Source organism: Dryobates pubescens, chromosome 20 (genome assembly GCF_014839835.1).
Source record: "Dryobates pubescens isolate bDryPub1 chromosome 20, bDryPub1.pri, whole genome shotgun sequence".
Lineage (NCBI taxonomy): Eukaryota > Metazoa > Chordata > Aves > Piciformes > Picidae > Dryobates > Dryobates pubescens.
This window is the reverse complement of record NC_071631.1, coordinates 13,315,090-13,367,551: the sequence shown is the minus strand read 5'-3', so window position 1 is coordinate 13,367,551 and position 52,462 is coordinate 13,315,090. Positions and strand designations below refer to the sequence as shown.

Genomic DNA, 52,462 nt, shown 5'->3' with positions numbered 1-52,462 from the left:
GGCTGAGATCCTCACCGCAGCGTGGGCAAGAGTCTGGGGCTGCATTTGGGAACCAGTTGGAGCTGGGGATGTGTAACCCAGTAATCCAGTGCCATGGTCCCACTTCACCCAACCCACTTGGCATCACTGCCAAGCTGAGGCCACTGGCAGAAGCTCTGTCCCCACCTTGGCACATCACCATAGCCCTGGAGCCAGAGAAGAGGGCATTTCTGACAGGTGACTCATCTGACCTACTTGGGAGCTGGTGCTGAAGGGAATGCAGCACCCGGGGGTGTCCATCACCTCCCTGGGCAGCAAAGGGAGCCCAGACACCCTGCTTGGGCAGAGATGTTTGCATGGGGTCTGTATTTGGCCAGACAAATCCTGTCCCTTGTCTGCAGCCTAGCTCCAGCCCCAGGCATCCCAGCTTGTGCAAGAGAGCCCTTCCTCCCACCGGGGCTGGGACACACAACTGCTGGAGACACCGGGCAGAGCAGGTCTGGGGAGTCGAGCAGCATAGGTGAGCGAGCTCCCTATGCGAGGGATGCTCCTTGTGCAAGGGACACTCCCTGTGCCAGGGATGCTCCCTCCAAGCAGGGCATGTGCCAGCCCCTGTGAGCAACCATGACCCAGCAAGCACCATCACAGCCCCTGGGCATGTCTTCCATTGCAGGACAGTGGGATGCAGGTCCTGGGAGATACCTGCATGGGAGCTGCTTGTGCTCCCTGGTATGGGGATGTGTCCAGGCTCTGCTCATTCACCACTATCCAGCTCACCCCTGGCTGTAAGGAGAAGAAGCCAGAGGGTGAAGCAACATCCGTGGTAGGTTTGGAGCTGGTGCCATGCTAGAAGATGAGGCTGCTGGTGCAGCTGTGACCAGAGTGCCTGGGGCCCTGTGGCAGTGGTGGCCAAGCCAAGGCGAGTCCTTTCTGTTCGTGGTTTCCCGCAGCTGAAAGGTGCAATACCTGAGGAAGTGGAGGATCACACATCCTGGTGAGGCAGCAGGTTGGCTCTCAGCTCCCTAGGGAACCTCCTCAGGACAATCAGTGAGCTGCATGGGGCACAAAGCTCAGTGTGGGCACAGCAGAGATGGGCCAAGTGCCAGTGGCATTAGCAGAGTCTCTCTCCCTCCCCTGTGCTCCCTCAGTTTCCCCACGGCACTGGTCTGGCTGGGCTCATGAGGGAAGCTGACATGCTTCCTGTCACCTCTTTCCCACCTCAGATTTCACCATGTTGCTGCCACAACTGGCTCTTGCAAAGAAATCCTCCTGCCACCCCAGTCCCTCCAGGCAGGTCTGAGCTGCCTGTGCCCAACTCCACTGCTGCCTGCACTGCCAGCTCTCCTGGCTGCTCTGTGTAGCAGCCAGGCAGGGTGAGCTGTCAGCAGCAATCAGTCCCTGGGGACCAAACTGTCCTTGACATCTCTCCCGACTGATGTTTGGTGGTGGCCTGCAGTCCTCCCAAGGGTAAAGCTCTGCTTTCTTATCAGGTGATAAGCTAAAGCAGGGCAGAGGGGAGAGCTGCACCCCCAGACCTCACTCAGTGGATGGGGCAAGCAGGAATGGTACCTACTTGCCACCCCAGATGTGACTGGGAGATGCTCATGTGCCAGAAGCAGGGGTGGTGGCCTGGAAAGCTGGGCTGAATTCTGTCATTTCTTTTTTATGTCTTTATTTTGGAGGAGCCAGGTTTATTTTCCAGGTTGAGATTAGCTTGGGCAAGGAGGAATCAGAGCAAAGATAAATGCTGGGTGTGTGGTGGAGGAGACCAACCCTGCAGCCTGGGCTCTTCCTTTCCACCAAATTTCTCCAGTTCCCTGCCAGCTCTCAGGGCAGAGCCAAGTGTCCCCACCTTTCCCTTGCCTCGGGCAACGGGGACAGGGACAGCCTGTCCTTCCATGCCAGGGGCTAGATGGGACTCAGCGCATCCTCAGAGCCCCATATGCCCCAGGCCCTGTTACCTCCTTTGCTGTGCCAGCTTGTGAAGATCACTGCAGAGGCAGAGCTGCTGGTGGCAAGGATGGCAGCAGAATCCTCCTGGGATGGCAGGGAGAAGAGAGCAGCGAAGAGAGAGGACCCAGGCCTGTGCACGCTGTCCCACAGGCATGGGTGCCCAGTGCCCTGGCCCAAAGTGTTCCTGTGCTGAAGCTCTGCCAGGGAAAGGGTTTTCCATGGGTGCTGCCAGCCACAGTGGATCCTTTCAGCAGCTGTGCTCCAGGTGGGATCGCTGGGGGAAGCTGGAGTAACCACCCTGTGGCCAGGTGATGGTTTCCTGGGCAGGCACCAGGTTGTGGGAGCCTGTTCCCTGGCACTGCTGTCCAGGGGAGCATTCCAGGTGGGAAAGGTGAGTGGCTGCATGGAGAGTCTGGCTGCATGGAGAGTCTACCTGCAGCAGGCTCTGACCTGAGTACAGCTTGTGCTGGTGCTCAGCAGTGTGCCCATGGGAGCGGGGGTGCCGGCAGTGAATGGGTGGTGCAGTCCTGCCAAGGTGTGCTGGTTAGCTGGATAACTGCTTACCCCTGTGCAAACACCATAGGGAAGGGGTGAAACCACGCATCTGTGGGTGCAAACTGGTGTCTGTGGGGTTGGCAGGGGCTCTTGGGGAGGTTTTTGGCAGCAGCCCTGAGGCTGGAGGGAATGGGAGGTCTGTGGGGGCAAATGTCCCATTCCTGCACCCTGGGATGCTTGAATGGTGATCCTCACACCCTACTGTGGAGATGGAGCTTGGGGAAAGCACCCACCTCGTTTGGCAGCTTCTTCTGCGTGGCCAAGGCAGCATTGGCAGACAAAGCTGGCAGGCACTGGCAGCAGGAGGAGGGGACGGTGCTGCTGGGAAACTTGGGCACTTCTCCCTGCCCTGCTTTTCAAAGTGCTTTTCAAGCCTTTTCTTTTTTTTCTTCTCCACTTTCAAAAGCTGCTGAGAAGCAATAAAAGGAATCAGCAATGGGTTCAGGAAGGGTGGGAGCAAAGCAAGGGCTTGCTCTTGCACTCCTGAGGCTCCCAGCACCCTGAACTCACTGCCTTCTCCTTAAGGCTAGATCCAGCCCTGAGGCTCAGTGTGGCCCAAGCTGCCACAGAGGACAGGGGAGGGGGCCTGTCTCTCCCAGGCAGTTTTTCAAGTGGGTGCCTGCTCTTCCCAGACAGAGTTAGGCCAGCCCATGGGAGCCTTCCCTGCCAGCTCCCACCAGCCAGCTGATGATAATCCCTCCTGACTCCGCTGTCACAGCCAGTGCCATGCTTCTGTGACAGCATCAGGTGAGGCGAGCAGCACAGCACCAGTGCCACACCAGCCTTGCATCAATGCCTGCTGGCCCCACAGGAGTGGGTAGAACTGCTGGTAGGGGTGCTGGCAAAACCTCCTCCTCTTCCTCACCCACGAGCAAACTGCTGCTGCATCCAGCAATGGCTCCCAGGGGACCCCTGCTTGAGTGTGGGCACAGGGCTGTGCCGCCTGCCTCAGTTTCCCAATGTGGAAAGCAAGGAGAACAAAACTTGCTAACCAGACCTGCTCTGGAAATGGTGCTGCCCTGAGCCAAGCAAGCCCGGCCTGGGAAGCAGCCTGGAGGCATCCATGGAGGGGGAGAGGTATTGGACACCAGGCTGGTGGACAGGGGCTGTGCCCTGGGTGATTTGGCCCTGCACAGCCTCTCCTCTGTGTCACTTCCAGCATCTCCACAGCACCTCACTTGCCCCCGCTGCCTCCATGGTTGTGTCACAAGCAGCCTTCTTCCCTTCTCATGGTGGGAAGTGTCTGCAGCAGATGAGCCATCAAAGCATCCGGTGCTGCCCAGCCCTGGCCACTGCTGCAACCACAGACCCTGGGTTGGTGGCACCGATCTGGTAGAACTGGGGGAACATAGGAACAGAGCTTCTTGCACCCCTGACATGAGAACTCTGTCTCCCTGCAGCATCATGTTGCAGCACTCAAGCCCCTAGAGTCTCACAGCTCAGGTGTCCCAAGACCCCACTCACCACCCCATACTCCCCAGCCTGGCTCCTTCCACGGAGGCACCAGATGCTCTGGAATATGCAAGAAACGCCGCATTAGGCAGATTGGGGATAATCTCATCTCTCCCGCCCCTTTTCTCCCACAAAGGTCTCCTTAAGCCTTGAGAGCGGCTGTGCAGCTCTGCACTCTCCCTTTCAGCCCATCTCCAGCGAGATGGTGATCACGGTGGTCCTGCCATCGTGTCCCAGCCATGGTGGCTCTGCCATCACGTCCTAGCCAAGGACCATCCAACCATCCCATGGCCTGGAGGAGCCTCACAGCCCCTTGAGGTGGATGGAGCAGTGGGGATGGCTGGTGACAGGGAGCTGGGAAATAGTGGTGGGTGAGCGTGGGTGCTGCAGCCTCATGGGTGTCACAGTCGTGCGTGGAACAGGGCCACAGTTGCTGCCCCAGGGTTGAACCTGCCTTGTCCTGACGTCGCAGTTCGGCTCTTAATTCCCCTTAATTAATTAGAGTCGGTCACATCCCCCTTTGTCTGCCAGAGCTGCAGCCAGCCCGTTCCTCCGGTCCCGAGGACCCGACTCGGGACCCCTCCGGAGGAAAGAGATCTGGGACTCCCCACTATCGCGGACCCCCAAACCTCACCTAGGGGGAGTGGAGAATCCCAACAGTGACCCTACTCGGGGGAACACATCTCCATCCCCCCACTCCAGGGGGACACAGCCGGGACCCCCCACGGGCGGGGCCGCGCCCGGGACAAGAGTTTCCTCCCCCCCACCCCCCCCACCCCCCCGCCCCATTCGGGTTTGAATGGAGGGTGTGGGGCTGTCCTGTGACGTAGCACCACGCCATTGGTTCGGGCGGGGCGATGACATCATGCCCGTGGCGGCGGTAGTGGGGGGTGCAGCTCCGCTCGGGCTCGGCTAGGCTCGGCTCGGCCATGGACCGGCAGCGGGTCTCGGGCGCGCAGGTACCGGAGGGTAAGGAATTGGGGGGTCCGGGCCACGCTGGGGCTCGGTTGAGCCCGGCACGGCTCGGTTCGCCTTAGCACCGGAGGACTCAGCCGAGGCCATTGTCCGGCGCCGGGCGGGGTCCCTGGGGCTGCCCCGAGCCCGGCGCCGGTACCGGGCTGGGGACGGCGGTGACCCTGCCACAAACACACTGGAGCGTGAGGCTGGTCCGCGACGAAAGGGTTAACGGGATACGGAGCCGTGTTTGCCCAGCGTGGGGCAACCGGTCGCGGCTCACCCCGCCCCAGCGGCCGCTTTCCCGCGGCTCCCGGGGGAGCCCCGACGCGAGGGTTCGCGGTGCCCGGGGCTGGTGATGGCCGCAGCCGGGGCAATGGGCGCCTGTAGCCCTTCTCGGAAAGGCTGATCCTTCCCGTGCTGGACCGGGTCCAGCAGCACCCCTGGGCTGGCCGGGGCTGGGCTCAGGCGGGTGCTGAGTCAGAACCGCCTGAAATTCCCCCTCTAGCCCTTCCCCCTGCAGCCTGGGACAGGGTCAGGGCTTCCCAGCCCGCTCTGTTCGCCAACCCTAGGGAGAACACGCCAGGTCCCGTGGGTACCCCGGAGAACAGGAACATTTCTGGCTCGTGAAGCCTGGGAATGGGGCTGTTTCCCAAATGCACTCTGGTGCCCAGAGAGTCAGGGGCTGGTGGGCAGAGATCGCTCATGGGGAGCTGGACTCAGCTCTCGCCGCCCTGGTTTGACCCCGGCGGTGGCCGCGTTAAGTATGGATGTTTCCGAGTGCCGAAATCTATAGATCAGGAGGGCTGGTTTAAAGGCAGCTGGGATCGTTAGCGGGTTTTGGGGAGTAACTGAGGCACGGAGTGAAGGAACGAAAGGAGCTCAGGTCTCTGCACCCCGGGACGGGGCTGTCTCCCTGGCTGGGCACACAGTAAACAACTCTGGTTTGGACGCAGCTCCCTCGGAGGTCATGGAGTGAATCCAGCACCGAGGAGCTGCAGTGGGCTTAGGTCCTGGGGAGGGAGAGCAAAGGTGGCCTGAGTCCCCATGGGCTGTGCCATGGGCTTGACCCAGTGCTGGGGCTCCCACTGTGACCCCTCTGGGCAGCCCCACGCCGGTGCCCACAGGCTCCCTGCTGCTGGCAGCGTTGTGCTGACTCTGGCGGTCTCTCCCTTTGTTCCCTGGGGTTTTGTCGTGAGCGCAAAGAGCAGCCATGGACCCCCTGAGTCGGCCAGCTGCGGGGTGCTGGGCCCCGCCGGCAGGTATGATGCCGTGGCCAAGCCGTGGGAAGCCTGGGTGTTTACTTCCCGTCCACCCTAGCGAAACCGCAGGAATTCGGAGCCTGGCAGAGGTCGGGAGGTCTGTTTAGCCCCGGTATCCTGTCGGACCCCAGCCAGACCCCGCTGTGAGAGATGGAGCCAGGGCCAGCGAGGAGATAACCTTTCCCCCCCCCCGGAAATGTCCCCTTCTCGCAGCGCAGAGCCCCAGGCTGGTTCGTGGCCCCATAGCAGGAGGATTTATGGTCCTGTGCTTGTTCTGGCGTGTCCTGCCAATAGCTCCTCGCTGAACTCTGGCTAGCTCCCGGTCGTCGGCAATCCCTTGGGAGGCACTGCTTTGCTTTTGGCACCAGCGTGCTGGCTCTGGGGGCGATGAGTTCCTCAGTTTGGTGCTGATCAGAGTGCCGAGAGCCCTGGCAAGAGTTAAGCTTTGCCTCCCGGTGAGCTGTCTTGGTGGCCATGGCTCCGGTGCTGGGCTGTCGGCTGACTTTGTGCTTCCTGGCTGCATCCCACGTCTGAACTGGGATGCCGATGCCAGGGACAGGACCAGACCTGTCACCCGCGCCAGGGAGGAGGCGGTCACCGGGGCGCCTGGGCTGCCCGCACTAACAGGACTGTCTACCCCCAGGCCCTGGGAAGACTCAATGGGGAGCCCAACGCGAGGGTGTGACAGCAAGCTGGTCCCCTCCTGGGGCTGATGGTGGCAGGGTGTGATCTGTGCCCTGTCTCCAGCAGTTGTCTGCCAGGCAGCAACATCAAAGGGACGCCTGAGCTGGATCCCTGAAGGGCAGCGCACCAGAAAGTGGTGCTGAGCAGCCGGCATGCCCTCCCTGCCTGGTGTGTCCTTCCTGCCCCTATGTGGGTTCTCCCTGCCCCCTGGCAGTGAAGTGGAGGGGTCGTCTGGCTGGTCCAGCTCAGCCCCTGTGCCAGCGACTCCCAGGGTGGGGAGAGCATCCTCTGATCTCTGGGCTGGAGGGTGCTGCCTGGGGTGTTCTGCATGGCAAAGCTGGGGAGGCTTGTTTAGAGCCAGCCAGGCCAGCTGGGATGGCTTCTGCAGGTTTGGTTCTTCCAGCCCCTGAGTGGGACGAGCCAGGGGCAGGATGTATGGGAATGTGGCTGGACTTGGTATTTTCCCTCTGTGCACCCATTCACTGGCCTCTTTCTTCAAGCCACTTGTGTCTCTAGTGCCTGTGGGTGACTACTGTTGAGTGGGATGAGATGAGGAAGATGAGAGATGTCTTGTGGGAGGGCTGCACTGTTAGGGCTTGTTGCTCTCTCTTTACCTGCCTGGGGCTGTCCCAGCCTCCATACTGGCTGCAGCACCCCACTGTCCTGCAAGCAGCCATCTGGGTGAAATCCTGTCCCCAGGGGCTTTATGTGCTCGCTCCCTCAGAGCTCATGGTCCCAAAGGGCTGAGAGGGTAGGTGGGAAGCAGTGCATGGCCAGTTGGGACACTTTATCCCTCTTGTTCTCGATGCACACTTGCTGATCCCATCCCCTCCCCTTTCCCCAAAGCCCTGCTGGGAGTTGGCCATGCTCTGGGCTCACTGCCCCAGGACAGGCAACGCTGCCAGCCTGCCTGTGAAGTCTCTCAGGTTACAGAGCAGCTTTCCCCAGTAGGTAGCTGGAGAGGCAGCAGTGAAGCCTCCCTGGCCTGCTTTCCTTTGTGAAAGTGCCGGCGGTGGGAATATCACAGGATCTGCTTTCCTCTTCCCCAACTGAGAAGAGGAGAAAAGGGCTCTGTGTCCTTCTTCCCCCAGGCAGGACACAGCCATCAGCCAGGCTGCTCAGGCAGCAGCGTCCCACCACACTGCTGTCACCTCTCAGGGTGACCTAGGAGTGAAGCATTGAGGGATTGGGGCGGGGAGGGCAGTGGATTTTGGATGCTGTGAAAAAGCTTTGTGAGCAGGAGCAGCGAGGGGAAACACAACAGCTTCCTTGGAGGCTGTGATGGTGATGGAGAGCTGCTGGCCAGGGAGGCTGCTGCAGCACGCTGGTAACACTCCAACCTCCTGGTGGCCTCTTTGCCGAGCCTTGCAAAGTATCTCACAAATGCTGAACTTGGCCCCGAAATCTAAATACAAGGGAGGGACAGTCCCCAGATGGCCTAAATCAGCAGCACGGTTGCCTGGCCCGGCTGGGGAGCTCGCCGGGAGTGTTTGTTTTATGTAAAACCAAAGGCTGGAGGAATGCTGGGCTGGAAGGAGACCTCGTGAGGGGAACACGTCTGTGCCATGCACGCGCTCTGCTGGATGGGTGTGAGATCCTGGCAGGGCAGCAGGGCTCCGCTGAGCTCCTCATCTGCGTTCAGATGGAGTGAGCAGGAGAAGCTCACCCGGCTCCTGGTTTGGAGGTGCAGAGGGGGTGGTGTGGCTGCTCTGTCCCCTCCCCTGTGTGCTCAGAAGGGTTCATATATAGTCATAGAATCATGGAATTGTTTTGGATGGAAAAGACCTTTAAGATCATTGAGTCCAACCCCTGACCTAACACCACCACGGCCATTAAACCATGTCCTAAAGTGCCATGTCTACATGTTTTTTTGAACACCTCCAGGGATGGTGACTCCACCACCTCCCTGGGCAGCCTGTTCCAATGCCTGACCACTCTTGCAGCAAAGAATTTTTTCCTGGTATCAAACCTAAACCTCCCCTGGCACAACCTGATGCCATTTCCTCTCATTCTATCACTTGTTACTAAGGAGAAGAGACCGACGCCCACCTTGCTCCAACCTTTTTCAGGCTGTTGTGGAGAGCAGTAAGGTTCATGTTTCTCCCTCCCTAGGGTAGTGGGATCATGCATGGACAGACGGAGAGCATGGCCACTTGCTGCCAACTCTGTGCCATGGGGCATGCCCATGCTGGCTGGCCCCACATGGAAGCTGTGCGTAGGTGGGACGGGCACTGGGACTTTACACCCCTGTGGGGTCAGAGTCCATCCAGCCTGCATGGGAATGGCCTGGCTGCAGCCTGCCTGAGGCCCCACTGCTGTGGCAGGGGACAAATGCCTTTGACAGGGTAAGTCTGGGGAGGGATAAAGGGCAGGACTCCCTCCCCTAGCTGTGCTGGGACCTGTGGGCAGATGCTGTGATTTCATGTGGTGTCTGCCTGAGCAGGTACAGGACAGGGTTGTGCCAGGAAAGTGCTGCCATTGCTGCCCATGGGCTGTGGCACTGGGCCTTGACCCTGCAAAGCTGTTTGGCTACACCTTGAGATGGAGTGGGAAATAGGAGGGATGTGGCCCCTGCCCTGAGGCTTGGTCAGAGGAGAGACATTGGTCCCTTCTCTGTGTGTGTCATGGGGCCACAGTGTCGCCAGCAGTGCCTGAAGGGAGGAAGTAGGCGGCCATGAGCCCTTCCTGCCCAGCAGCCTCTCCCAGGACCACCTGGGGCTGCCTGGCGCCAGGGAAAGTGCAGGATACAGTGACATGGTCACTGTCCTCCCCTCCTGTGTGGTCGTGGGCACTGGGCTGAACAGATCAGCCAGTTGCACCATGGTGGCAATGGGGAAGAGGAACACGACTCTCTACATCCCAGTCAGCCAGGGCCCTTGTTATCTCTGCCACCACCCTTGAGTTACAGTGGTGACTGTGAGGTGGCCAGGGAGGGCAGGCACAGCCACGTCTGGGCTCAGAGTGGGGTTATAGTGAGGAGCAGCTTGGAGGGCTTTGTGGAGTTCAAGGGCATCACAAGGCTGCTTTCCCATGTCCCCATCCTGCCAAACATGAAGTGGTACCCGTGGAGTGTCCGCCTGTCCCCATCCTGGCCCCCCCCATCCTGCTGCTGGGCTGACGGTGCCTCCCGGGGGCTCTGCGCCCTCCTCACACACTTCCTGCCGTCTGTTTCCAATTCCTCCTGGCGTCTGCTCCTCCCTGCTTTCTTCCAATGAAAAAAAATCCCAGGCATCCTCTCGGCGTGCGGCTCCCGGGCTGGAGCGTTGCTGTACCCGGCTCTGGTGGGCTGGGGTTGTGCTGGGAGGGGACAGCGTGTACCCACGGTGCCCTGCATCCCTCTTTGTGCCTCTTCACGTGGGGCAGAGGGTTGGGAATCATCCTGCAACAGCTCTGTGCCCAGGTCTTGTGTTCCTTTCTGTGTGCCTGCACTGTGGATGGGGTCTAGGACCTGCTCGTTTAGGGAGGATGGGGATCTTGTGGTTATCTGGGAACCTGTCCTCTGCAAAACCATCATGGAGGCTGTTCCTGGCAGAGCTGAGTGGCTGGCAGGCCACGTTTTGCAGCCTGGCAGGGTGAGGGCTGGTGTTGGTAGGGCCATGCCTGTTTGCGTCTTCAAAGTCTGACCACATCACTCTCTCCTGTTCCCTAGCAGTGACCTATCTGTGACACCAGCGGGAGCCCAGAAGCAGAGCACCAGCCAGGCCCGTGGGACGCGCAGCTCCACCTTGGACTCCCTGGTCGAGCACAGCAGAGCCCTTCCCTGGTGCAGCGATGCCCATCCTCAAGCAACTCGTCTCCAACTCTGCCCACTCCAAGCGGCGCTCGCGGGCCGACCTGACGGCCGAGATGATCAGCGCGCCCTTGGGGGACTTCCGCCACACCATGCACGTGGGGCGGGCGGGGGATGCCTTTGGGGACACATCTTTCCTCACCAGCAAGGCCGGGGAGCCAGGGCCGGAGGTGTGCGAGGAGCCGGGTGCCTCCAAGCCCAGCCTGCTGTCCCGCCGCTTCCGCAGCAGCAAGCGCTCGCAGTCGGTGACCCGAGGTGACCGCCGGGACATGCTGGGCTCGCTGCGGGACTCGGCACTCTTCGTGAAGAATGCGGTCTCCCTGCCCCAGCTCAATGAGAAGGAGGTGGACAGGAGTGCAGGGCAGCTGCCCAAGAGCCTCTCCTCCAGCCCTGTCAAGAAGCTCCCCGAGGAGATGAGCCCTGAAGAGCAGCAGTGTGCGAACGGGGCGGCCGCCGGGCCCCTGAGCCCCAGCTTGGATGAGCGAGATTTCGGGGACATCACGGACCTGCCCGTCATGGTGGCCAAGAGTGGGGCAGGCATGAAGCATGCCGAGTCCATCATGTCCTTCCACATCGACCTGGGGCCCTCCATGCTTGGGGATGTCCTGAGCATCATGGATAAGGAGCAGTGGGAGCAGGATGAAGATCCCGAGGGAGAGGACAGCCAGGATGAGGAGGCAGATGCCACCTTGCCAGGCTCCCCAGCGCTAGCAGCTGTGCCAAGCCAGAGCCCATCTCGTGGCACCGGCGGCTGCTGCCCCAGGGACAGCACTTCGGTGTCCAGCTGCACCTCGGGGCCAGAGGAGCGCAGCCCCATCCCCAGGCCACCAATCCAGCAAGGAGGTCCCACGAAACGCCCCGACAAGGAGTTCTCATTCGCCGATGAAGATGATGATGAGATCAGAGTATAAAAGGCAGGCAGCTGAGCCAAGGGGTCTGGTTCTTGTTTGCGGTTGCTTGGACACAGAGCCAAACACCCTGGTGCTGCAACGGGTGGCACTGGGGAAGACTCAACTCTTACCTTGTTCCCTCTCCCCATCCGATGGAGGACGTGCTGCAGCAGGACAGCATTCTGCTCCCAGGGCTGGGGGCAGTCCTGAAGGTGTTTTGGCCCCCAGAGACCTCTAGCACATTCCAGGAGAGGAAAGCAGACTTGATTTTGGTTCTTTCTGTTGGACTTTGGATATTAGCTCTTCTCTTTTCTACTCCCTGCCCATGTAAAGCAATATAGGATCAAACAAGATGAGGCTTCCAACTTGTAGCCCCTTTAGTAATATATTATTTGTCGTTTGTTTGGCTTTTTCCCCTGATGTATGGTTTTTACTGCTCTCTGATTTGTACTTAACTTTCTTTACTCTTGCTTTTGGTTATCATGGAGGGGAGATTTCCCATGAGGAAGGACTTGGCTCTGGAGCAGCTCCAGCTTCCCAGGTTTCTTAGAGGCTTTTTGCAGACCAAGAGCCTCCTTCCCTGTGCTGTGGTAGGGGCTTGCTCCCCATCCCTTGGATGGGTGGATCCATCCCAGATGCCTGATCCATGGGGGTACCCCTGGGCACTGGCTGCTCCCAGGGATGCTGATGGCAGCATGGGTCTGCTCCCTCTGGGAGGAATGCCTGGAACCCTCTCCTGTGAGCTGGGGTGAATCCCAATGTTCTGTATGCTGGGCAGCCACCATTGTGGTGCCTATCTGGGCAGTGCCAACACTGGCCTGGTGCAGGCAGGTGGCAGAGGAGGGTTTTATACCATGTATGTAAAAATGCAAAGAATTAAAGGAAAAGGTAGTGACAGCAGTGGCCTGGCTTCCTGGGGGATGAGACCTATGGGACTGTGTGTTTGCTGCACAGCTGGGGACTGCCTTTCTCTGTGCTGCCACTATCCCCAGACCCTGTCTTGCTGCCTGGCCCTATCTGGTGTCCTGCCCAGTGGCCAGTGCCCTGGCTGCCATTTGGGTGCCTGCAGTGGCCACGCTTTCTCTGCCCATCCATCGCATGGGGCTGCCTGCAGCGGGAGGAAGCAAGGCGAGCTCCTGCTGTCCGGATCTGGCTCAGGGCTGGGATCCTCCGGCCAGGCTTGTTCCTGCCAAGGGGTAGCCCTGCCAAGATGCCGCTCTCCTCCCTGCAGCCCTGTTCCCTGCCAGCCAGGGAGGAAGGGAAGGTGATGGTGGGGCAGGACTGGCTGTCCCCACTCCCATGGGCTGGGGGCCAGAGCTGGGGTTGCTGTAGGTGCTGCCAGCCCCGTGGGGATGCTTTGGCCTCTGGCACAGCAAGCAGGACAGGTCACTTCCCATCCCACAGCTCAGCCCCTGGTGCAGGTAGGGCATTGTCAGAGCTGGGGCTGCCTCTGCTCCCCAGCATCACTGAAGGAGCTGGGCTGTGGTGGAACAAAGCTCTGGGAGCAACCCCGGAGCCATTCCTCAAGCAGATGGAGGACATAGCTCTACTGGGAGTGTTGTCCAGGCTCTCATTGCTGGTGATGGAAGGGGAGGAAGGGATTTGGCCACTCTTAGCATCTCCTGGCTGTAGAAGGGTGCTGGGTGCCCCTGTCCTGGAAGGATCTCCCCTGGTGAAACAAATGGGAGCAAGCAAGTGCTGTGCCATAGTGGGGACACAATGGGGTCCTGTGCACATGCCAGGCCCAACACAGCAGCCTGTGGTGTGGGACATTGAGCTATTGTCTGGGATGAGGAGAACAACAGCAGCTGCAGCTAGTGGCTCTGAGCTCACCGGGCTGCTTCTGCCCTGGTCACTGCAGCACAGCACTGCCCCCCCCTGTCCCCCCCATGCCAGGGTCCCAAGGCTGCTGTCCCCCTCTGCCACTCTCAGCATCCATCCCCTGAGCTGATGGTCCTGGTCCCTGCCTCCTGGGAGGTCACCAGGCTGCTCTGGGGGACCTGGATCCTCTTGTCTCTTGGGGATTCTCTCAGGTAAGGCAATGGGCAGGGCAGGTCACGGAGTTTTGTACCCTCTTCTAGGACCACCTCACTCTCTGAGGCCTTGCTGGTGCCGAGGGGAGAGGAGAGGCCCTGGGGTGAGCCAGCCCTGCCTGCCTGCGAGCATCACTTGGCAATGGCCATCTTTGTGACACCTGTCGGCTCCAGCACCCTGCTCAGCAGCACCGTGCTGCTGCAAGCTGACGGAGCAGAAGGCATCCCCTGAGCAGGCATGGGACATGGCCACGCTTGGTGTCACAGAATGGTGGCCCCAGCACACCCTGAGCAAGCAAGCACAGGGCTAGCACAATGGGTCCCAGGCTAGTGGGGGGTAACTGGGGAGGGCAGACTGGCTGGGCTACACCCAGAACACCCATGTGCACAGCACAGGGTGGGCACCTCGGTGTGGGGCATGGAGTGTGTGTGTGGGATGCAGCTGGCACGACTGCTTGGTGCTGGATGGGTTCACAGCACCCTGTGCTGCAGCACCCGTAAGCAGAGCTCTGGCAGCACTGGTCCAGTGCATTTATAGCTAGTGACAGAATGGGAGCAGGTCTCCATCCCTGATGTGTCAGGACCACGGCGCTCCAGGCATGAGCTGGGGACGCGCCTGGCCCCGGGAGCTGTGTGGTGGAGGAGGGATGGAGCATCAGGCTAAACCCAGGGGCTCTGTGGTCTTTTCTGAGTGGGCCCCAGGAAGCAGCCTGGCACCATGGTCATGCCTGGCACATGCTGCTCCAGGCTGGCATGTGTGCAAGTCCCCAGTCCAGCATTAAGGACTGAAGGGGTTTCTGATGGGAACCCAGGAAGTGCTGGGTCCTCTACTTTGCTCACAACAACCCCAGGCAATTCTACAGGCTTGGGGCAGAGTGGCTGCAAAGTTACTTGGCAGAGAAGCATCTGGGACTACTGGTTGACAGCTCACTGAACAAGATTCAGCAGGGTGCCAAGGTGGCCAAGAAGGCCAATAGCATCCTGGCCAATAGCATCCTGGATCAGAAATAGTGTGCCCATCAGGACCAGGGATGTGATCTTACCTCTGTACTCAGCACTGGTGAGGCTGCACTCTAAGCATTGGGTTCAGTTTTGGGGCCCTCACTACAAGAAGGACACTGAGGCGCTGAAGTGTGTCCAGAGAAGGGCAATGAGTATGGTGAGGGGTCTTGAACACAACTCCTACAAGGAGCAGCTAAGGAAGCTGGGGTTGTTTAGCCTGGAGAAAAGGAGGATGAGGGCAGACCTTCTTGCTCTCTACAACTCCCTGAAAGAAAGCTGGATCCAGATGGGGGCTGGCCTCTTCTCCCAGGAAACAAATCATAGGATGAGAAGAAATGGCCTCAAGTTGTGCCAGGGGAAGTTTAGATTGGATATTAGGAAAAAAATTCCTTACCAGAAGGGTCATTGGGCACTGGAACAGGCTGCCCTGGGAGGTGGTGGAGTCACCATCCCTGGAGGTGTTTAAAAGATGTCTGAATGAGGTGCTTGGGGACATGGTCTAACAGTTGTGCACAGGGAGATGTTAGGTTATGGTTGGACTTTATGACCTTAAGGTCTTTCCCAGCCAGGCTTATGCTTCTACAACATGAGGTGTGACTTGACCAGGACCCTGAGGACATGGGTCTGTCCTGGTGGAGAGCAGGGCTGGTGGTGTGGTGCTGGTGCTGCTATGCACCCAGTAATGCTCCAAGCACTCAAACCCCCCATGCAGGATCCATCTCCTGCTACCTGAGCATTTCTTTACAGCACTCAGGCAACTCTGGGCTCAGTTTAAGGCTGAGCAGCAGCCCCGGTGTGAGGGAGATAACCCAGCTCACAGCCAGCCCCAAAGCCCCTGGTGATGCTCCAGGGAGGCTCAGACCAGTGCTGTGCCCCAGAGCTGGGGCTGGAGGAAAAGCAGATGTTGGTGCAGAGAGGCAATGGAGAGGGGGAGTGCAGGGGGAGGGGGAGGCAGAGGGGTATGATGGGGGCTCAGGGATGGGCTCCCTGCAGCTGGGATGCAGCACCAGGCAATCATGGCTGCAAATGGAGAACAGATGTGGGCAGCTTCACTCTTTAAATGCAGCACTCTGAACTGCTGCCTTGTACTGGTTTTGCTCTGGCTCTCGGAGGAGAAGGAGAGTTTCTGAGCATTGCTGGGGCTCAGGTTGGCTGCAGTGACCTGCAGAATGTGGTGCACCCTTAGGGGATGTGCTGTCCTCAGACAGCCCCACTGCCAGGTCCTTTGCAGCTGTGCTCTCTGCCTGGGCTGCGTTGGAGGTGCAGGGGTGATGCAGGAGCTGGTGACTGGTGTGAAGAAGATCAGGATTGACTCAGAGGCTGATGTAGAGGAGCAGTGAGGAGTTCAGTCCCTGCCCTTCCTGGATATGAACAGTAAGTTTGGGACAGAGTACTGTGGCATCCTTGGAAGGTGAAAGGGGTGCAGGAGGTTCTGGGGTTCTCCTCCTTGCTGGTGCTTCTGGCTCTTGTTGCACTCACCAGGATGCTTGAGTGCCTCTGGTCCTGCCTCCTCCCTGGGCTCTGGCCTGAGGGAGCTGGGTGGCTGCCTCTTGGCATTGCTCATTTAGAGATGCAGCTGGCACAGTTGGACACTGGCAGGTAGAAGATGATGGTGTCCAAGTTTGGCAGGTGAAGGACCAGGCTGGGGACCTCAGGGAGCCTCTCCCACCCCAGCACCCATGTCCCTCGGGTCTGGCCTTGAGCAAGTGCCTGATGCCACCTCCTGTCTGCAGGAAGAAATGTCGCTGGCACCCACCCATGGCCAAGCCTGGGTGCTTCCTGGGCACCTTGGTTCCCCCCATCCAGCCCATCCTTGAGCATTTTTCACTGTGATTTGAGTGAACATTGTCCCAACCGTTGTGCCAACAGGCGAGTGCAGCAACAAGGACTGTCCCTTCCTGTACCTTGAGGCCAGCACCAGCACCATGGGCTGTCCCTGGTATGACTGTGGCTTCTGCAGGCATGGTGAGCTGCCAGGAAGGCTGCTGGGGTGAGCTGGGACTGCTTCAAGGTGAGAATGGGAGGGCTGGGAGCAATGGTCTTGCCTTGCAGGGAGGGTGAAGTGCTATGGCAAGGGGCAACACGTGGCATGTGGATTCCCACAGTACTCTCAAAACAGCTTCCTTGACTCTGGACGTCTGATTTTTTTCCCCTGGGCTGTTTCTGGGTGCTGGAGCTTGTCCCCTTTGGTAGCTGGGGAAAGAGGCTGTATGGGGCTGAAATAATTTGACTGCATGGTGAGAAAAAGGTACTTTGGTGGTAAAAGACACTTGGAATGCAGTGGAACAGCCCTGGAGAGCAGTGAGCATTCCTTGTCCCTCTGAGCCAGAGGTTTGTGGCAGCTGGAGTCCTTGGGACGCTGCTTGTGTGTGGGAGCTGTGCTGGAACAAGGCTTTAGCCCAGCTGCTGGGGAATTATGTGAAAATGAACATGTGCTAACATGGCATAGTTCATGGCTAACATGAACTGACCCAGCACAAAATGGGTACCTGCCTCTCCTTGTTCCCCCAGTGCTAGAAAGGTCACTGCACCAGCGAGTGTGGGAAGACTCATCTGGAAATGCTGCTGGGCAAGTGACTTGAGTGCTCCTGCAAGGACCATGGAAGGAGGACACCAAAAAGCACCACGGAGCCAGTGAGGCGGCTACTAGGGCACTTGTAGGACCAGAAAAGCCAGTTGGCTTTGCTCAGCACAGGCTCTCACAGCTCTCTGCACAAGCAGCAGAGAAGCCACAGCTTCCCTAACTCAACTATAATTGGGCTTTTCACCTCTGCTCCCTCCTGCACAGGTAGACTGGGGCAGCAGGAGCGGCTGAAGGGGTGTGGGACCGGCTTAGTGGTGGGTCCTGGGCAGACGAGGGTGTGCTGATCCCCTGTGAAGGGGGGAAGAAACACCATGTGTCAGAGCAGACAGTAGCGAGGAGGAAAGGAAAATTCACAAAGGCTTTTTATTTTTTGTATTGCTGCTGAGAGGAGATTTGGTGAAACACCTCTGACACAGAATTGTTTTCATGAAAGGCTTCAAGTTGGGTTTTTTTCTTGGCGTGTTATTTCACCCTTCATGCCTGTAACATGACCAACCCTTTTCCAGACATGTCTGCTGATGGCAGGCTACAACTAGCTCTCTCCTAACTGTCCTCATTTGTCTGATGTTCCATTGGTTTGCCCTTTGGGCACAGCAGATAATCCAATGGATTTTCCTTCCCCAGAACTAGGGCATTGTGGTCTGAGTGCTGCTGCTGCTTTAGTGCCTTCACCAAGGTGCTCCCTCAGAGCCTGGCCAGTTCCACAACTGCTGTGCTGACCAGGGGCTGGGGGCTGTTAGTGGAAGGGTCCTGCAGGGCCCAGCCTGCAAACATGATCCATCTTGCTGTGGAGTGTGGTAAGAAGAAGATGGGCACAACTCTGCCAACTTGAAGGGGTGGTTCTGGCTGAAGCCCACCCTGTCATAACACACCTGCTGCCATACACTTCAGTTACACATCATTTCATCTTAGGCCATTCATCTCTGGGACACCAGACACAGGACAAGATGACCTAAGTGAGCTATTTGGACTACAGGAGCTCTACTGCACCCAGTCCCCTGAGGGGCAGCTCTAACTACATGCTGCCTGAATCACAGCACAGTGATCTCAGGCTGGCACTGTCACTTCTCTCTCTGCAGCAGGGTCACTGAAAAGCATCCTCTGCAATGACTAAAAAGCTGTCTCTGGTGATAAATGGGCCTCTGCTGGTTTGAGTCCCTGTGTGGACACTGGTTCTGAGTACTTCTGCTGGCTCCCAGGCAAATCTTCTGTTCCAGCCTCCTCAGTGGTATTTCCGCCAGCGATAGCCCTCTAGAAAAACCAGGAGAAAGCAAACCCAGCAGGGTCAGCATGGTGCTGTGTTGGGCACTTCATGAGTGTGTGCTCTGCCCAGCTGTGAGAAGCAGGAGAATGACTGCAGCTTCCTCTGTGCTGTGGAGCTGCACAAGAGCAAGTCCTGCTGGGGAAAACTATACAACCCCCAGTAAAATCCCTTCTCAGTTGGGAATAAACCCAGGGAATGGGTGTGGAGTGTTGGAGAAGCTCTTCCCTCTGCTTTGGGCAGGGTTTAAAAGTGCTTATGACCATTGCTGGTGCTCTCCAGGGAGATGCTGTGCATCAACAACTGGTATTCCCACCTTTATTAGCTAAATTCCTCTGCCTGCCTCAGCCAGGTAAGAATGCTGCTGAGATTAGTCTTAACTGTAAAGTATTTGACTCATTTCAGAGGTGGAATTAATGTGAATGGCAAATAAAGCTTTCTGCCTGCTGCAGAAAGGATAATTGCCTGAAATAAGATGGATATCAAGAAGGAAATCTTACTAATGTGCTGATAGTTCCAGCCATAGCTGAGGAGGCAGTATCCAGCCAGCAGCATGGAGATCCCTGCTGGTCCACCCCTCTTCACGTTGATGTACTTGTTGTAATAGCTGCTCCAGGCTGTTGGAACAGAAATCAAGGGTCAAATCATGTGCAGGTTTGAGGAGTTCCATCTAACTTTCCACAAATGGTCGGGTCTGTTGTGTCTTTGTGCCCAAAGAAGGGCAAAAAAGCTGGTGGAGCATCTAGAGCACAAGTCTTGGAGCAGCAGCTGAGGGAACTGGGGTTCTTTGGCCTGGAGAAAAAGGAGACTAAGGGAGAACCTCATCACTCTCTTTAACTCCCTGAAAGGAGGTTAGAACCAAGTGGTTCTTCTCCCAGGAAATAAGTGCCAGGACAAGAGAGAGGCTCGTGCCAGGGGAGGTTTAGATTAGACATTAGGAACTTTCCCAAAAGTGTTGTCAAGCCCTGGCACAGGCTGCCCAGGGCAGTGGTGGAGTCCTCATCTCTGGAGGGATTGTGGTGCAGGGGGACATGGTTTAGTGGTGACCTGGCAGTGCGGTTAATGGTTGGACTTGACCTCAAAGATCTCTTCCAACCAAAACAATTGTGATACCACGATTTCTAAAGATCAAAGTGGTCACTTGGACCAGGCTGCAGTAAGTAAATCAGGTAAGTGGGACAACACTGCCCCAAGATCCAGGAATTCAGTCTCACCTTTCTGCACTCCTCCAAGCAGCCCCTGAGGGGAAAAGTCACAGGTGGCCAACCACATGGGAAGCTCCCCCAGCCTCACGTCCATCAGATGCTGTTCTGAGAGGCGACCTGTGTGATGAGAAGTCAGAGTGGCCAAAGGCAGGAAAGTGAAGACAACATGTGTGGTGCTTGAGCTCCCTGCACTGGGGGGAGAACACAGACCTGAAATCAGACATGGTTGCAAGTGACTTGGGCTTGGGACTAACTGCTTGGAAAGGAAAAGCGAATCATCTCCAGCACAGAATGAGTTGCCTCCGCCAGCCCAAACATGCAGGAGCCTGACTCAAACCTCAATAAAAACAAAGCATTGGTTTTGCAGCCTGGAGGGGTGAGCAGTTAACCACCTTGGATCATTCCTTCATCCCTTTCTGAACAAGATCAGCATTTCCTACCCCTCCTCTGCCATTCACAGTGGACAGTTGAGCCTGACAGAGCAGCAAAGCTCAGCAGCAGAGATTTTGTTTCTGACATTACCTTGCTGCCTCTCCGAGAACCTGCCGGTCAGTGTTTTTGTTGTGACCCCCACATCTTCTTGGAAATGCTTCCCTGGAAAAATACTCAGCCCATGATAATTAGGATGTAAGTCTGGAAACCACTCCAAGCCCATGGCACCTGCTGGCGTGCTCCTGCCAGAGGCCTGGGAGGGACAGATGGGCTGGCGTTCAGAAGTGTGGAGCAAGGACTGGTGCAGCGCCAGCTCGGGGTCCCTCCTTGTGCTCAGGAGGGGCTGGGAAACGGCAGCCATCTGCTTCTTGCTCTCTGGAAGCTTTTGTATGCTGGTTAGGTAGTTTTTGGATGCCCCTTCCTCGTGACCTCTGAAACCTTCTCTCACTGACAGATGGAGGTTCTTGGTATGCAAAGCAGAAAGAGGGGCTTTATATTCCACACCAACTTCTACGTACATCTGCTTCTCTTCTGTCACGGTTTTGTCTATTGCCTCCTGCTGAAGGAGGTCACCGGGGTTACTTCTGCAGTAAGCTTCAGGGGGACTTTGAAGCAGGGGTGTTTTTGATGCATTTAAGCTATTGCCCTTTTCTCCCTTTGAGCTCGCAGCCGCGCTCTCCGCAGCTCCAAGGCCACGTGTCTCTGTGTTTGGGGTTTCTCCAACAGCTATTCCCTCCTGCAGGCCAGGCTGAGCTGCGTCAGGACGGCTAACAGCACCGTCTGAATCCAGTCTTTCCACAGGCGAGCCGTGCGAGCTGTGGCTTCCTGCAGAAGCGCCCCTGCTTCTGGAACCGCTCTTCTCCCTGATCACCCTGGCGCGGTGCTTCTCTATTACTATTTTCACTCCGTTACTCAGCTTTTCGGGTAGATCTTTCACCTCCTCAGGGAGCAAATCAAGTGACTTGGCTACGTCCTGCACCGCGGGCTCCACCTTCCGCTCTGCGCGGCGTCCGTCGGGCTGGCGACGAAGCCCGGGGCTGGATGCTCCACCCTGCTCGGTGGCAGCTTTGTTCCGTTCCCGGGCCGCCGCAGGCGGCTCCGCGCATCCTGCCGCTGCCGTCTTCTTGGGGGCCGCCCTGGGCAGCCCCTGCCCTGTGATGGGGCTGGGCGGATGCTTGCTGCTCGTATCGGCCGCTCCTGTCCGCGGCCTGCTGCCTGCCCCCGACCCGGCGACGGCTCCCGGGACAGTGCTTTTGCCTAGGCTTGAACTTGACCCCGGCGCGCTGGTGGCGGCCGGGCCTCGGGCTAGGCCTGGGTTTGACCTCGGCCCTGGCGCGCTGGCAGTAGCTGGTCTCGGCGCGGCCTTACAGTGCGGGAGGTGGGTGCGGAGCCGCTTGAAGGGCTTGTGGCAGTGCGGGCACAGCTCCTGGCCCGGCGGCGCCGCGGCCATGGCAGCACCGCCCCACCCTCCCGGGGACGCTTTTCCGTCAGGCACCGCCGTGAGCACCCCTAGTATGCGTATGTGGGGTCCTGGCCTGCGCGCATGCGCGCCCTCCCCGCCCCGGCGCACGGTGTGACGCAAGGGGGCGTGCCCGGCGCGGGGAGGCTGTTGCGCAGGCGGAGAGGGCGGGGACGCCGGAAGCGGCGGTTGGAGCCGAGCGGGGCTGCTTCGCCTTAGCGGTGGGCGGCGGGTCGCGCCGTGCCAGGCCGCACTGCGCCGCGTCGCAGTCTCTCGCCTCGCTTTGTCCAACCTCCACAACTCAGCTTGCCATGAGCTGCAGGCAGCCGCTGCCGAGCGAGAGGGGCGCGAGACAGAGGTGGGAGTCGAGGCGCTGTGGGGGAGGGGTCGCGGCCTGAGGGGAGGCGGCGGTTGTGGAGGGGACCTGCGGTGGGGGATGAAGGCTCGGCCTCTAGGGATAGCCTGGACGGGAGATTTCGGAGTTGGAGGTGTGTGTGGTGACCGGAGGAGGCGAGTTGACGGGCAGGAGAAGGAGTGAGGGTGGTGGCTTTCAGTGCCCCAGAAGGGTTGCCTTGAGAAACAAGCGGGAGCTGTGAGGTGTAGAGGTGAGGGAGAAGCGAGGAGCGCTCCTTTTATCTTTGCAGAGGGCTGAAATGGAGCTGCGAGTGCAGCGGCGGTGAACGCTAAAGGTGTAGCCGGGGAGCTTTTGCGAGATCAAACGGCTTTAGAGAACGAAGAGGTTGTGGCGAGGCTTGCGGTGTGATGGAGGGGTACTTCTCGGCTTAGTGGGGAAGAGGACGAGATGGGTTCTATCTAAGTGGAAGGCCAGGGTTGGGAGTGAGACAGGAGGGAACGTGAAGTGTGTAGGAACTGGGCTGTGTGTGCCCGGAGTTGTGAGGCGGCAGGGCAGGCTGTGGGGATGGAGGTGTTGAGTTTGCTTGTGCAGTGCAGGCATTAGGAAAAGGAAGGATCCAAAGGTGATGCAAATGTGGAGCACGTGGGGAAAATCTCTTCTGAAAAGAGTGGTCCTAGGAGAGTAAGGAGCCGATGGACTGTGGTGGATGTGCACAGTCGTTGAGAGCGCTGTGGACATCCCAGGGGTAGCAGAGTGAGGAGGCAGCTCCTGGGTTGTAGGCGGGGACCAAGCTGAGTCTGCTGCAAGGAGCTTGTTTGCAAGAAAAGACTGAGTTATAAATACCATGCTTGACTCTGTTTTGACTCATTGAAATATGTATTGAGTTTTAGGCACCAAACCAGCTCCAGCTGATATTTTGGATAGCACTGAGCGTGCTGAGGTCCTGGGTGATCTGTGGACTTTGTATTTTAGTTTTCACTGTTACTTAGTCTATTCCTAATAAGATTCTGCAGACTCTGGGAGAAGTTGGTTCACAGGATTCTAGGTTGCTGCTGTTGATCAGCTGCTGTGAAGGAGCTTTGATATCAAATGAAGGTGGCAAATACATCAGAAAAAGGGAAAGATGTGGGTTTTTTGTGAGGTGTTTTCTGTGAAAACATCTTTTCCACATGGAAAATAGTGTTGCTCAGGACTATGACTTGACTTCAAATGCTGTCAGAGCAGAGAGAGACTAAAGCAAGTCCTCGTAGGCGCGAAGTGCAGACTCATGTAAGCAGGATGAGCCTAATTGGGTATTTATTGCAAGTGTGGTCACTGCTGCTCTTCCTGGCTGCTTTTCTCAGCCTGTCAGACGTCATTCAAAGTTCCAGGCTTATTTTTAGATGTGCCTGAGTACTGAGAGCAGTTGCAAGGCTGAGAATTTTCAAATGAGTTTATTTAGAAAGATGCTTAGCCCTGGTTTTAACACCAGGTGTGAGCTCATGTCCCTTAAACTGGTACACAAACATCAGCCTGGCTGCTTGGTGAGGAACGTGATTGTTTCAATTCTGTAGGGAACACCTCGAAAGAGAATATGAGAGCCCTTAGCATATCAGAGGTTTAGATGCATCATTCATTTATTGAGTTTTCTTGGCTTTTTTTGCCTTTATAGAACAAAAGAGAAGATGATAACTTTTTTTTTTCTTCTTTTCTCCCCCCTGAACTTCCCTCAGAAAACGCAGACGGAACGGAGGGGAGGATGAAAGTCATGTTCCCCAGACAAAACGTAGCACCAGAAATGCTGTCCTTCAGGACTCGTGGGACACTGAGGTGAGAGTCTTCTCAGGCACGTTGGGTCTCCTTTCATGCTGAATTTAGATAGCAGTTGGGATATTTATTCTGTGAGATGTTCTTGGAGAGTAGTTCATGCCAGCATTTTTTCTGCTGTGTGTCGGAGCTCATGAGGCTCGACTCTTGTTTGCTACTTCAGATTGAAGTCTGGGACACGTGGTTTGGAAATCAGCATGTTTTCTTTCCACTGAACCCAGTTATCTGTGGCCTGAATGTTTCTGTGTAGGTATTTCAAATACTGGTGTATAGTACCCAAGTGAGGACACAAGAAAAGCCTTTGCTGCCTCTTACATTGCTGTCTGAAATGAGGGCTAACCCCTCCAGGACCAAGGAGATGACTGGAGTGGATTAAAAGTGCATGTGTCACCTTGCCTGGCCATCTACTCTTCCAGCTTTGCTTCTAGTAATGTGATTATTTGTGGTAGAAAGTCAAAAAGCATTCCAGTTCCAACTGATGTTATGCACAGAGTGCCTGCTGCAGGCAGTGGTGCTTATCTGATGTTTAAAAATGCTCTGCTAGAGCTTGGCAGTTGAAACAAGCTCATTCAGGGCTGAAACACTTGAACTCCCAACGACTTGGTTTCTGCTTGTTTACCAAAATCTTTGACTGGGGGTGGGATAAACTCTCTTTTCCTCTCCTCACTCACATGACAGGTGTTCTGAGAGGGGGCAGTTTGTTAGCTGTGAGGCTTCTTCTTTTAAAACCTGCTGATTTCCAAACTGCTGCCAGATTTCCTGATTTGTTGCCTGTATGAATCATCTGAAAAGTCACTTTCTGCATTTTCTAACTAGCAGTGTGGTTCTGCTGTAAAATGCTCATGGAAAAGAGACTGCAGAGCAGCAGCTCTTTCCAGGTTTGTGTCCTTGCAAGGTGCTGAGGTGGATTTGTTTCAAGGGTTTTGAAATACCTTTGTTGGGTTCTGTACAGCCTCTCACTTGGAAGGTTGACTGCAGTGAATAACTACAAATTACTGAGTTAAAGTCAACTCTTAACTATACTTTGAGTGCAGAAAATATTTTGTGCTCTCTATCTGTGAGCAACATCTCTTCTGTCATATGGTAATGGTCTCAAATGTATATTTACATTCAGACAGCTACAGAGCTCTGTGTCCCACCATCCCTATTGAGAGGGAGACTTTTAACCTGTATATTCCACAAGTAGCTGATGGATAGTCAGTGCCATTGAAAGATTTCTGACAGCCATGATGTTTATCACAAAAGAATTTGCTGAGATGAGAAATGTTCCTGGTTCCTGCAGTGCTGTTCTCCCAGGAGTCAGACTTGCTGGGCTGAAGTTGTGTTTGCTCCTCGGGTATAACGGGTAGAACCATAAATAGTTGCTTGCATCTGACCCTGAATCACTTGTCCAACAGGTTAAACACCTCTCCCTCTGTAGGGTAGTTAATGGCTAAACAAGCTTTGTGGCAGCAGGAGGAAGAATTTAGTGTGGAACAAGGGCTTGAAGTAGGAGTAAGGAAATTTAAGACTATCAGGATAAAACCTTAACGGTGAGTGGCAGAAGCACCTTTGCTTGTTGTAGAAACACTTAGCGTTTGGGCAAAGCCACTAAAATGCAGCGCTGGAAATAGTCTTGTAGCAGCCACATGAGGTGGCTGATGACCTTACCTCTCCTCTGTTTTGTTTGAGCTGCCTGTGAGTGAACAGCACGGGCTTGAACTGCCTGCAGAGCTCAGCCACTGAGGCTAACATCAAGGCTCCTGCTTCATGCATGCACTCGTGGTGTCAAAGTATGTTTGTAACACATTAAACCCTGATGTGCAGGCAAGGAGGATCTCTTGCTGCTGACGCTGAAGTGGAGGAATGTGCCTGCTGGACACACAAATCGCTGTTTCTGAAGGGGAAAAAAAAGGCTGCTGATGAATAGAGCTTTTTTTTTTTTTTTATTCCCAAGTTGTTTTCTTGCAATCACTGAACTGAGCATGCCCAGAAATGCAAGCTATGAGATTAAATCAGTGTTATTTGAATGTTTCTCTAAGGACTTCCTGTGCCAAGTGGAGAAATTCTTGTGCTTATAGTGCACAAGTGCTTCCGATTGATGTCACTTTGCAACTCTTGGCCATTTGTAATACTTCTGTTTAGTTTCTTGATGCTTTGCTGTTTGCAAAGCCAGCTGATTAGAAATCCTCACAGGCTTTAGGATAGTGAACTAGGAGAGCAAGAGTGTGTAGGAGCATTTGTAACTTCAGAGAGTATGTGAGGAGAGAATGCCTTTTCATCTGAGGGCATACTCCTGCTTTTGTGACATTTTAGCTGAAGTACTGATTCTTTTTGCCATCCTTCAGGGAAAAGTTGACTGATTGCTCTTACAGAGGGTAGTTTCCTTGAAAGCATAACCTCAGTATGAAAAACCAGGCACTCAAATTACTAAAACTGGGCTTGGCCTTTGTCAGAATCTCTTTCCATTTTTTTCTCTTACTCTTCAGACACCAATATAGCTTAAGATGGAGATTTTAATTTTTTTTCTTACTGTGAGTTCAAACATGGGCTGTGATAGGATGTTATCCCTTCAGTCCCTCACTTTGAATCCCACTGTTCACCTGAGCTGGATTTGATGCAAAAGGACATCACAGTTTTCTCCCACTAGATTGTCCTTTCATCCAGGGGAGTCTCAGTTGAGTCTGTCTGACCCAACAGAAACTGAGATTGTCCTCAGTCCTGGTCAGCACTGCTGTAGGGATGTGCAGTTCCTGCTGTTCTTGGAACAAAAAGGTCCCACACTTTGCAGTGCAGCCCATGAACAGGCCTGTGGTGAAGGCACTGGACTGGAACTACAGCAAAGGTTAAACGCGAGTGAAGCAGAGTGTTTGCTTTTGCATTTCACTCCCTGTTCAGCCTGCCCTCCACTGGCCCAGAGGTTGCTGTGGTGTTTTCCCTGGTACGTGGTTATAAATTCAGTGAAAGCCGTTCTTGCTTTCCTGGCATTGCTGGCTTATGAGTCCAGTCAGGCAGAGTTCTCCTAGCTCTTCCGAGGCGCCAGGAATTGGGAGAATGCACCGTTGTGCTCTGCAGTCTGGGGAATCACCAATAAAAAGCCCTTTGCTCTGATTTTTCCCTGGGAAGGAAGAGTGTTCTGCAGTGTTCTGGCTAACTCTCTTCCTTCCTGAATCACTTCTGTAAAACCTCATTTCTTGTGGTTCCTCTTTATTGTTCTGACCGATGAGAGGATTCCCCAGAGCTCAGAAACAACCACAGTTTGACCACTGGAGATTGCTGATGCATAGCAGCAGCAGCTTCTCTCAAAGTTTCTGTCTAGCATTGCAGCCCTGCCACTCTACAGAGTTACACTGTTGAGTAAGGGCTGGTCTTAAGTTCCAGCTAAGCCAGAGGATGCCTCTGTCAAACTCCTCTGGAAAGGTTTTGTGAGCTGGAGGATCTGGATGGCTGTTTAAGTTCCCATCATGACTCAGATCATAGTACCATTTTGGTTGGAAAAGGCCTTTTAGATCAAGTTCAATCATCATCTAACTCTACCAAGTCTGGTGCTAAACCATGTCTGTCAGCACCACATCTCTGTCTGTTAAACACCTTCAGGGATGGTGGTGATTCAGCCACCACCCTGGGGAGCCTGTCCTAGTGTTAGATGCTGTGTCAGAGATCAGCAGATTAATACAGTTAAGTGAAGACTTGTTTGGAAATGATTTAAAACTTCTGTAGCTACTCATGGTGATGAGTCAGGTAAACCATGAAGCTGCCCTTTTGATAGAGTGCTCAGAAACTCATTGGGCTCCTTTCCTTCTCCCTTTTGCTTAAAGCTCTGTTTCATTGTGTAGATGCCTGCCAATGCTGACATGATGACTTTAAGGATTCTTTTTTTGTCTGATTGTAGTCCAAATGCCTAACAGAATGTGCACCACAGCCTGGGGAAATGGTAGGTCTTTGATGTGATTTGGGCAATGAATGGGCTTCACGTGCTAGTGAATATTTGCACTAGAGAAATGGAAATAAAGAGGGTCTGAGAAACCAGCTGTGCCACCAGCCTTAACTGTAGGAAGCACGTCCCAGGACACTGACTCGGTTTGGAAAGAAAAATAGACACGCAGAAAATAATCTTTACTAACTGCTCTAAAATGTTTGTTAAGTTGTGAAACTTCAGCAGTGAGTAATCCTAGGTGCTCATTATGATTTCTACCTTGATTTTCAGAAGGTGGCTGTAACGAAAAACAGTAAGGAACGCAGACTAAAAGGAAACAAAGTGTCCTGTGCGGTGGGTTTCTCTCCAAGGCTGCTGTGACTCGTTCAGCATTAACAGTATTTGTGCTTCTCTGTGAAATAAGATGGCCTTGCAAGCACCATTGCTGGTTCTTCTGTCCTTCTGGTGTTGTCTCCCTCTCTAGTGGTAGAGGCTTTAGGAAGAGGAGCTGGTTGCTTGTGTAGCTCATCTGCTGCTTCCTGAAGAATCACTTCACGCAGTTGTTTTCTCCTCCTTAGCTGAACCTAACACACCAGCACAGTGCAGCCTCGGGGCCAGTGTCTTGCTTGCTTTACTACAACAGAACTGAAGCATTTTTTGGTGCTTAGCAAAACAGGGACATTGATATGAATTACCATGATTGGTTGTGGAGCCAGTGCTGTGGGGTTTCCAGTCAGCACTGAGAAGGGGCCTACCTCAAACAGCACTATCCTGGGCCTGTCTCACTGCTTGCTGACAGAAATGTTTGTTGCAGTTTGCACCATCCTTCAGATTTACTCTAAAGTGAGGCCTTCTAGATGTGGTGCTGTGAATCTTTTGTGGGCTTCTTTACGTTTCTTTTTCCCTGCTGTGGCCACCAAGCTTTGACTTCTGTAGTTTTAGTTTAATACATCCAACATGCGGGTTTTCTTTTTTAGCTGCTGTCACTTACACAGGCTGCTTTTGTGAATTTACTTCTTACAGGGTGGCAAGGTGGCCATTCTGATTCTTAAGCACCTAAATCCTTGCAGCCTTGTCCTGAACAGCACATCACATGAAGTATTTCAGCTGTAACTAATGGAACCTTTCATTAGCAGCCCTTAAAATGGTGTAAGGTGAAATTTTATGTCTTTGAAACACTGAAAATGATGGTTAATGCTCTTCAGCCATGACCATGGAATGTGTTTATCTTAAAGGCTGGCAAATGAGCCCTGTCCTCTCTGCAAGCTAAACCAGGACGCTGCTTTTCTGCATGTGGAAGTCTTGGATGCCTGCCACTCTTTCACTGTTGTGTCAACTAAATGATGGAAAGCAACCAGTTCACATTGCCATCCCAGTACTGAACTGGGAGAAACGTAGCTGTATGTCTGTCAAGGTGTCCAAAGACTTAAAATGGGTATGGTGTTGCCTTTGATTTTTAACAGCCTGGTGCTTTGGATGCTTCAGATCTCATTTTAGAAAGTCTGACTTGTAGGACAATGCTTTGCATGGTGCTTACCTACAACATCTGCTACAAGAGCAGCAATGAACCTTCCCTCTGCCCTGCTTGCCTTCACTGACACTTGCAGCTCAGCAGCCATCTTCTTTATTTTCCAATTCTCAGCTGAACTCAGCAAACTTCACTAGTGCTAATGTGGGTCATGGGGGCAGATCTGGTGGGTCTGAAAGATTGAAATCCAGTGTCCCGGAGGTCAGTGACCCTCTGGGTGAAGGCTGGCTCATCCCTTCAGCTCTGAGTGCTGGCAGTAGCGGAAGCTCTGAATGCTGCCAAGAAAGCACTCAGTGGATTTACATTAGCCCATCAGGCTGAACAGGAGCCTGCAAATCTGGGAGGGAGGGACTTACTGTAAAGACTGTTTGCTCACTTGAGGAGTTTGATGGTGGACAGCAGAGAAAACTGTGTGATTTGGCTGTGACCTTCTGTCTGTCTCAGTCCTCCAGCAGCGACAGCGGCAGCACGAGCAGCAGCGTCCACAGCCCGGACCGAGTGTACGGCGCAGAGAGCAGCCTGAACCCCATGGCGGCCGGCTCCAGTCCCGTCTCCTCACAGTCCTTCCACGAGCAGTCAGCGCTGAGCCAGGGGCCTTACTTCTACATTAACCAGATCCTGAAGGAAGCACACTTCCACAGCCTACAGAGCCGGGGGAGGCTTCCCACATGATGGACCACCAGATCCCCACCTTCTGTGAAGGGACAGCTCTGTAGATTTCGTATTTCAACATAAAAGAAGTTTGTTAAATTGAATTGCACAGAAAGCCTGTTGCCTTTTAAGTCTATATTTGAAATAACAGGTTAACAGGAAATTGTTTACTTGTGGTTTGCTGCACTATTGCAATGCAAAAAGGGGCTTTGAAGCAATTTTTATAGGATTCTTTTTTTTTGGGGGGGGAGGGGAGATGATGGGGTGGTTATAAAATTAAGTTGTCAAGAGGAGACTTGAGGAATCCACATCTGTGTTTATAGGGTTGCAAACTGTCCAGTTCCAATCAACTGCCTAATCTGTTTGTTAGCAAGTTTGTTGCTTTATGTAAAGTTCTCTTAAATGTTCATCTTCAGTTTTATAAGTCTTTTTTTAATTTCAATAAACTAGTAAAAGATGGATTTGGCAACATAATTTTTTGGAGCAGTTAAGAGTTAATAGGTAAGAATTAGATGTTGTCACTGGATTTGCTTAGGATTGCCCCAGATGTGATCTTTCTACCCAGCTTGATGTGCCAGGACCTTGGTCTCATTTGATCTTTACTGTTGCAGCGCTGAAAAGTGCGAAATGACAACCAAGAAAGCTCAGGCAGCTGTAGCTGAAGTGTCAGGTGCCTGCTGGGTTCGCCAAGAGCAAGTTTGTGGTGCCAGTGGAGAAAAGCGGAAAGGGACTTTTGAAGGAGAGAGGAACCTTTACCTTGCTTCAGTGCCCACTTCTAGCTGTGAAATGTTTTCTGTTAGCGTGTAGGGTGGTCTTGGTTGCTTTTCTTTAACTTGACTTTAATGTTAACAACTTAAGGAATAGCAGGTGAAAGAGCAGCTCCACCTCTGCTCCAGCAGCCAGATGGAGAGGACAGACCTGACCTGGGCCTGTTGGAATGACCTGGATAAGGATGGAGAAGTAGCCCTCTTCTGACAGCACCAGCAGAAGTGTCAGCACTCCCCACTAAGAGGAGAGAGCAATCTCGGTGAGGATGAGTATGCAGACAAACTCTATTTTTTATTGCATCACTTGGTCATGCCCGAAAGCCATCCCAGCTTGAAGAGGGAAGGTGTGGCTGTGTCTTCCTCCTCGGTGACAAGCTGCCTGAACAGAGAGCCAGGGCGTGCTGCCTCCTCTTCTGCTCTTGTGAGGGCAGGAGGTGGAACCTGTTAAGCGTTTAAAAGCAGAAGCGTCAGGACCTTGCAGCTTACTCCATACTCCCTCTAGAGTAGCTGCAAGGAAGTGTAGACTACAGCAGAACAGCTCCTCCAGGCAACTTGAGCCTGAACCACCACCCAAGCAGTGTCACTCCAGGGTTAGTGACAGGCAGAGGCAGTTCCCAGGGGCAGAAGCACAGTGCCTTGCTGCTCTTAGCAAGGGGGAGGCTTTTCTCATGTCACTCAATGCTCAAAAAAACCCCAAAGCATTTGGAGGGGCTGTTGCTCAGACAGCGAAGGGGTGACAGCACAGTAGAAGTACAGCTGCAGAGAGCTGTTCTGGAGTAATTATGGACTTGAACCTCTCCAGAACTTTCAGCATGAAAGGGGAAGCAAGCATCTGTTAGGGATTCTGAGGAGTGTGGCTAGCACAGAACACACATGGGCCACCACACCACTTCCACACTCCAGTGCAGCTGGGGTGTATGAGGTAAGGAATACCTTCACTGGGAAGCTTTGGGCTGTGTTTGGTCCTTAAAGCTTCTGAATAATAGAACAAGCTGCAGAGGTAAACCTCTCTGTTCTGATAAAATCAGACCTTTACTCTTCTCTCCCACTTGAAAAGACGTCACCACAGATGGATTATTGGGTTAATAATAGCTAAAGGAAATGGATTACTAATGGCCACATCCTGTAGCAGTGAGGTATTCCTTAGCTCTCCCAGTCCTCAACAGAGAGAACTCCATCTAAGCAGATGTTTGAAACTGGGGGAAACAGCAACAGAGTGGTTGTCTACTGCTAAAACTCAAACAGGACAACACAGAGCCTTTGCAAGGAAGCAAGACACTCGCTCACACAGGCTTAAATACCCAGCCAGGCCTCCTCGGGAGTTAAGGGTCAGCATCGCACTGCAAAGGAGTTCAGACAGTTAGCTGGTGTCCTTCCATGTCTCTTGCAGCCATATTCACATGAACTGTCTGTTATGCATTGACCTCAGAACACCTCACCTGTGTAAGTCTTCTCTGCATTTTCATGGTGGTTGTGCCCTGTTTTACCACAGAGCAGTGGGCCCCAACATATAGGGGCTGTCAATGGGGGATTTTTTTTGAGGGTCAAGGGGATATCCCAACCATCTTGTGCTATGTTGCCGTAATGGTTCTCTCATTTTACACACAATAAAAATCAGGTTAAATATTCACTCTTTGGCTACTTCCTTCTTTCCCTGCAAGCTCTAGTGATTGGTGAGAGAATGGGCAAGAAGTTACTACAGCTCAGTTTTACCAACCTGAACTCTTTCTGTGCTCCTGGCAGCAGACTTGCTCTTCCGTGAACTCGACATGCTCAGTGGCAGTAGTCCAAATCTTAAAGAGATGGAAAAAAGACTTATGGCTGGTCACAGGGAAGCAGCAATTCCAGAACTGCTTCCCAAATAAACAACAGGACACACAGAAGAGCCAAGCACCTTACCTGATCTGGCTGGAAGCTAATGGCAAGATGTTGTGGAGCTCCTGGGAGCTCGGAGCACCACTCCGGCTCGTGTACTGATTCTCCGTCCCAGTGAGCAAGCCAAAGAGAACCTGGAAGGCATGAAGGAGCTGTTTGGTTTTGGGAGCATGCAACACATTGCTGGTGAGTCTGCTAGCACACGTCTTGGGACTGGTTTTAAGTCTGAATATGAAGCATCTCCCTTCCCTCTCCAACTCTTGCTTTATTTAATTGGCACTGCTCATGATGACCACAGTTGAGCTACAGGCCTGTTTCAGCACCACTTAACCCAATTAGCATTGCACAGGCTCCAGTGAATCCTGTTAGATAAAGTTCAGCCACCCCCATGCACAATGATGTGCTGTGCAGCCAGCTCAGCAAGCTCCTCTTATCTTCAGCTGGCATTAAATACTCTTCCCATTCCCAAGAAGCTGCCAGCAGTTATCTTTAGACTTTAAGCAGTCTGTAAACCCACCCCAGCTGCCTCTCTAAATGTGCTTCCCAATCCAGCCCTTCTCCTCCAACTTACAGAGGTCCGCTGGACCAGGCGGTTGAGGTTGCTGTTCAAGTGTGGAGTGAAAACATCCAAGTCAAATGGGTCAATGTGACCCTCCAGGAAGTCTGTCACCTTCTCAATCCTAAAGTAGAGTGGAGGAGTCCCATCAGGGGTTACATCCTAGTGATGGCTGTTGGTGCCAACAGGGTGGTTTCGCTGAAGATCCTTCTGAAACAGCCCCAGAGGTGACTGAGCAAAACAGCAATTGCTCAGAACAGCAGCAGCCTGAAGCATTTCTAGCTCCAAACAACCTACATCCTCTGCTGCTGTGGAGGAGCCTCCTTCTTATGGTACACCTCAGAGAGAGATACCTCAGTTCAGGACTGGAGCATCTACCAGGTTTTAATTCTTGGGTGGAGGCTTAACTGTTCTCTCTAGGGCCATCCCTCCAATGCTGCATATGCGAGCAGAGAGGACCAGCCTGCTGCCCTGGTCAGATCTCAGCCACAGAATTCCAACCCTCTGCTATTTTGAGAATGAACCTAGCTTGGTTGACAATGTCAGAGCTCGAAGTCTACACTGCCCTTCTGCCATGAGGCCCAAAGGCACCACCACTCCTGCAGCTAAGTTCCTACCAGCCAGGAAGGCTCCTGCTTCAAACCACTTCAGAGCCCCACAAACTCCTGCTGGTATCTGAATCCCAGAACTGCACAGACCTGGCATCGTGCCTGATCCTGCTGCTCTTGGCGTCCTCGCTCTTGGCTGTCAGGATGATGCTGAGGTACCGCAGATCATAGAGCAACTGCAGAGCTCTGTTCTGGGTCATGGGGAAGGTGCCTGCTCTCTGCAAATAGGACAGTCAGGACATTGCTCTGCTCACACAGAGGGTTGTCAGAGGATTACTTCAGGGAGATGTGTGAAACACCAGCACCCAGAAACAACTAGGCTAAGTGAACTGCCCTGAGCATGCAGGCTGGTGTCTGATCCCTTTTTTGCCTTGCTCTTGGGGGAGGCAGGGGAAGAACCTACCACCCCCCCACCCCAGCAACCACAGGCAGATGTCTTGTTCTGAGGGTCAGGAACCTATGCACCACTGCCTGCTCAGCAACCCTCCTGTCCCACAGCAGCTGCAGCAAGGGCTGATCCTGCTCACTTACCTTCTCCTGCTTCTCTTCCACAAGCTTTTCATAGGCAGCAAGCACTTCTGCCATGCAAGCCCTCAGCAACTCCTGCAAGGTGACCTTGGGAAGAGTGTGACCACCGACCCTGTTCACCTCTTGGCACAGGCTGAAGAGGAGGCACTGGACGTACCAGGAGGGCTGTTTAAGGAGACTCTGTTATCTTCATACAGTCTGTAGGCTCTGTTAGCTTTATCACTTCAGTTCTCCTGATGCGAGCTTCCCACTTCCTCAGAAACCACAAAGCTCTGCTACTGAAACCCACCTGCCCCCACAACATGGCTCAAGTATCTCAGGGGGTTTTGTTTACTGATACAACAGCAATAGCAATCCTCAAAGTCCCAGGAGAACTTTACAGGAGGTATTCACCTGAGTGTAGGCAGGCCAGCACTGCTTGTTGTGCCTCTTCTGTCACCACTGACCCTGCTCTGACTACTCACTACCTGGGCTTCTTATTTGCTCCCTCACTCTTCTCCTGGGCCTTCCAGCTATCCTGAGTTCTCATCCAGCTGCTTTTCTCTTCAAAAATAATAAAATTCACCTCATTAGGTTCACTATAAAAGTTCTATTACCTTGCCCAGCCCCTCCTGTACTGTGCAGAGAACTTGCTCTTGCCCAGTGCTTCCATGCAATTGCCACCTGTTAGTGTCATTTCTGCACCACCCTCATACCTACAGAAAGCTGCAAGCCTTGCTACTCTGAGGTTTTGCAAAGTCCTCCTGTCCTTCAGTGCATCCATGAGATCTCTCTCCTGGGGAGCTCTGTGTATAAACTCAGTGTCTGTCTTTGGCTCAGTTTTACAGGATCTGGGCCAATCTTACTCACTTGAATGTCCTGCAGCAACTATCTAATTTCCCTCCTCTGACCTCTGTCTTTCAGAGGCAAGCATCTCAAAGAACAAATAAAGAGCACTGAAGAGTGTTTGCCCTCTGCTCATAACACCAAGCAGCCTCCCCAGCTGGTCAGGACCATCTAACAGATGGTTTTGGAAACCAGAGCCCTTCCCCTCCCAGCAGACTGCTGCTCTGTGTTTACTGAGAGGACATTCCTCATACCTGCACAGGCAGCCTGATCTTTGAGGTTACACTGCTTCCAGATTCTGTCTCCTCCTGGATTTCAATTTCATCCCAGTTGGTGGCTGTTGCTAAGACAGAGCCAGCTGTGTTGAGCAGCAAAGTGTGGGCAAAGCACTGAACCAGACCCTAGAATGCAAAACACAAAAGCACCAGTCACAGCCAGCCAGCTGTACTGGGAATCATAAAGGGCGAGCAGCCTACTCCTGCCTGTAATGAGACCAACCTCCTGTATGCCCCTGCCCCTCCCAAAGCAAATCTTCATGGAATCATAGAATGGGTTAGGTTGGGAGGGTCCTTTAAAGGTCATTTACCCAACACCCCTGCAGTCAGCAGGGACATCTGCAACTAAAGCAGGTTGCTCAACCCAGTCCAACTTGACCTGGAATGGTTCCAGAGATGTGGCTTCTACCATCCCTCTGGGCAACCTGGAACAAGGTCTCACCACCCTCAATATAGAATTCTTCCTTCTCTGTAGACAAAATCTCCCCTGCTTTAGTTTCAGACCATCACCCCTTGTCCTGTCACAACAGCCCCTGCTGAAAAGTGCGTTCCCATCTTTCTTCTCAGCCCCTCTAAGTAATGAAAGGCCCCAACAAAGTCTTCTCTTTTCCAGTCTGAACAACCCCATCTCCTGAAGACCAATGCACTGGATGTCACTTCTGAGCTGCTGCTGCTGCTGTCTCCTGTCCCTACAGGCTGACTGAGCAAGTGGCAGCAGTAGGGTGAGCTCTCATCAGCCAGTGAAGGAGCAGCAGCCCTGACCACAAGCATCTGAGTGAGTGAAACCCACACAGGAAGCAGCTGTGACAAAAGAAAACAGCTCCTTACTTTGGTAACAGCTGAGCTCCACATCTGGTAAGCAAACAGGCTCTGCTGCTGCAGCTCTGCCTTCACCTCCTGCCACTTAGCCTGCACAGGGGTCACCTCCTGGGCTTTCCCCTTCCCCAGCTTCTTGGTGGAGCGAGTTTCCTTCAGCGCCGCCTCCATGCTGCCCGACTGGCCCAGGATACACTGCTTCAGGTGAGGGCACAGCTCGGTCAGCGACTGGCAGAGTCTCGCCATGAAGAGGACAGCATTGAGCCTGGCATCGCTGGCAGCATCTCCCTGCCCCCCCAGAAAACTCTGGGCATTCTGGAGCTCTTCACGGACACAGCCCAGGAGGTGGTGGATGCAAGCGACGCAGTGGTCGCGGAGCAGCCCCTCCACGGTGCCAGCGTCGGCGAAGCGGTCGAAGGCAGAGCATGACTGCGCCACTGGAGCGGTCTCCTTGGTGGCAGAGGAGTCTGTGGGAAGGTAGAACAGGAGATCATCCAGCCTGGCCTTCAGCTTTGAGTCCAGAGCTGAGCAGAAGCTCTGCACACATGGTGTGAATGCCTGGGCCTTCATGGCCAGGCCGGTCCTGGCCAGCTGCCCGCGGTTTGCCACATTGACCCAAGCGGCGTTGGGAGGGAGGTCGCTGGAGCTCTCTGACCACAGGAACAGGGCCACGTTGTGCTCAAACTGGATGTGCTTGCTCAGGGCAGAGGTGCTGGATTTGACCTCGAGCTCCTGCAAGGCTAAGGTGAGAAGCTGTTTGGAGCTGCTTGAGATGGATTCAAAGCCTTCTTTGGTCAGAGTCTGGAACAGAAGCAGGAGAGGAAAACAAACAACAAAATAAGCACCTTTCACACGTGCCACCAAGTACTTACACCAGACACTGCAGGCACCACTGGGCTGTGTGAGACAACCAGAGGGGGCACAGAGCATAGCTGCTCATGAAGAGAAGAGAGAGACCAACAGAGAGCTACCAGGATGATTAAGGGACTGGAGCATGTGTCCTGTGAGGCTGAGAGGGGATTAAATAAATGTTTATAAATATCTGAGGGCTGAGTGTCAAGAGGGAGGGGACAGGCTCTGCTCGGTTGCACCCTGTGACAGGAGAATGGGTAATGGATATAAACTACAGCACAGGAGGTTCCACCTCAACAGGAGGAGGAACTTCTTCACTGTGAGTGTCACAGAGCACTGGAACAAGCTGCCCAGGGGGGTTGTGGAGTCTCCTTCTCTAGGGACTTCCAAGATCCATCTCAGTGTGTTCCTGTGTGACCTGTGCTGGATTCTATGGTCCTGCTCTGGCAGGGGGGTTGGACTCCATCTTCAAATGTCCCTTCCAACTCCTAAAACCTTATGATCCTATGAACTGCTGCAGCAGAGCACCCACCTCCAGCCTGTCCAGGAAGAGCTGCTGCAGCAGGTCCTCCCAGAAGGAAGCAGGCTTCTCCAAGAGGCGTCGGCACACGGCAGCCCAGTTCTGGCTCATGGAGTCACTCGACAGCAGCTCCCACACCGCGTCACGAATCCCTGCCAGGCCTTTCATGCTCTTCACATAGATGAGCAGGTTGCTGACCCCGGCCCTGATGTCATCACTGCACCTGAAGACAAGGTTTCGCTTCAGTCTGACCTGCTCAGACAGCCCCAGGCAAGGCAGGAGAGAACACTGGCTACACTGAGGTGAGGGAATTCTTAACATGACACTAAGAGGCTCTGCCCACACAATCACCTGCAGGCCTTAGGGTCAGGGAGGCAGCTGCACCCTGGAGCCCATCATGGGTGGGAAAGCCACATGCCCACTGGCAGGATCCCTGGGCTGTGGTGGGTACCAAAGCTGGGAGCAGTGTCCCAGGAATGGCCTAGGAAAGCTGGCAGGGCAGGTGGGAGCTCTAGAAGCATGGCTGGGGAAACATCCCATGGCCAGCAAGCAGACCACAGTGGGCTGCAGCTGATGTCAGGGCCCAGGTGGCTCCATCACTCCTCCACAGGGCAAGGCATGATGGGATGTGGTGGGCTGGCAACTCTATAAAGGAGCTCTGGCTGCCCTCACAGTCCAGGGATGAGTGGTGAAGAGGAAGGAGGTGCTGGATCAAGAGCCATGTGAGTCTGGTAAGAGATTTTCTTCTCATTCTCTCTGTGCCTATTTGTTGGTGGTTACGGCAACATAAGGCAGCTCTAACAAATATCTTCATTCAGCCCAGGTTAGCTCAGTGTGCTTCAGCCTGACTCCTAAGACATGTTGTGTTGCCTCTAGCTGTTTAACTGTTGGGTAGAGGGAATGCTGGGCAAGAAGCCAGATAGAGTGAGCAAGCTTGGGTGTGCTTTGTGCTGCTGCCCTTGAAAAGTGGCCATGAGAGCCTGGAAGAGCTCTGCAAAGGGGATGCTGTCACACTCACATGGCAATCCACTTCTGCAGAGTGTCTCTGAGGTAATCCTGGCTGATGGGGTGGGCCAGGGTCCGCAGGGCTGGCTGGAACTGCACCACTGTCTCTGGGAGGTATTTGAACCAGCTGCTCAGCTTCATCTCTTCCTCCAGAACCCCACCTCTGCCTGGAAGCACAGGGCCAGGGGATGAACCCAACATGAGGGGAGCCTCCTGCCCACAAATCCAGGCTGCCTGGCACTTACCTGCTGGGTGCTGGCCTGTGGTGCTCTCCAGAGTGGAGAAGAGCAAGCCACAGGGCAGGGCTGGATCTGGTGGCATCCCTTCAGGCACGGTGTAGAAGAGAGCATGAGCCTGGTACAGGGTGGTGGTCAGCAGCTCTATCAGTGAACATACCTGAGCTTTTATACCTGCACCTGCAGAGAAACCACAATCAGCTGAGCCAGCCCCTTCACAGAGGTACCAGCAGCCCTGTGGCTCCAGGGATGGGCTGAAGGACAAAGGACTCAGCCCCGGCTACCACCTGTAGTTCAGACAAAGGGTCCTTTCTCTGGTGTGCAAACATTTACATTTAAATTCTCCTAGAAATGTGGGGTTTACTATTGAAATCAACACAGATTATGGAGGGGACACCTTGATGGTTTGATCTGTGTCCAAATCTCTCTCTGGTTTTTCTCCAGAAGCCAGAACAATGCATCATCTACAAAGGTTAGCAGAATTTTACCATCTTTAGATACTGCTCTTAATTCCTATGTCTTGTTTCTGGTTATCTCAACTTTTGAGGTCATTTTATTCTTTGCTCCTAGGGGGCTTCTTGTGTCTGTTACCCTGGTTTCAGACCTGTCCATGACAGGCTTATTCAACCTAGATGTTTTTCACTCCCTCTTTTCAACATCAAGTTGTTTCCTCATTACAGATGGGCTTGGCATTAAGACCTTGAGCACTGTTAATGCTTGTGGCCACTGCAGCAGAGTGATGTGGCTGCATCTGCCCTGTCATTAACTCTATGGGATCATTCCACCCTCTCCTCAGTGGGGCAAGAGGGAGCTGAAGTCAAGGGGGTTACCCTGACTTTCAAAAGGAGGTAGCCTGTGGTACTGACCATGGTGTGGCTGGTTGAGAAGCTGCTGGATGGCCAACTTCCTGGCCAAGAGGAAGTCAGCCAGGGCCTGGCGTGGTGAACTGTCCTCCAGGAGCATGATGGCACAGAGGGCTTCTGCCACTGCCTGGTCTGACACAGTCTGGTTCTTCAGCAGGGATTTGCTCTCCTGCAGGATGGTGGATCTGGCAAGGGAATGAGGTGGACAGTTAGTGCTTGACCAAGGTATTCAGGTGTGGTTACATGGTAACCCACCAAGGAAGGATATCATTTTTCCCAGGCAGAAGGGCACTATCTGAGTGTTATGGTTCCAGGTGAAGTTTCTTGCCCCTCAGGTGGCACAAGACACAGGGTAGCTGGCTGCAAGATGTCTGTGAGAGCAAATTCTCATGTCATAGGCTCATGGAATGGTTTGGGTTGGAAGAACCCTTCAAAGATCACCTAGTCCAACCCTTCTGCAGTCAGCTAAAGCAGGTTGCTCAGAGCCATAAACAGCCTGATCTAGAATGGCATCTACCACCCCTCTGGGCAACCTGGGCCAGTATCTCACCACTCTCACTCTCTTTCTTATCTCTGGTCTAAATCTCCCTCTTCTAGTTTAACCATCACTCCTTGTCCCGTCACAGCAGGCCCTGATACAAAGTCTGTCCCCATCTTTCTTATCAGCTCCTTTAAGTACTGAAAGGCCACCATAAGGTCTCCCTGGAGTCCTCCTTTCTCCAAACTCTCTCAGTCTATCCTCACAGCAGAGAGGTTCCAGCCCTCGGATCATGTTTGTGGCCTCCCCTGGACCCAGTCTAACAGGTCCATGTCTCTCCTGTGCCGAGGACTCCAGAGCTGAACACAGTGCTCCAAGTATCATCAAGTCCAACCTCCCTCTTACAGGCAGGGCCACCTCCCACCAGATAAGCTTGCTCAAGCCCCCATTCAACCCCACCGTGACCACTTCCCTGGCAACGTGTCCCTCCACCCTCCTCCGACGTTCCTTCCCAGGGCCGCCCTGGCCACAGGCTGCCCCACCTGAGGTGGCTGGCGGCAGCCACTTGCCGCAGCAGGATGGGGAAGCGGGCGAGGATGGGGCTGCTACGGGCACGGGGCACATCGAGCTGCAGCTGCCGGCGGAGGTGGCCACCGAGCAGGTGGAGGCGGGCAGCGGGCAGGTACCGGCCGGCTTCCACGGCACCCCACACCTTCTCGGGGACGTCCAGCAGCAGCTTCAGCTGCGCCGCCGCCCGGTAGAACGTTTCCTGAACAGGCGGCCGAGCCTGGAGGGGAGGAAGGAGGGGGTCAGAGCTGCCTCCGGAGCCACCCGCAGCTGCACCGCTGCCCCGCGCCCCTCTCACCGGCGCTGCGGGGCCAGACCGGGCCGCTCCGCCCCGCTGCAGGCCCCGCACGGCACCCAAGAGGCGCTCGGCGCTGAGCCGCATGTCGGCGATGGTGTCGGCCGCCTCGATCAGGTCTCGGTACCGCTCGCCCACCATCTGCCGCAGTTCCTCCCGCTTCTGCTCGATGCCGGCTCGCAGCCGCCGCTCCACCTCCCGCAGCTCGGCCGCTGTGTGCGCCTCGAAGAGCGCCTCGGCCTCCGCGCCCCGCGCCGCCATGGCTGCCTCGGCCCGGACCCGGGGCGGCGCTGACGTGTGCATCGCCGCTGCAGCCATCTTTGGGACGGGAAAGGGGAAGGCGCTGCCGGGCCAGCGGCGGGGCGGGGCGCCGCCATCTTTGTGACGGGAAGGGGAGGACGCCGCCATCTTTGTTCAGGGCAGAGCCGCGGCTGGGCGTCGTTGCTATGGCGACTCCGCCCCGGGGCAGCGGGGGTGGAGAAAACGCGAATTAACAATTATTTATTTAATTGTTTGTCCGTTTCCCGGGGAAGTGGGCCGGTTGTCGCATCCTGCGGGTGCCGCTCTCGCTCCATGCAGCCCCGGGAGGTGGGTTGCGCCAGGCTGCTTCCAACGGAGCGGGGCTGCAGCCCTGCCTCAGCCTCCGGGCAGCGGGGTCGTGGGCCTCGTGGGGGCTGCTGTGGGATTCTTCTGGTGTGTCTGGCCTCGAGGGGCTCGCCCGGTGCACGCCAAGACCCGGCAGCCCTCGAGGGAGGCAGCAGGACGGTGGCGGTGCCGGGTCTGCATGTCGGGAGGTGGAGGGAGCAGGGAAGCCGAGGCTGAGCCCCGATCTCTCCTCCTGAGTGGCCTTTGTGGCTTCGCAGGGTTCTGTTCAAACAGGGGGGTGTCAGGCTGCTGCTGTTGGGGCGCTGATAGCTCCTCCAGCAGCGCTGCTCTGTGCACCAAGAAACTGCGAGCACCCAGGTCTCGAAGGTGGGCAACAGCCTCCTGGTTTGCATCAGCAATAAGTGTGAGCCCGGCAGGACCAGGGCAGGGATTGTCCCACTCAACGTGGCACTGGTGAGGCTGCGCCTCAAATCCTGGTTTCAGTTTTGGGGCTCTCAATACAAGAAGGACGTTGAGGGGCTGGGATGGGCTCAGAGCAGGGCAACAAAGCCCATAAAAGGTCAAGAGCACAAGCCTGGTGAGGAGCAGCTGAGGCACCTGAGGTTGTTCAGCCTGGAGAAAAGGATGCTGAGGGAGACCTGGCTGTCTACAACTCCCTGAAAGGAGGTTGGAGCCAGCTGGGGGATCAAAAAACAGGGGAAGAGGAAACGGCCTCAAATGTTTCAGGAGTTTTAGGTAGGACGTGAGGAACAATTTCCTCCCTGAAAGGGTTGTTAAGCCCTGGAACAGGCTGCCCAGAGTAGTGGTGGGGTCCCCTTCCCTGAAGGGACTGAAAAGCTCTGTAGATGTGGTGCTGAGGGACATGGTTTAGTGGTGACCTGGCAGTGCTGGGCTAATGGTTGGACTTGATGATTTTAAAGTTCTTTTCCAACCAAAACAATTCTATGATTTTTCTCCTAAAATGCTTTCAGCAAAACTTTTCTGTCCTCATCTGATGTGTTTTTAATAAAAATTAAATGCACATGGTTTTGGCAGCATCCCGCTGAATGAAAGTGTGTCGGAGGGGGGAAGGGGGATGCAGCTGGGGACAAAAAAAGCCCCTGGGAGTTGTGTTTTCTTTCTCTTTTATGCGGCTTGAACTTGCAATACCTACACTCCCCATCAGATCGCGTGGTTCCGCCCTCCAGAGCAGAACGAAATCAACACGCTCTGCTTTTTGATTGCAAGATCTTCCCCGGGCAGCTTCTTCATGTCAGCCTTGGTGTGAAGACTTAATATTTTCTGACTGAATCCCAGAGCCAGCTCTCTGTGTACCTACTGCTGTGTACACAGAGATCAGAGCTCCCCGCAGCCAGAGTACCTGTTCAGCACCTCAAGCTGACTCAGCCAGCTGCAACGCAGTGTAGCAACAAGCTTGATAATTGCTGGCTTCCAAATGCTTGTTCCCAGAGGAAAATCCTGCCCCTGTTACCTGTGAGAGGCAGATCTTGAGGGGAAGGGCTGTCTGCGTAGCCTCCACCGGGCAGGAGAGCAGAGTGTGTGGTCTTGGGGGAGAGGCTTTGCTTCTGGAGGTTGCATTCCAGTCCTTTAGCGTTGCAAATTGAAGGAGAGTGGGAAGAAATAATCTCCGGTGTTCAGGAGTGAAGGGATTTCTTTGTGTGGAAGCTGTTGATGGCAGAGCTGGTCAGAGCTAAACTTTGTATTTATAGCAGAGCCAGTTTCTTCATATCAATGTTTTCCAGCAGTGCACCTCTTTCCTGAGCACTCCCACCCCTCTCTGCACATCCCCTCCCCGTGCTCATCCCTCCAGCAGATTAAATCTCCTTGATGGCACTTTGCATTCCCTGATCTGATCAAAACAAGCCTCGAGGTGTTAACATCTCGGGATGAGAAGCCTCTCGGTCCAGCTGTTCGGACTTGAGTGACTGCAACCCTTTGTACTCAAAGAGCTGCTTGTGGTCTTGCTTCATCTGTGGCCCATCTAATTCAGGGCCTGATGCCTCTACCTCAATGCCCCAAGTCTGTGCTGACTAGGAAGTGATTTGTGAGGGTTTGGGGCAAATGCAGTTCTCCTCCTGCATGGACCCTCTGAAGCTGAGACCACCCCATGGATGAGTATCTGGGTGTGTTGCTCACCAACAGGGAGGTGGATGTGGGGAAGAACTGGTTTTGGGAGGGTGACAGTGTGAATTACCCTTGCTAGAGCTTCAGTGTTGGTGCCTCTCCTCCCAGGGGAAGAATCCAAGCCCTGATTATACCCTGCTGCTCCCACCCAGCTCTGACAAATGCACATGGAGTCAGAAACTGTAGGAAAACTCTTTTACTTCCCTCCCACCCCATCCATGACTCCCTCCCTGGAGCACAGACCGTGGCAGTTGGGAGCCTTCGCTGCAGGAAGGTTTAGTTCACACTGAGACACCGAGAAACAATTGCTGGGGAGGAAAGCAACACATAAAGCAGAGAAACATTCTTTGGTGTGCTCCAGTCACAATGTGTCACACACCAGACCCACGCACGCTATACAGAGCACAGCTATAGATACAGAGGGTGTATGTACAGGAGGTGGGGAGTGTGGTGCAGTGCTGCTGGTGGGGTATGATCCCCACGTTGCTACAGCCCTGGCTTGGCAGGGAAGGGCTCTTGTGTTTAATGTAGAGGCTAAAGCTTGCCCTGCCTTCTGCCTGTCAGTGTGGGAGCAGTCTCTGCAGTCCCTCCTGGCTCATGCATGGTGCCACCAGCCCCATGGCACACAAGGAGGGCAAGAGGGAGCCAAGGGACCTTTGAGAGGCTGGGTCCAATTTGCTCCAGCAGCTACAGCATAATATGGGCTGCAGAATGTCTCCACAGCATCAGTACAATAAACTCCTTTGCTGGAGTGTCCAATATATACACATATGTACAATCACCCACCCCTTCTCTCCTCCTGACCACGCAGTGGGTTGTCCAGGCTTGGCATCCTTCATTATCTCCTGATCAGGAAATGGCTTGAGGCAGGTTCCCCTGAATCTCAGCTGGAGCCTGGCTGTCCCCCTGCCCTGGCTTTTTGCAGTCCAGGTCCTGGAGCAAGCAGGGAGCGGGCTGAAATCCGTCAGGAGATATACGGTTGTGAGGCTGACAAGGGAGGGCAGAGGTGTCCTCGGGTTGGAAACCAGCAGGTGTCATTTCAGATCTAGCAATGGGAAGGATGTTTTGGGGTCTGTTGTGCTCTTTGCTTGTGCCTTGCTGGCGATCCCCTCTTTGAGAAGCCCTGGACAGGGAGTGCAGACAGGGCAGCCTCAGCAGAGCGGATGGAGACTCTCCCTGAGCAGTTTGAATTCAGCTTCTTCACAGCAAGGGCTGAAACAGCCCCCTGGGATGTGAGAGTTGAGCCCTGCTCTCAAGCAGTGGCACAGATCCAGAGCCTGGGAGCAATCATTGCAGGGGCTGGAGCTGGCTGGGAAGCACAAGTTGCACAACCATCTGCAAGGCTGGCTGCGTTTGTGCAGGCCCAGAAGGGAAGGGACCTCTCCATGGAGTTCCCAACAAAGACTAGGCTCTTCCCATCATGGTGGAGAGTCAGGAAGCCCTCCAGAGTGCAGTGCAGTTCTTTAAGAGTTTGTTATCTTAAAGAAGTCCAAGGCAGCTTTGGTGCTGATACGAAGAGCTGTAGAGATGCAACAAGAAGGCTCCAGCTCCAAACTCTTGGCTTTCAAGCACTTGGGGACACTGACCATCAACAAACCAAGCTTGGTCTGGTGTGGGCACAGTTGGAAGCATGCCCAGGGTGATGCTCAGCCTAGCCGGACTTCACACCCAGGGGATGGAGGGAACAGAAACAGCAAGAATGCCTCACATAGGTCAGTCCCATGGAGGCTCAGGAATGCTGTGGAGCTGCCCCTCAGCTTTGTGTAGGGGGAAGCCAGTGGCAGGGAGGGGAAGGGGAGTTGGTTTCTCCCAGGCTTTGAGGGGGCCACAGCCAGGTTCTGGTGGTCTCTTGCAAGAGTGACCCCCTGCAAACACTTCTGGTGACAGCCCCAGCCAAGGTAGGGTGGTCATACTCACAGTCCTGCAGCAAAGTGACCACCCCCAGTCCTGCTCTGAGGAGGGTCTAGATCCATGCTCCCAGCACGTAGGGGAGCTCTGTGGGACACACCAGTCCCTGCTTCCCATTGCCTCAGATATGTGATAAATCTGCTCCTGCTGCTCCAGCTGAGCAGGTGGGAGCTGTAATTAATCTCACTTGCCTGGGGACAGTCTGTGTGTGAAGTGGCAGTGGAACCACTCCAGCACTTGCTAGGTTCAGCCTATTTGCTCTGCAATAACCAGGAGAGATTTCTTATTAATGCTGCCAGCAGCCCTGCGAGGCTTTTCCGAACAGATCCAATATCAGGTCAAGTTCCCACTAAAATCAAGTGGTTGGGCAGGGAAACTTTGTTAGCCACAGCACTAACAGTGCTGCTGTTTATTAGTCAGCAATGAGCCAGCAGAAGATTTTATTTTACTGGTTTTACTGCAAGTGTTGGGCTGTGGTTCCCTCCCCTGCTCACTTCACCAAGGCAGCACTTTTCATCCTCCTGCCCTTTTTTCCTGGAGTGAGCTGTGGCAGGGTGACCATGGGGTGCCCTGGCAGCCCCCCAAAAGCTATCTCGCGCTCCTTCTTTGCAGCATCTCAGCATTGGTGGCCATTGGGACATTAGTGGCAACCTACTCATGCCCCTCGCTCCTCACCTGCAGCACTGTTAACTCCAGCCCAGCCCAGGAGAGCCCCTGGAAGCAAAGGGGGCAGGGAAGGGGTATTTGAGATCACAGCCCCCTGGCACAGCTCTGAGCTGACAGAATATCACTGCCTGGGGTGGTTTGCCAGACCAAAGCTGACCTGGGCACATGTAGTGTTGGGCATGGGTCCTTCCCAGGACTAGGAAGCTGGGCTTTCCGTATCTGCAATGTTAAACCAGCAGAGAGGAGATGCTCCCTGCTGGGGAGTCCTGCTGGGGATTCCCATGGGTATGTGGCTGGAAATTGGCATCTTCCCCTGCCATTGGTCTGGGCTGTGGTATGGTCAGGACAGCTCATTGGTCTGGCTCTGCTGCAGGTGAGTGCTGGGAGGTGTGAACGTCAAGAAGCTCAAGACACCTCCCTTCCCACTGCCTCCCCTGCTTTCCACACAGCTGACTCCTTCACCACCCACCAGGTATGAAATACCCAAAGCCTTGCTGACGCATGCCCACAACGCTGACACTGAAGCCTTCTCCTAACAGAGGGCTTTGGCTGCGGCAGGTCTGGCCATCACCAGCCAGTATTTCCCTTCAGCATGACATGCTGCTTGTGTTTGAATTCCTGCAGCATCAGCAGGGCTGCCTGCACTGCCTCAGAGCCACGTTTGGCTTTGCTTCCCTTCAGGGAGCTGGTGCAGAGGCACTGGGTGAGCAGCTGCCCATACAGTGTGGTACAGGCAGCGAGGGCCAGGCAGGTGCCCGCTCAGTGCTCAGCCCACAAGGTGCCCCTGAGCAGACACGTGCTCCTTGGAGGAGCAGCAGAGTTAAAAGCAAATAAATGCTGACAACGCCCCACAGAAAGTCCTCCCTGAGCCTTGGGCTGTGTCTCCAGTGCTGGAGCCAGGGTCCAAAAGAGCTGTGCCAGGGAGCAGGCATGAAGTCTGGCACTGAGCCCTTTTGGGGGGACTGGTAGAGGAGCACAGGATGCTGGAGTGGCACAGCATCATGGGTGTGATGCTCTGGGCAGAAATTCTCTGCAGGGGCCTGGCAGAACCACAAGAAAACTTGTCCCAGAGCTGGTGCTCTCAGAGCATTGAGTGGGGGTATGTGGCTGAGTATGGTGGCACCCCAAGGCCAGTGGGTGGCATCTCGTGGGCAACACTCATCCTTATCCCCTGCATGGCTAGGAGTGTGAGGCAAAAGCTCCGTGTCTGCTGGTGATGGAGCTGGTGTAAGGATGTCAGGGTGGGATGGGAAAGGGAAGAGTGAGCAGGACCCGGCTGTTTTCTCCACCTAAACCGCAGCGTTCCCACGGCAGGAGCCTGTGAACAGAGCCTGGCCTCTGGCACAGAGGCTGCTCCGGGTGCTCTGGCAGGAAGACAGCTCTTCTCCTGCTCCCCTGGGCTTTTCCTCAGCGCTCCTGCTGCGCTGGCCAAGGAGGGCGGCTGTGCCGGGACGCGAGCAGGCGGTCAGGGCTCCTGAGCCCCGGGTTGTGTGCTGAGCTGGGAAAGGGGACAGGGACAGAACTGAGTGCTCCAGTACAGTCTTGAGAAGCTAAATGTAGTCAATGCCAAGCCAGACCCACCACCCTGACAATGAACTGCACTTCGTGTCCCCGCTTTTCCACACTGTGATGCAGGAAAGGGACTGGAGGGGCTGGATGCATGCTGCTCTACCCTTCCTCATGCCGTGTTGCTGGAAACCCTGTTGTCTGCTCTGCCTGGTCCCTTCAGCTCTGGGATAAGTCCCCGGCACACCCCACCTCTTGTCCCCATCCTCTCCATCACCCCTTCCTCCAGTGTGACTTGCCTGGATGGAGCAGGGCAGATGCCACCAGCGACGTCACCGGCAGACAGTCAATGCAGCCCCAGGGATCCTCAGAGCCGGGGCAGGAAGATGCAGAAGCTGTTGGCAGTGGGATGTGCTGCTTCCCATACCAGCTTGCTCCAAACCCCCTCCCCCGGTGGTTTTCTGCTGTTTAAACGCTTCCGAGGATTTCCCACCAGGAGCTGGTGCTGGGTGATAGTGCTGCGGCTGCTCAGCCAGCCCGGCCGTGGCTCGCTGGGGACAGCAGCGATTTAGGCTGCTGGCACAGCGTGGGACTGACCCCGAGAAGGAGCAGCGGTTGCTGGGGGGGGAGAGAGGGGGAGATCCTCCATCCGAGCAGAAAACCTGCGGGCAGGTGACGTCACGGCGGGAGGAGGGAAAGGGCTCTCCTGCAGGGGAGACGGTGGGGCTGGAAGAGGCAAAATGGGACTGTGGTGGGAGCTGCCTGAGCGGCTGAACGGTTCTTGATGGGGCAGCCACCTCCATCCTGGTCCTGGCGTGCCACCTCTGGACAGGGTGGCTGTCACGAAGGATGCAATCAAACAGCAGCAGAGAGGCTTCAGGGAAGGTGAGAGAGTAACTTAGAAGGTGGGCAAAATGCAACCCAAATATCTTGTCTCCTCAGGGAAGGTGACTGCAGGTATCTCCAGGGAGCTCTCACCAGGTCTTGGCCATACCATAGTTAAGCCCTGCAGTGGCATAGGTGTTGGCACGCACCTGTGGTCTTGGTTCCTCCTGAGGTTGCCCTGCTCTGTGTGTGTGTCCGTGTGCAAACACCATCCTGGGGCAGAACACTCAAATCCAATCAGCCCCGAGGACAGCAACAGGGAAGCCAGCAGAGCCACCCTGGCGATACCTGTGGCCCATGGTGGCACTTTGGTGTTGGAATGCACTGCATTGCTACAAGTTGTCTTTGTTTTCCTGGCGAGGCAGCTCCTCTTGAACAGTAGATCCTTCCCAGCACTTGAAAGCCAACTCACCAGCAGCTCAGGAGGAGCCCAGCTGAGGACCCCACCGTCCATCAGTGTGTCACCACCATCCTCTGAGCTGGCTCTCCTGTCCTGACTCCGTACATCCCATTGCCATTTGGGAGCAAGTGGGAAGAGGAGAGTGAAGGAAGGACAGCCTTGATGTCCTCTCAGATACTCGTCTGCAGGTCACCATTGAGCAGGGTCCTCTGGGTTTCTGTGGTCTCGTTGAGCCTGGATTTGTCCTGCTTGCTGTCACTCCGGTCTGCCTCATCCATGCCGCTGACCTTCACCAGACAGAGGACGTTTTGAAAGCTCTTCTTGAAGTTGTCAGACAAGAAGGCATAAAGGATAGGGTTGGCACAGCTGTTGGCATAGCTGAGGACCACCACAAAGTCGAACATGCCCTTGAGAACAGGTGTGGGCACAATCAGGATGGAGACTGAGGAGACATTGAAGATGTAGAAAGGAAGCCAGCAGAAGATGAAGACAGCAACCACGATGGAGACCATCCTGGTGACTTTCTTCTCTGACTTTTTCCTCTTGGACGAGCCCACTCTGATGCCCGAGGACTTGACTTTGATAATGATAAACAAGTAGCAAAGGCAGATAATGGTGAGAGGCACCAGGAAGCCTAGGATGAAGGCATAGATGATGAAGCCTGTGTACCAGGCACCTGACTCTCCTGGCCAGATGATAGTGCAGCTACTTCTGCCGTGATTATGCTGCACCCCAGCATAAATCATGATGGGCATGATCACCAACAGGGAGACACCCCAGACGGCCACATTGATCATTTTGGCTGTCCTGGGCCGCCTCCACTTAGCAGATTTAATGGGGTGGACAACAGCCAGGTACCGGTCAACGCTCATGACTGTCAAGCAGAAGATACTGGTGAACTGATTGATCCCATCCACTGTCATGACAATTCTGCAGATGGCTTTGCCAAAGGGCCAGTGCACCAGGGCAACCTGCATGGCCAGGAAAGGAAGACCCAGCATGAACAGCTCATCTGCAATGGCCAGATTGAGGATGTAGATGTTGGTGATGGTCTTCATCTTGGCATAACGAAGGATGACATATATCACCAGGGTGTTGCCACACAGCCCTATGATGCAGACCACGAAGTAGATGAAGGTGAGGATGGCATTGCTGGTCAGGTCGAAGTGCTGGCCTGTGGCGTTCTGTGACGTGTTGGTGGCTGCCTCCACGGAGAAGTTGTCAAAGGAGGAAGCTGGGGAGAACCAGAATGCGGTGGCATTGGGCAGCTCATATTCCAGCTCCATGGCTCTGCTGGTCCCTGGGTACTGCTGGTTCAGAGGAGCCAAGATGTCATCTTCCCTCGCTCTGGGGATAAAGGAGAAGATTCTAGAAATCAGAGGATTCCTGGGGAGGACTTGCCCACCCTGCTGTCAGGCTCGGTGGGAGAGATGCTTCCCACAGGGGCTTTCCCCAAACCACCTACCCCATGCCCACTCCGGAGCCCATGCAATGCCAGCAGTCAGCTCCGGACATACCACAGCTCTTGCTGACTGGCGCTACTGGGAGTCCCAAAACCCAGCCGGGGAGTCCCCGACTGGTGCCCGGAGCACCAAGTATGGGGCGAAACCTGCCAGTCCCTTTCCCTCCCGGCCACGACCCAAACCGGGACAGGCACCCCGAGCCCGGACGACTCCGATGGACGCTGAGGAGAGCAATCCTCACTCCCCGGTACCCACCCTGCACTCCCCGCCGCTGTAAGGGGCACGGGGGTGGTGCTGTCCACCTCCCATCCCGGCTTACCTGCTCTCGCCGCTGCACCCCGGGCCGGCGGGCAGCGAGGGGATCACCGGCAGCTTTCCGCTCTGAACAGCCCCGCACTGAACAGCTCCGCTGTGCTCCGCACCGCTCCGCACCGCTCTCCCGGCGCTCCCGGCGCGGCTCCGCTGCTGGACCCAGCGCACCGGCTGCGCCCCGCCCCGTGCGGGGCGGCTCTGCGGGGCCGGGGCGGGGACAGCCCGAACAGCCGCGCTCTGCCCACCCTGCCCTGCTCTGCCCACCTTGCTAGTACCCCTCCCCGCCTGCACTGCTCTGTTGCCCACCCTGCCAGCTGTCCTCCCTGACACCTTGTACCTCCCACTTTCCTCTGCTTTCCCTGCCTGCTCCTGCCCTCTCTGCACTGCTCTCCTTCGCCCACCTCGCCGGCTCCCCTCCCTGCCTGCGCCGTCCACCCTGCCTGCCTGCACTGCCTTCCTTGCCCGCTCTGTTCCGCCCACCCTGCCTGCTCACATCCCTGCTATTCTGCCCACCCTCCTCTGATTGCCCTGCCCACGCTGCCCACATTGCTCTGCCCACCCACACCCCCTCCCCTGCCTGTCCTGCCATGCTCACCCTGCAGTGCCCACCCAGCCTCCTGCCATGTCAGCAGCCTGTGAGCCAAGCAGGGCACTCGGGCTGCCTGTGGCTCTGCGCGCTGCTCGCAGAGGTCCGGCCGGCCATGCGGTCCCAGGATTTGTGCCTGGGAGTGGAGCATCTCTTTCAGCAGAGGCTGCTGGTGTGTGGCAAAGGGTGCCCAAAACCAGGGGCTCACGGGGAGTCCAAGGGACATGTTCTGGAGGGGATGTGCAGGTGACAGCATGGGTGCAGGGACCCTGCTCCACCTCGGAGCATGGGAGGATCTGTCTGGCTCCATGTGGCTTCCCACAGAAGAGACCCCACATGGCCATGTGTCTCTCGCTCTTTCCTTTTCTTTGCTGCCTGGCTCCTGCTGCAGAAGCTGACTATCCCCAGTTTGATTCTAATGATGATACAAAGACCTCTGCAGGGTCACTAGTGGGGAGGGATGGAGCAGAGTGGCAGCATAATGACCATGCTGTGACCCCAGCTGGAACTCCCCAAGAGGTGTGTGTGAGACCCAAAGTCTCCTGGGCAGCTGGGAGCACCTTGACCTCAGGATTTTGGACCTTGCCACCAAAGGCAAGGCAAGTCCTTGCTGGCTTGTCACAGTCTGGGGGGAGGTGAGAAGGTGAAGGGGGGCTGCTCACAGCTTTGGAGCCTCTGGGGAGTTGAGCAATACAGGTGGCTACTGCCTCAGCCTCTCCTTCTGCAGTTACCCAGTAACGATGACTAGAGGAGGAAGACCAAAAAAGAGAGGTTTGGGGGAGATAACCTCTGCTCTGGTTTGTTTGAGATGTTGAAAGCAATTAAATAATAGCTATTAGTTCCCCCCTCCCCTCTCCATCACATACCAAAGAGACAATAGAAAGCAGGAAATTAAGAGTGACTTGGAACAAAGAGCCCAGAGCAAAGCTGCCGATTGCAGCAAGAGGGGCTGAGAGGTTCTCGTTTGCACTTAGCCATCCACTTCCCAAGGTGAATCTGAAGGCACCAGGTCCTGGAGCAAGAGTGAGAATCATGATCAGCCTCATAAATCTTTAGGAGACTGGGAGAAGCTGCTGAAGTAAATGATGTGCAAATTATTGTCTCAGTAAAAGCGTGCGAGGAGGGAGGAGAGGGAAGAAGATGGTTTGGCTGGTGGAGGGGGGCTTGAGTCTCTGCAGGGTGCTACCTACTGGGGTTGGGGTGTCCCGAT

The 52,462-nt window shown here is 54.9% G+C and overlaps 5 protein-coding genes across 12 annotated transcripts; 2 read left to right on the top strand and 3 right to left on the bottom strand.

The window, feature by feature from the left end:
• The first annotated feature begins 4,808 nt into the window (after positions 1 to 4,808).
• On the top strand, positions 4,809 to 12,038 carry CDC42EP4 (CDC42 effector protein 4). 4 transcript variants are annotated; one of them, XM_054171127.1, is made up of 2 exons: positions 4,809 to 4,898; positions 10,489 to 12,038. In XM_054171127.1, exon 2 carries the CDS (start codon positions 10,611 to 10,613, stop codon positions 11,538 to 11,540), a length of 930 nt encoding a protein of 309 aa, XP_054027102.1. In that variant the 5' UTR covers positions 4,809 to 4,898; positions 10,489 to 10,610; the 3' UTR covers positions 11,541 to 12,038. The 4 variants fall into 4 exon arrangements, with proteins under 4 accessions (XP_054027102.1, XP_054027101.1, XP_054027103.1 ...); XM_054171126.1 differs by having other exon boundaries at positions 4,809 to 4,908; XM_054171128.1 differs by having other exon boundaries at positions 4,815 to 4,908; positions 10,492 to 12,038.
• Positions 12,039 to 17,522: 5,484 nt separating this feature from the next.
• On the bottom strand, positions 17,523 to 21,486 carry C20H17orf80 (chromosome 20 C17orf80 homolog). The gene is made up of 4 exons (XM_054171088.1): positions 20,127 to 21,486; positions 19,614 to 19,790; positions 18,900 to 19,016; positions 17,523 to 18,389 (listed from the first exon to the last, which is right to left on the bottom strand). Exons 1-4 carry the CDS (start codon positions 21,484 to 21,486, stop codon positions 18,361 to 18,363), a joined length of 1,683 nt encoding a protein of 560 aa, XP_054027063.1. The 3' UTR covers positions 17,523 to 18,360.
• Positions 21,487 to 21,670: 184 nt separating this feature from the next.
• On the top strand, positions 21,671 to 29,980 carry FAM104A (family with sequence similarity 104 member A). Of its 2 annotated transcripts, none has more exons than XM_009897962.2 (4): positions 21,671 to 21,853; positions 23,563 to 23,659; positions 27,843 to 27,905; positions 29,524 to 29,980. In XM_009897962.2, the coding sequence occupies exons 1-4, from the start codon at positions 21,807 to 21,809 to the stop codon at positions 29,749 to 29,751; spliced, it is 435 nt and encodes a 144-aa protein (XP_009896264.2). In that variant the 5' UTR covers positions 21,671 to 21,806; the 3' UTR covers positions 29,752 to 29,980. The 2 variants fall into 2 exon arrangements, with proteins under 2 accessions (XP_009896264.2, XP_054027105.1); XM_054171130.1 differs by lacking the exon at positions 27,843 to 27,905 and adding an exon at positions 27,528 to 27,569.
• Positions 29,981 to 30,753: 773 nt separating this feature from the next.
• On the bottom strand, positions 30,754 to 41,113 carry COG1 (component of oligomeric golgi complex 1). 4 transcript variants are annotated; one of them, XM_054171120.1, is made up of 14 exons: positions 40,477 to 41,113; positions 39,460 to 39,641; positions 38,603 to 38,773; positions 38,371 to 38,524; positions 37,365 to 37,575; positions 35,993 to 36,781; positions 35,144 to 35,290; positions 34,068 to 34,229; positions 33,627 to 33,754; positions 32,944 to 33,052; positions 32,397 to 32,506; positions 32,215 to 32,290; positions 31,785 to 31,837; positions 30,754 to 30,938 (listed from the first exon to the last, which is right to left on the bottom strand). In XM_054171120.1, exons 1-13 carry the CDS (start codon positions 41,097 to 41,099, stop codon positions 31,820 to 31,822), a joined length of 2,880 nt encoding a protein of 959 aa, XP_054027095.1. In that variant the 5' UTR covers positions 41,100 to 41,113; the 3' UTR covers positions 30,754 to 30,938; positions 31,785 to 31,819. The 4 variants fall into 4 exon arrangements, with proteins under 4 accessions (XP_054027095.1, XP_054027098.1, XP_054027094.1 ...); XM_054171123.1 differs by lacking the exon at positions 31,785 to 31,837; XM_054171119.1 differs by lacking the exon at positions 30,754 to 30,938 and having other exon boundaries at positions 30,982 to 31,837.
• A 6,850-nt stretch (positions 41,114 to 47,963) lies between these two features.
• Positions 47,964 to 50,843, bottom strand: SSTR2 (somatostatin receptor 2). The gene is made up of 2 exons (XM_054171124.1): positions 50,674 to 50,843; positions 47,964 to 50,238 (listed from the first exon to the last, which is right to left on the bottom strand). Exon 2 carries the CDS (start codon positions 50,175 to 50,177, stop codon positions 49,062 to 49,064), a length of 1,116 nt encoding a protein of 371 aa, XP_054027099.1. The 5' UTR covers positions 50,178 to 50,238; positions 50,674 to 50,843; the 3' UTR covers positions 47,964 to 49,061.
• Between the last annotated feature and the right edge of the window lie 1,619 nt (positions 50,844 to 52,462).

Coding starts and splice junctions, on each gene's coding strand:
- CDC42EP4 (XM_054171127.1), top strand. CDS start 10,611: ATGCCCATCCTCAAGCAACTCGTCTCCAACTCTGCCCACTCCAAGCGG.
- C20H17orf80 (XM_054171088.1), bottom strand. CDS start 21,486: ATGGCCGCGGCGCCGCCGGGCCAGGAGCTGTGCCCGCACTGCCACAAG. Junction 19,791..20,126: donor GTTCTCGGAGAGGCAGCAAG/GTAATGTCAGAA, acceptor CCCCCAGTGCAG/GGAGCTCAAGCACCACACAT. Junction 18,390..18,899: donor CTGGAACTATCAGCACATTA/GTAAGATTTCCT, acceptor TGGTTTTTCTAG/AGGGCTATCGCTGGCGGAAA.
- FAM104A (XM_009897962.2), top strand. CDS start 21,807: ATGAGCTGCAGGCAGCCGCTGCCGAGCGAGAGGGGCGCGAGACAGAG. Junction 21,854..23,562: donor GAGAGGGGCGCGAGACAGAG/GTGGGAGTCGAG, acceptor AACTTCCCTCAG/AAAACGCAGACGGAACGGAG. Junction 23,660..27,842: donor AGGACTCGTGGGACACTGAG/GTGAGAGTCTTC, acceptor CTTGATTTTCAG/AAGGTGGCTGTAACGAAAAA.
- COG1 (XM_054171123.1), bottom strand. CDS start 41,099: ATGCACACGTCAGCGCCGCCCCGGGTCCGGGCCGAGGCAGCCATGGCG. Junction 36,782..37,364: donor TCTTCCTGGACAGGCTGGAG/GTGGGTGCTCTG, acceptor CTTCTGTTCCAG/ACTCTGACCAAAGAAGGCTT. Junction 33,053..33,626: donor AGGATCAGGCACGATGCCAG/GTCTGTGCAGTT, acceptor ACTCTACTTTAG/GATTGAGAAGGTGACAGACT.
- SSTR2 (XM_054171124.1), bottom strand. CDS start 50,177: ATGGAGCTGGAATATGAGCTGCCCAATGCCACCGCATTCTGGTTCTCC.